This window comes from Geotrypetes seraphini, chromosome 16 (genome assembly GCF_902459505.1).
Source record: "Geotrypetes seraphini chromosome 16, aGeoSer1.1, whole genome shotgun sequence".
NCBI lineage: Eukaryota > Metazoa > Chordata > Amphibia > Gymnophiona > Dermophiidae > Geotrypetes > Geotrypetes seraphini.
The window spans coordinates 20099256-20160203 of record NC_047099.1 but is presented as its reverse complement, the minus strand read 5'-3'; the positions used below and the strand labels follow the sequence as shown (position 1 = coordinate 20160203).

General features: G+C 45.0%; 1 protein-coding gene across 1 annotated transcript; it reads right to left on the bottom strand.

The window, feature by feature from the left end:
- Positions 1 to 8580: 8580 nt before the first annotated feature.
- On the bottom strand, positions 8581 to 24138 carry SERPINE1 (serpin family E member 1). The gene is made up of 9 exons (XM_033925161.1): positions 24002 to 24138; positions 21457 to 21719; positions 20000 to 20233; positions 16084 to 16278; positions 13943 to 14141; positions 12731 to 12831; positions 11941 to 12027; positions 10304 to 10387; positions 8581 to 10132 (listed from the first exon to the last, which is right to left on the bottom strand). The coding sequence occupies exons 1-9, from the start codon at positions 24121 to 24123 to the stop codon at positions 10095 to 10097; spliced, it is 1323 nt and encodes a 440-aa protein (XP_033781052.1). The 5' UTR covers positions 24124 to 24138; the 3' UTR covers positions 8581 to 10094.
- Between the last annotated feature and the right edge of the window lie 36810 nt (positions 24139 to 60948).

The following is a 60948-nucleotide window of genomic DNA, read 5'->3' as shown; positions in this document are numbered from 1 at the left end:
TTAGGAGTGAGGTTCATTACTGTCATTGCATGCTCGAAACTAACCCTATTTAGAAACATCGTCTCTGAGACTGACATATAAGAGAGCTGCTGAAAAGAACGTTGAGGGCATGCAGAGGTAGGAAAGATTCCCCCCCCCCTTTTTACAAAACTGTGGAAGTGGTTTTTAGCGCAGGCCGTCAAGCTAAATGCTCTGCGTTGCTTCTGACACAGCACAGAGCATTCAGTGCACCAGTGTTTGCTAAAAAAAAAAATGCTTCTGCGGTGTTGTGGAATGGGGGACAGTGTCGTAGTAATAAGGGGTGCGGACCACCCCAGGCACCGAGTCGGTGGGGGCAATGGCTCCTCTCTGCCATGCCCCGCCATCCCTCTCCCCCACCCGGTACCTATGTTATCTTCTCTAACAAGCTATTGTTTGCACCAGCCTGGTTCCCCTCTGGATCACTTCCGGGTTACGGGGCCAGGAAGTGATGTCAGAGGGAAATTCAACACTGGCGCGAGGAGCATGCTGCCGAAGTCACTCACACTGGTGAAGATTTAGAGGTACGTGGGGATGGGGAGGGAGAGCATAAGTGTGGAATGGGGGAAGCGGGAAGGAGCGGAGGAGGGGTGTGTGCAGAAATAGAGGGGGTTGGCGGGCACTGCCCTGGTCTCCTCTTCCCCTTACTACGCCACTGATGGGGGAGACTCTAAAGTCTAAACCAAAACTACTGAGGGAGAAGAGACACAGCGGAGACTCCTGAAGAAAGAAAAGTTGATAGAATTATAGAAAATGAGCTGAAAGAAGACCATTAAAGTCTGTCCTGCTCTTAAAAACCTTCATAATAGCAATTCCATCCAAGTGCTTGATTCCCCAGATGGAAGATCTCTTTGGCAGAATTCAAGTATTAAGAAGAGCAAAAGCATTACATTTGAGTAATTGAGTCCTTAACCAGAATTTTTTTTTAGCTTACAAGTGAGATTCATGCTTATCACGTCATGTGCCCAACTGGAAACACGACCCCAGTAGAAAGTTCTTCTTAATGTTTCACCTAAATCTCGCTTGTTTTTAATTCTTTTTCTCAGTGAAGATGGAATATAACCAATTCCCAACTGTCATTATTTCAACTCCCCCCCCCCTCCTTTTTTCCATATTTGAAATCTGCTCTGAAAGTATCCCTCAGTGTTAAGTGACTAAGGGACTCATTTTCAAAAAAAGAAAAACATACAAACAGTGGAATAAAGGGGCAGATGGATGTTTTTCTCACCAAACTTTTCCATTTGGCTATTTTCGAAATGTATGTTGTAGATAGATTTCTATGGTGGTTGTCTGCAGTGCATCTAAATCTGAAGGGGTGGGGGGGGGGTGTTGGAGGTATGGTCCAGGTGTTTCTAGGGCAGGCTTATGATTTAGACGTAGTCTTACAATAATTGAACATTTTATAAAACGTCCAGGGCACAATTTAGATGTTTGAGGCTACATCTGTTTTTAACAACAAATAAATAGCAAAAAGATGCCCAAACTCACCAGATAATCACTGAAGGGATGAACGCATGACCCCCCCCCCCTTTCCCAGTGGTCATTGACCCCCCTCCCACCTCCCCTCCTACCCACACACTAGGAAGCTTAGTAAATCTTTCACTTTTAAATTGGTGAGAACCGGCAGGAGAAGTTGCTTGTGCTAGCAAAATCTACAGCGGTATGGGGTGGGGGAGGAGGGATGGCGGGAGCGTGGGGTGACAGGGCGGGGCAGAGAGATGCTGGCACCCGCACCAACATGGCACCCAGGGCACCCGCACCCCCCACTCCCCCTTACTCTGCCCCTGTCTGTTTGACCGCTTCAGATGTTATGGGCAGTCCTAGTAGAGAAGCAAGTAGGTTCCTGGAGTAGTCTACTGGGCGGTGTGGTCAACCATAGAGATGGAGACTCAAGCCCACATACCACTCTAATTACAACACTTGTGGACTATATGAACCTCCCAAACCCCACCCAAATCCCACTGTACCTACATATAGATGACACCTGCAGGCATACATGGTAAATGACAGCAGACCTGAAAGGTCCATCCAGTCTGCCCAATAGTCACACTCATTATACATTCAAGGTTAAATTGTCTTTTTTCTTTAATATTCTTGGGCAATAGACCATAAAGGGTTCATAGACAACCCCGCGAAAGACAAAGGCGTGCGCCGACAACTGAGCGCAAGACGGAGGCGCGCACCGAAGAAAATTACAGTTTTTAGGGGCTCCGACGGGGGGGTTTTGTTGGGGAGCCCCCCCAGTTTACTTAATAGAGATCGCGCTGGCATTGTGGGGGGTTTGGGGGGTTGTAACCCTCCACATTTTACTGTAAACTTAACTTTTTCCCTAAAAACAGGGAAAAAGTGAAGTTTTCAGTAAAATGGGGGTTACAACCCCCCACAACGCCCCCACAACGCGGCGCGATCTCTGTTAAGTAAAGTGGGGGGTTCCCCCCCGCCCCCCCGTCAGAGCCATAAAAACAGTAATTTTCTGCGGCGCGTACCTCCGCGCTGCGCTCAATTGTCTGCGTGCGCCTTTGTCCCGGCGCGCTTTTGACCTGACACCCCATAAAGTCTGCCTGGTACTGTCTTTGGGTTCCAACTGCTGGAGTTGCCACTGACGCTTACTCCAGCCAATCCCAACCATCCTGCCACCGGAGCTTCCGTCAAAGCCCTCCCCAGCTTGTCCTAAACCAAATCACCACAAGCATGCAGGATTTCCCAGTACCTTTCTCAGTTTGTTTTATATCTTTCATTTTCTAATTAGAGATCCTCTGTGTTCATCACACTATTTTTTTTCAAGTCACCGTTTTCTTCTCCACCACCTCCCTTGGGAGGGAATTCCAAGCATTTACCACCCTCTCCGTGAAATGGAATTTCTTAACATTACACCTAAGTCTGATACCCTGCAATCTCAATTCATGCCCTCTGGTTTTACCATTTTTCTTTCTCTGAAAAAGATTTGTTTCTATATTAATACCTTTCAAGTATTAAACATCTGCATCATATTTCTCCTCTAGAGCAGTGGTTCCCAACCCTGTCCTGGAGGACCACAAGGCCAATCGGGTTTTCAGGCTAGCCCTAATAACATAAGCAATGCCTCCGCTCGGTCAGACCTGAGATCCATCGTGTCCAGCAGTCCGATCACGCGGCGGCCCAACAGGTTCAGGACCTGTGCAGTAATCCTCTATCTATATCCCTCTATCCAGCAGGAAATTGTCCAATCCTTTCTTAAACCCCCAGTACCGTACTCTGCCCTATTATGTCCTCTGGAAGCGCATTCCAGGTGTCCACCACATGTTGGGTAAAGAAGAACTTCCTAGCATTCGTTTTGAATCTGTCCCCTTTCAACTTTTCCGAATGCCCTCTCGTTCTTCTAGTTTTCGAAAGTTTGAAGAACCTGTCGCTCCCTACTTTCTCTATGCCCTTCATGATCTTGTAAGTCTCTATCATATCCCCTCTAAGTCTCCTCTTCTCCAGGGAAAAGAGACACAGTTTCTCCAATCTCTCAGCATATGAAAGGTTTTCCATCCCTTTTATCAGACGTGTCGCTCTCCTCTGAACCCTCTCGAGTAACCCCATATCCTTCTTAAGGTACGGTGACCAGTATTGGACGCAGCACTCCAGATGCGGGCGCACCATTGCCCAATACAACGGTAGGATAACTTCTTTCGTTCTGGTTGTAATACCCTTCTTGATTATACCTAGCATTCTATTCGCTCTCTTAGCGGCCGCTGCGCACTGTGCCGTCGGCTTCATTGCATGGAGCAGATTTGCATGCCTGTCAACTCCATGCAAATCTCTCTCATGCATATTCATTAGGGCTAGCCTGAAAACCCGATTGGCCTAGTGGTCCTCCAGGACAGGGTTGAGAACCACTGCTCCAGAGTATACATATTCAGGTCTTTCAGTCTCTTCGTTTGGCACAAGCCTCATACCATTTTTGTCGCTTTACTCTAGACTGCTTCAAGTCTTTATACATCCTTAGCCAGATATTTATTTATTTGTTCATTTTTATATCCCATCCTCCCCAGAACTCAGAACGGGTTACAATAAAATTAAAATAATAATTAAAATTAGGTACTTGGAAGTTCCCTAACTGTCCCGAAGGCTCACAATCTAGCTAAAGTACCTGAGAAAACAATTATTAAATAGTAAAGATATAATAATTCAAATAATAAAAAATAAATCCATTAAAACATATTCAGATAGGAAAGATAGAGAGAGAGACAAGATATGTACATCCCAACAAGTATTCAGTGAGGAACCGTTAAACAATAGAATTCTGGGGAAATTTAAATGAAATAAAACAAAGGGGTAAAAAACAATATGGTAGAAGATATGGTAGACATAATAGTAGAAAAGGCAGGAGGGTCTCAACTCCTCTTCAGTCGGGCCACCATCCCCACCATCCCTGGCGCATCAGCCGGGCAACCAAAATTGGCCTCCAAAATTGAACACAATACTCCATGTGGGACTTCATCAACGTCCTGTACAGGGGCATCAACACCTCCGTTCTTCTGCTGGTTATGCCTCTTTCTATACAGTCCAGCATCCTTTTGGCTACAGCCACCACCTTGTCACACTGTTTCATTGCCTTCAGGCATAAGGACTATTGGTGTGGTGTACAGTTGGGTCCAGTAGGTTTTGGGTGGGGTTTACCAAACACTGTAAGGCAAGGGTGTCAAAGTCCCTCCTCAAGGGCCGCAACCCAGTCGGGTTTTCAGGATTTCCCCAATGAATATGCATGAGATCTATTAGCATACAATGAAAGCAGTGCATGCAAATAGATCTCATGCATATTCATTGGGGAAATCCTGAAAACCCGACTGGATTGCGGCCCTCGAGGAGGGACTTTGACACCCCTGCTGTAAGGGGTTTATGGTGAGATGTGTACCTGTTCTTTATATGTGAAGGTCACTGCAGTGTCCCCTAAGGTGCCCCTCGGCTCTGCTCGGATGCAAGTGTGACCAATCTACTAAAAATGTTGTCCTCTCCTAAATCCCATTGGCTTGTTTGGTGTGTTTTTCTTTTGGACATTTTCTTTTTTTTCAAAAATGGTTCAAAAAGATAGATGCACTGAGGACAAGCACCTGAGAAACGGCCATTTTTGAAACCAAAAGATAAGATGTTTTTCTGTTTTGAAAATGGTCACGTTTGCTACTGGATTCTTGTGCATTTGCCACAAAACAGCCCAACTCAAGATTTGGATATCATATCGAAAATGCCCCTTCACATAAACCTACTGCTTCATGATCACTGCTGGATCAAGGTTGACACCTAGTGGGTAGATGGTACTTAGCCTCAACCTAGACTGCTTTATCATGGCTCCTGTGTAATCCTGAGGTTCTCATAGCACTGAACTTTGACATCGATATAGCATGGAACTAAACCTTCTGCAGACAGGTTAAAAGACGATAACACGAGCACATCCATAAGCATAGCAAAGGCCCTGTTGTACATAGGGTTTACCAGACATCCGGATGTACCCGGGCATGCCCTCTTTTTAGAGGACATGTCCAGGCGTCCGAACAGCCTTTCAAAACCCGGCACTTTGGGTTTGGAAAAGCTTCCAGCTGGGGACCATGCGGGGAGGGCATCTGTGCATGGGCGGATACAATGTGGTGACATCATGGGCATGAACGCATGCATGTGATGTCATTGTGTCACACCTGCATATGCGCAGAGGCCCTCCTGACGCATCTCCAAGAATGAGAACAGGTTGAGGCAGGGCCGCCATCAGAAATTTCTTGGCCCCTTACTGAGCAATCCTATTGGGCCCCCCACGCACCCCTTCCCCCACCCCCGACCCCCCCTTCTTCCATGGGCCGAATACACACATACTTTTCTGCTAATGCTCCACCTAAGCCAGTCCCGTAAAATCTTCTCACGTCCATTGGGTGATTTGGCATAGAGGAGATATTCATAAAAAGAACGTCCGTCAAGATCTTTACTCATACACTGTGCCATTTGCTTTAAATCATCTTCCATCATTAATCCAAATTGCACAATTCTTTCTCTGTCTTTGTCCTGAATGGCGTCTGGCCACATTGCTGGATCCTTCCAGTCAACAAATTTATGAGCAGGCGCGGAGAACGCATTTTTAAACAAATGTAGTTTATCCTTGTACTCCTTATGTAATTTTAATCATCTATGGATATGTTTGTATGTTTATTGTTCAAATGGTTTTATTTATTTCCCCAAATTTATTTTTGTTATACGCATTGAAAATATTTGATATTGCATTTAAATCAAAATCTCAAACTTGAAACTTGAAACGAGTGCCCGTGAGATTGTGGGAGGGTTAAATACTCAAAACTTAGAAGAATAACAATTTACTTAAAGTTTTTGCTACGCCAGCTTTCTGGTATCTTTACATACAGTGGCGTACCTAGCATATGTAACACCCGGGGCCCATCATTTTTTGGCACCCCCCCCCCCCATCTGTAAGAAAAACATGATTTTTAGTAACAAACCACACGTCACACATGAGTACCTAGGAAAAGGCAGCATCTTATATATTGCAGTGAGCAGTACATCATTACACCCATTGTAAAACTAAACAAGCCAGACCAGCACAGATCAATCCTACACCGTCAATCCTAACAGAAAACCATGTCTTTCGAACACACAGAACACAGAAAACACCTTCGCCTAGTATGGAATATGTCATCACAAACTAACCCCTCACTCTTTTACAAAACTGTAGTGTGGATTTTAGCCACAGTGGTAACAGCCCTGACGCTCATAGAATTCTGAGCATCAGAGCTGCTACCACCACGGCTGGCGCTAAAAAACGCTCCACAGTTTTGTAAAAGGGGGGATAAAATAGAAATACACAGTTTCAACACTCTAGCTCAGAGGTGCCCAAACTTTTTGAGCTTGTGAGCTACTTTAAAATGACCAAGTCAAAATGATCTACCAACCCAGCGCTGCTCAGCGCTGCTCTTGACGCTCATAGGCTCCCTGCGCTAAAAACCACTATTGCGGTTTACTAAAAGGGGACCATATTGTAAAATATAGACAGCAGATATAAATTCTGAACTGTGCATAGTAAGTGAAGGGAAGTTTTCATCTCTGGGAATTTACCCAGTTAACTATTAAGTTATTTGGGCAAATTCCTTTGAAAACTGTGGTAATACTGCCTCCACTTTGCTAAATTTAAAATAAAATCATTTTTCCTACCTTGTCTGGTGATTTCATGAGTCTCTGGTTGCACTTTCTTCTTCTGACTGTGCATCCAATCTTTCTTCCCTTCTTTCAGCCTGTATGCTTCCTCTCCTCCACACCTCATTCCCTCCCCCAACTTTTTCTTCCTCTCTCCCTGACCTTTCTTTCTTTTTTTCTGTTTCTCTTCTTTCCTTCTGTTTCCCTGCCTGCCCCCTTTCTTTCTTTCTCCCTGCCGTTCCCCAAGCCACTGCCGCTGCCATCGGGGAACAGGATCCACCAATAGATAACAGGCCCCGACGCCGACGCGACGCATGCTCTCCCTGCTTCGGGCCGATCAGTCTTCCTCTCCCCGACGTCAATTCTGCCGTCGGAGAGGAAGTTCCGCCCAGCCAGGCAGCGATTGGCTGGCCCAAACTTCCTCTCCGACAGCAGAATTGATGTCGGGGAGAGGAAGACTGATCGGCCTGATAGATTAGATCGCCAAGACAAAGTGAGTCCTGGGTGATCGACTCACTTTGCCTTGGCGAGCTACTGGCGCCCCTGCCTTAGAACACTGCCTAGGGCCCTGGGGGAGCCTGGGCCCCCTGTCAGCTCCGGGCCCCTGAATGCAGGACTGGTAGTACTGCCCTGATGGCGGCCCTGGGTTGAGGGAGGCGAGACTGGGGCGAAACAGGGCTTGACATGGGCGGAATGGGGCGGGGCTGGGGGCAGGGCCATGGGTCCGGATTTTACAATAGTAAAATCTGGTAACCCTAGTTGTACATCCCTTAGCAGGAAGCTAATGCCAGGGCCATCAAAGGTCTAACCTTTGACAAACTGGGTCTTACTTTATTCAGGCCACCAGCCTCTTCAGCTCCAGTGAAAGAAGAAGGAAAACAGACGAAGGAGAACAGGCTGGATGGATAACACCAACACACACTCGGAACACTGTTCCCTCTAAGCCAGAGATGTCAAAGTCCCTCCTCGAGGGCCGCAATCCAGTCGGGTTTTCAGGATTTCCCCAATGAATCTGCATGAGATCTATTTGCATGCACTGCTTTCATTGTGTGCTAATAGATCTCATGCCTATTCATTGGGGAAATCCTGAAAACCCGACTGGATTGCGGCCCTCGAGGAGGGACTTTGACACCCCTGCTCTAAGCTGAGTGAGAGTCCTCCAACTGCACTGCTGCCAGTAGGGGGTGGTGCTTCAATATTCTGTTTTCAATTACTGAGTGACAAGCAGGTTCCCTGGAGTTCTGCAGAGCTTGTTTGTCTCTCACTATTGAAAATGTGATAGTGAAACAGCACCTCCCATTGGTAGGACTATAAATGGCGACCTACCACTCAGAGGAACCAATGACCTGGAGCTTCCAGCACTTTTTACCTCTGATTTGTTAATCTGTCACATATCAAGAGCACAAGTTTCTGTACAAGATATAAAGCAGCATTTTTATTAATTTAATTTGAGTAACAGGTAGTTGCTTTTCTGACTTTGCACTGCATTTCATGACATTGGCAGGGCTATGAAAGGACATGAACTACAAATAAAGCGATAACTTATATAAACATCTGAAATGCATCTCAAACACTATACAATATAAAAATAATCCCCAATGTCTACTTATGTCAAAAATAAAAGGTTAACATTTAATAAATAAAATTGAATTTATGCTTTGAGATTGGAAAGTTGTAAAGTGCTGCATATCTCCGAGTGCTGCATTGACCTTTCCAGTTTTATTTCCACGAGTATGGAGGGCCGAGCACCTCCCCAATGAATGTTCTTTTGCAAATTATAAACCAGTGGCTGGTTTGGGGCCCGATTCCAGGTATATGCTTGGTTAATAACGACAGATTTTCTCCAGAGTCCTTTAGAAATATTTGAGTGCATAATGAGATAGGTCAGGGAGACATGTGCTATTCACATGTAAAGAGCCTGGCACATTAATGATTTCACTTGCAGAGTGCCCATGAGTCAGTTAATGTTGAAATCCAAGGTTCACTAAGTAAAACCAAGAGAAAGCAGCTAAGCAAACATAAAACAAACCCTACTTCCATTCTGTGCCACTAGAGGGCACTGCTTGCACAACAAGGGCCAACAAGATGTGAGCATAGTTACTACGAAATTGGCTCTGGTGAATAAGGGTTTTGTTCTGGCTATAGACTTAAAACACTCCACTAATATTTACTTACGTATACCTCATTAGTGCAAATATGTAAAGGAAAATACAGAATATTTCTTTTTCAATACTTTTCTCTCCCACCCTTGTTGTAAACAAGGGAGGAACTGCTTGGTCACAGTTAACTAGAAGCCAACCTGGGATGCAAGTCTAAAGATCACCAAGAGGAGAGAAAGCATACGTTATAAGCCTCTTATTCAAATACATTGGATAAGAAATAGTTTTGCGTCCCATCAGAGACATTCTTCTATTAAGACAGACTCTGGAATGGTAGCACTCTCTCAAGGGCATGGGAACACAGGAAGCCAGGGCAGCAGCAGTCAGGGCTATTACCATTAATAAAATATGATGAAATTCTTGGACAGGGCTAACACTTAAGCACACCTTACCCATTTGGTGTCTTTTACTGAAGATACCTAGCCTTTGGGAGCCATCTGTCTAAAGAAAGCCAGCACCTTTCAGAATGTTTCACAGAGCCACTGCCCCCCTCCCCCCCCCCTGCAGTAAGGAGGTAGTTCTTGGCTGATGTGTCCACAAGATTTCAACAGTCCAGTAGGTCCAACACGTGGGTTTTTGGGCTGCCGAGGAGGGAGGTGGGTGCTCCACCTCAGAAAAGTTTCATGTAGTTGAGAGGAGAGAGGGCACATGGTGCCACGTGTTTTCCAAAACCATGGAGAATATTTCTGCTTTTAAAGAAATCCTTCGGCTCAGTCCATGGTCCCCCTGGACCTTGTTTGCTTTACTTCGTGGTGAAATGGAGATTCATCAAGGCTCCACGACTTGACCTATGAACAGAATAGATCCTGGAAGAGAAGATGAAAAGGAACCTTAGTGCAGTCGAGGATGACATAGGGAATCTTAGCAAGGAATGAGAAAAGAGGGACAGAAGGAAAAGCATAAGATACTGGTGAAGAGACAGGTAGGGGAGATGCAGGAAAGCCATGTAGTTATGGTACTGCATTAGGCTTTCTTACTTGTTGGGTTATGTCTCACTACAAACAGGAAGGGCCTGTCCATTATCACTTCCAATGGTGCCATTCTGGCATACATAATAGCAGCTGGAAGAGAAAAACTAGTGTTAAGTCTTCATTATATTGTACTACTGGAGAAAAGTGTGTGCTCTTTCCTGATAATATGCACAATGTTCATAGAAACATGATGGCAGATAAAGGCCAAATGGCTCATCCAGTCTGCCCATCCACAGCATCCACTATCTCCTCCTCTCCCTATAGGCTAAGGCTCTTTACACCTGCATTGTGAGGTCATAGAGCATTATGATACAAACATGATGACACCCATTGATGTGATGTAACCACTCCCCCTTACCTCCTGACTTATAAATTGCCTACAACCTGTACTGGATAAGTTTGATACAGAAATTCTGATTAGATTAGATAAAGGCCAAATGGCCCATCCAGTCTGCCCATCTGTAGCATCCACTAACTCCTCCTCTCACTATAGGAGAGAGAAAGAGATAATGGTTACTGCGGATGGGCAGACTAGATGGGCCGTTTGGCCTTTATCTGCAATCATGTTTCTATGTTACATTGAGAGGTCACAGAGAATTATGGTTATAGAAACATGATGTAACCACACCCTCTAACCTCCTTACTTGTAAATTACCTAGAATTTGTACTTGATAAGTGTGATACAGAAATTCTGATTAGATTAGATAAAGGCAAATGGCCCATCCAGTCTGCCCATCTGTGGCATCCACTATCTCCTCCTCTCCCTAAGAGATCCCACATGCCTGTGTGCATTCTTTCCTGATAATATGCTCACTGTTCACACTTGCATGCACTAATGGGAAAAAGTGTGCACCCTGTCCTGATGGAACGAACATGCACTATCGGGAAAAAGTGTGCCCACTTTCCAAAAGATTGTGCCCTGTTCATAAAGACTGCCTACTCTCTGCGTAAAGTGCACACCTTTTTGAAATATTCACACCACATACAAAGAAAAAAACAAAACAAAACACACATCCCTAATAATTATCTGGTTGGACAGCAAAAAAAGGCTGTCCTAAATTAATCAGGTAGCTTTTGGATATCACTGCTGAATGATAACCGTACCCCGGCAACTTCTGCCAGATGCTAAGTACTTAGATCTTTGGTGCCAGCGCCCAGGTAGGGGCTGGCTTGAAATATCTAAGTCTAATTGTCCCTATCTTATTAGGCTATATTTGGTGATCAGTTGTAGAGAATGACATGGTGACAAAATTCATCACTGTACCTGTGGGAAACCATCCTGTGTCATTCTTTAGTGTCTATCTTAACCTCAGTCCTTCCACACCAGCATTTTCAATGCAAGGCTTGAGGGTCAGTGGTTGTGAATGATATGGAGATGGGAATGGAGATGAATTTTGTCACTGTGTCATTCTCTAATCACTCATTACATTTAAGTAATGAAGGGGGACGGGAAAGGGAAATTATATACTGCCTTTTTGTGGCTTTGGAGGGTTAAGTGACTTGCCCAAGGTCACAGGGAGCAGCATCGGGCTTTGATCTCAAAGCCTCTGGGTACAGAGGCAGCAGCTCTACCAGAGAGCCACACCTGCCCCCACACCTTTTGGAGTTCTGCACAGGGTGATTTAGTTCAGCATTACGCTCACCTGTGCTGGCAGATGCCTTAGTCCCACTCTCGTTTACTTCAATTTTCACCTTTTGCAGAGCCTGAGATACATACAGTGGTTTTTCATCTGAAATAGTAAACAACAAAAATACATAAGAACTATGTCATGGAGCAGCATAAAACAAATCTCTAGTCACACTGGACAACAAGGTTGGGAAAACCACTCTGGAAAGCCACAGCTGCCTTTTCCTTGTCTCCCTAGAGATATAAGGTAAGGGAAGATTAGTTGAATGATCATTAATCTTGAGCTGGATGGAGTAGGCCACACTAGAGATGCTTTCGAAAAAGGTGGGGACCAGAGTGGCTTGCTCTGGATGTAGCTGGATATTGAATTATATTTTATTGTATTAGATATTGTATTTGTATTTTATTGACTTGGCATTCACTACACACTGTGGTTGAGAAAAAGAGAGTTTGTTTTCTTTCTGATCTGGAGACAGTGTATAGAGGTGGGGATGAGGGTGGGAATAATTGTGGAGATGAGGGAGGTAGAGAGGCTAGGAGGGGAATGTGAGAAAGAGGGGGAAGGGGAGAAAAGAAAGAAAATAAACTTTAATGTAAGAGCTCCAGGCTGTTATTTAAATGACAATGTGGTGTTAATTTTGATGTTTTTCTTTTTTTTTTTTTTTACTAATGTAATTACAAAAAAAAAGATAAGGGAAGATCTCTGCACACCCAGAGTTAAATTTACCTGCAACTTCACACAAGGCTCTCCCAAGATCCCCCTCTACAGTAAGCATGTCCCTCTCAATCCCGCTTTGATTACTTACCCGAAAGGTTTGTGAAGTCAGCTAAGCTCTCGTCAAACAAGTCGGTCATCCCCAAGTTCATCAGTGGCCTCTTTAAGTCGGCCTCGCTTTCCAAGGAGAATCTGTAAATGGCAGGACAACTAGATCAGCACCGATGTTTTGGGAAAGGACCACCCAAGGGAACGAGGGATGATGACCTAATGCAGGGTGTGCCATTCGGTGGGCATATATGAGGATAACGCTATTGCTTGTTGTGAACATAGATGGAGAGAATTGTGTTGGCCAAGGGGAATCCAGTGGTGCCATTCACATGAAGAGCTCAGTCCCTCCCTGCCCTCATCCTTGCCCCCACCCCTCCCCGCATGCGCCCTCACCTTTTAACTTCACCGGCATGAGAAGCATGCTCATGTTGGTGTTGGCTCGCCCTTTGACGTCACTTCCTAGGCATGGGTCCCGGAAGTAACCTCAGAGCACCGATGCCAATGCAGGCAATAACCTGACGCCGGGGGAATACAAAAGGTATGGGGGACGGCAAGGGGCACATGCCAAGGAGAGGAGGGGTGCCACACCCTTAGGAATACCATGCCTGGGGCATACCAGTCATGAGTGTCATACCATCAGCACCACCACTCACGTGTTTGAGCAGTGGCTAGTAATCTCTGAACCTGAGGTGTGTGGGCTACCTCACAGGTGCTGCCTTGATATTTAGGATGGGCTTAAATCACGAGAGAAAGGCACATTGGCCCAAATTCTGTAACCAGCGCCTAATGTTAGGCACCTATTTTGAAGGCCGCCCAACTCGATAGGCGCCTATCTAAATTGAACAACAAGCCCAATTAAGCTTTTTTTTAATCAGCACTAATTGAAACATAGGCGCCTATCAAGAAAGAGCGATTCTGTAACAAGACGCCTCTAAAAATGTAGGCGCCCTTCAAAAAATTTAGGCGCTATGCATGTTAGGAGTGGGCGTGGCTTCATGGAAGGTGCCTTGTTACAAAATCGCTGCTCTTAAGCGTGCTTAGGCGCTCACATGGACACCTACATTTTAGTTGGGCCTAGAGCTGGCCTATTTTTGGGGCGCCTCCAAAATAGGTGCCGCCTGATTGAACTTGACTTGCGCTGAATGGTGCCTATATCAGCGCCTGACTTTTTGGGCGCTTCTTATAGAATTTGCCCCTTTGTGTCTAGCAATAAGGGCACTGAACATGCAGAGAATGAGGGTGAGGATCTTACTTTGGCAGGACAAGGAGGCGTACTACTTTTTTCATGTGACTTTTCCAGTAGTTGATGAGTTCTACATCAATGATTTCCGTCAGTGCCGACAGTGGGACTTCCTTCTCGAAGGGTGCTGCGATCAGCATACTGAGTGTCTCCCCGTGGTATGGCAACTCGATGACATCATAATCGTCCCCATCGGGCGTGATGAACTCACCTAGAAAACAAGAGCGAAAGTGCTGTGGTTTTAAGAAGGAAGTCACACTGGGCCATATCGTGAACATAAGAACATAAGAACTGCCTTCGCCGAATCAAACCTTAGGTCCATCAAGTTTTATTAGGATTTTATATACCGCCTATCAAGGTTATCTAAGCGGTTTTACAATCAGGTACTCAAGCATTTTCCCTATCTGTCCCGGTGGGCTCACAATCTATCTAACGTACCTGGGCTACAGAGGACTGAGTGACTTGCCCAGGGTCACAAGGAGCAGCACAGGGTTTGAACCCACAATCCCAGGGTGCTGAGGCTGTAGCTTCAACCAGTGCACCACACACTCCATCAAGTCCGGCGACCTGCACACGCGGAGGCTAAGCTAGGTGTTCCCTGATGAAGACCCTGTTTTCCCATATCCCTCAATGTGATTTGCAAGAAGGTGTGCATCCAACTTGCCCTTGAATCCCAGAATGGTGGTCTCCGTCACAACCTCCTCCGGGAGAGCATTCCAAGCGTCCACCACTCGTTGTGTGAAACTGAACTTCCTGGACGTGTTGCCCCTCAATTTCAGTCCATGACCTCTTTGCACAAAGTCTCCGATGCCCTAAGCTAAACTAAAAAAACACTACAATTTTCATTTAATTAAACACTTAGGAGGAAATTTTGAATGGCCCATCTATTGCAAAGCACTATCGGGCGAATTTTGTATAAGGGGCTGAATCTTAGGCGCTTCTTCCGTGCTGAATTTTCAGCATGGAAAATCTTTCTAATAGAGGCAAAGCGCCATAACGAGACAGGAATAGCAGATCCACGTGAAAACACAGGTGCCCATTTATAAAATTGTGTTTCAAATGTTTCCACGCAGATCTGCAAAGGAGGCGAGGCCATGGGAGGGACTTAGGCAGGTCAAGGACATTCCCTTAAAACGTGTGCCATATTATAGAACTTGTGCGCCGGGATTTACAGCTGGTTTCGGTCGGTGTAGCTTTTCGTGCACAAAGTTCAGCTCAGATCCTGGTGCCATGCGCTGTTCTTTGAAGGGTGATGATCCCGGAACGCCTGTTATATTCAGGACTATTTTCTTTTCAGCACCACATTTTGCGTGCCATGTACAGAATCCAGTTCGATAAGAACATAAGAATTGCCGCTGCTGGGTCAGACCAGTGGTCCATCGTGCCCAGCAGTCCGCTCCCGCAGTGGCCCTTTGGCCAAAGACCAGTTCCTTGAGTCTAGCCTTATCTGTGTACGTTCTGGTTGAGCAGGAACTTGTCTAACTTTGTCTTGAATTCCTGGAGGGTGTTTTCCCCTATAACAGCCTCCGGAAGAGCATTCCAGTTTTCTACCACTCTCTGGGTGAAGAACTTCCTTATGTTTGTACAGAATCTATCCCCTTTTAACTTTAGAGAGTGCCCTCTCATTCTCTCTACCCTTCATTATCTTGAATGTTTTGATCATGTCCCCTCTCAGTCTCCTCTTTTCAAGGGAGAAGAGGCCCAGTTTCTCTAATCTCTCACTGTACAGCAACTCCTCCAGCCCCTTAGCCATTTTAGCCGCTCTTCTCTTGACCCTTTTGAGTAGTATTATGTCCTCCTTCATGTACAGCGACCAGTGCTGGACGCAGTATTCCAGGTGGGGGCATACCATAGACCTGTACAGCGGCATGATAACCTTCTCCGATCTGTTTGTGATCCCCTTCTTAATCATTCCTAGCATTCTGTTTGCCCCTTTTTGTCGCCACTGCGCATTGCACGGACATCTTCATTGACTTGTCTACCAGTACTCCCAAGTCTCTTTCCTGGGGGGGGTCTCTCCAAATACTGCACTGGACATCGTGTATTTGTGCATATGATTTTTGTTACCCACTGGGTGGGTTGGGAATGCTCTGCTAGGTTTGGATCAAGTTGGTTGGGGGACACTGCACGACTGGAAAGGTTTGTTGACTTACTGTAGTTGAACTTGGCAGTTTGGGCCATCATGGGCACAGAGATGGTGCTACCATTAGACTTATGGAAAAGCCGGTTGCGTGTCGCCTGCTCGGGGAATGGCATCTTCCATAGTCCCTTAAAGTAAATGGCATTGACCAATGCAAGGCGTGTGAGCTCGTTCAAGGCATTCTCTCCCAGGAAGTTAGTGATCATCCCTGAGGAAGAAAGAAAAGAATGAATCAAAGGTCCTAGTCCTTGGTCTCTCTCTGCATCTCTGACACTTATCCAGGCAGATATGTATTTTAATTTACCCTCCTTCTTCTTCTAATCCTTTTTGGTTTTCCCTTAAAACATTGTAAACTTCCCTGTCCTTGTTTGCCTATTTGTGTCAAGATTTTTTTTTAACCTGGTCTTTGTTTATTCCCTGTTAGTATTTATTGGTTTTTAATTATCCCCAGCTGTGTTTACATTTTGTAAACCGCTTTGATTTGACTTGTTTTTTTTTTCCTCAATAAATTTTTATTGGAAAATTTTTGTGATAATAAACAGGCTACAATACAAACAGAAACCCCACAATACAAAAGAACATGTGCTAAATCCTCCCCCCCCCCAAAAAAAAAAAAAAATTAATTTGTACAATTGGAAAATAAAAGAAAAAACATCTTTCTAATACATAAGATCTCCTTGCTACAACCTCTCTTATAACATCACATATCCACCATATTTACCACACACTCTCGCACCTCTCTCTGTCCCACATCCAAAGTCCCTCCCCTCAACCCATATCAATATAGACCCCTGAAAGCGATCCCTGGTATATCCAATTAAATGATTGTAACTTGTCACTCACACATCCCCCTCCTACTTTTTTACACCTCCCCCCCCCCCTTTCCTTAGCGAAAGCTGGTGTAAGAGTACATCCCATTATAGGCACAAGGAAAAGAACCCCAATAAATCTGCAGTAAGTGTTGAGCAACGAAAACCGAAGACAAAACTGCAGAACTGTTGTACTCGATGCAGGAGCTTTATTTCAATCAATAAAACGTTGTATTAAAAGTGGTCCCCGTTTCTTTAGAACAAAGATGGACTACTTTTAATGCATTTTATTGACCGAAATAAAGCTCCTGCGTTGAGTGCATCAGTTCTGCAGTTTCGTCTTTGGTTCCCATTGCAGCTCAGGGAACACCTACCTATAACAGCACGTGGGCACCCCAAATCCATTCCAAAATCACTAATGCAGCTAAATTAAGGTGTGATCATTTATGCCAGGCTAGCGGCAGGTGTAACATCCAGTACCCTTCTCTCTCCATATTCACTGTGATAGGGGATTAACTGAACCGCAAATACTGAAAAACCGCGAATAGCTTTTTAATGTCATTTGCTGTTTTCTATTAAAAACCATCGTGAATATGGTGAAACCACGAATAACACAGTGGGAGACCTGGTCTGTTCCTAAAGGAGAGGCAAAACACGGTGAACAAAGTGCTGGGAATCAGCGATTTTCTCTGTAAATGCTTGGAATCAGCGATTTCTCTGTGCAAGCTGATGTAATTTGGGGGGGGGGGGGGGGAGGAGCCAGCAAGCTAAAAACCGTGAATAATCGAATGCGCGAATACGGAGGGAGAAGTGTACTGTATAAGTTGCATATGTCCCCTCCCAAGCTGCACTCAGGTGTGCCCCTAACTTGCAATTGTGTGCTATCTTATAGCAAGAAAGGAGTGGTGCGGTGGTTAGAGCTACTAACCCTGCGGTTGTGGGTTTAAGCCCCACACTGCGCCCTGTGACCCTGGGCAAGTCGCTTTCAGGGCAAATTCTATAAGAAGCACCCAAACGTTAGGCACCGTTCAGCGCGATTCAAGCACAGTTGGCTGCTGCTTAGTGAATCGCGCTGAGCGGCCCCTATCTTGGAGGCGCCCAAAACGTAGGCAGGCTCTAGGTGCAACGAAAACGTAGGCGCCCATGCGCGCACTCATGCACGCTTAAGAGCAGCGATGCTGTAACAAGGCACCGAACGCGAAGCCGCGCCCACGCCTAACGTGCATAGCACCAGTTTTTTTGAAGTCCGCCTTGTTACAAAATCACTCTTTCTTGATAGGCACCTACGTCTCAATTATTGCTGATTAAAAAGCCTAATTGGGCTTGTTATTCAATTTAGATAGGCGCCTATCGAGTTGGGCGCCTCCAAAATAGGTGCATAACATCAGGCGCCGGTTACAGAATTTGGGCCTTCAGGTGCATTAGATACACCGGGACAGGGAAAACGCTTGAGTACCTAATTGTAAACCACTTAAGTAATCTAAATACCTAAATAAATAAAATAGCTCATAGTGCATTTATTCATGGAAGCAGACTTTTCTGTGCTGTTACATGCGCAAAACATGTGCCAGTTTCCAGTGGGGTGTAATCAGCCAGGGCAGGATTAACCAATAGGCCAAGTAGGCACGTGCCTAGGGCCCGAAATGGTCAGGGGGGCCCGATGAAGGAAGGCATCAACATTGTTTTTTCCAAACGGCGACAGGCCCTTCCAGCATCGATCGGCAACGCACCCCTCCCCCCCTCGACAGAAAGTAAGACAAGCAAGCAACGCGGGTAAGAAAGGCAACGGGAACTGTAATTGTGCAAGCGGTGCTGCTTGCCCAAAGCTTCCCTGTGACGCAGCTTCCTGTTTCCGCCTGGGCGCATGGTGGGGTGGGGCGAGGCAGGGGGGCCCAGTGTACTTGTGTGCCTAGGGGCCCTCGACGAATTAATCCAGCCCTGTAATCAGCTAGGTTTGGGGGTCTGTGGTGTAAAGATCCCCCCCCCCCCCAAACACACACACACTTACTGGTTGAATTTTACCACCTAAAGCTAGCAAATTTCAGGCTAGATTCAATATAGTGCTCCATCTCATTAACTCACACTGTTAATGGGCGTTCTTAGAAAATAGGTCTCATGCCATACAATGGGACCTACGGTAGATCATGCCCATTAATGTCCATTTCCAAATCATCTCTATTCTTTGGTTTCCCTTGATATGCAAACACTCATAGTTGTTCATGTGTGTAGCCTTTAATTATGTTGTTTCTTCAAAACTTAAATCTTTAAGCTATATCTTCAGCTGTGCTTTCCAAGGGAGGAAGTACTGACATTATTCTTTTTTTTTTTTTATTTGGGACATCCTTGAAACAGCTGTAGAGGCAAAACATGTTGGAGGAAGATACTCAGTCCCCAGTTGACATCTTATAATCAATATTCAGATAAGTGCATATAAGGATATTTAAATATGATTAAAAACATTGAAAGTGGTACTACACTGTATTAACAGAGAGAATTATATAAATAATCTAGAGCCGGTCGATGAGGAGTGCCGAGCATCGATATTTACAATTGATCAATGCAGAGTGCAGTGCACTGTTCCTAATGGTGCAAGAACAATCATTGGAGAGTACGTCTGAAGATACTGCTTGAAGATTAAAGATTTACGTTTTGAATAAATAAGATAAGGTTACACACATTAACAACTACGAGCTTTCATGTCTGTTAGCACGTGGTAAAGCGGTTGCACCTAGTAGAACATCAAGCCCTTAGTTTGGCAAGAGTGGAAACATTCTAGCGGTGTTTCTGTAACAGGCTTATGATTTAACCCGTTGGGTGCTGGTTTCCAGTGTAAACCAGCTCTGTTTAGCCACTTAACTCCAGTTAGACGAATAGTAGGCTTTAACCTAACTAGTCTTATTTTGTACGGATAGATTTAAGAAATTCCTCAACCAAACAACACAGCAGGTTAGGTATCACTGAAAATCTGAATGAAGATAACCAACTAAAGTTAGCTGAGTTTTTGATTTTGTTTTGTTTGTGTGGGTTTTTTTGCTGCTCAATAGCTTTTTGAATATCAGCCTAAATATTTTTTTTATTTCATTATGAATCATGGTAAGTGAGGTGCTGCAGTCTTCTCACCTTCTGTACGGAGCTTCACCCAGTCATTGATGATCAACCTTGCCTTCTCCTCCTCGGTGAAGTCCACTGGTTTCACCAACTGGTTGAAAGCCCTGAAGAATTTCTTCAGGAAGCCTCTGACCAACTTCATATCTCTCTGCACAAAGAGGGCATCTGCTGTATTGACCACATCTAAGTTCCAGGCACCCGTGATCTCCTTTTGCAATGTCCTCAGTGCTATGGTCACACCTTTCTCTGTATGAGGAAAGACATGATTAGTAAACTTGGAGAGGAAATTCTTCTACAAACAGAAAGGAAAGATCCCCCATCATTTCTTGACTGTACACATAAAAGCAAACACACTGATATGTTTGAGCCTGGTCTGTTGAGGAAGAGATCCTGGTATGTCTCAGCTTGATCCATCAAAATGGCAACCACCAACGTGACAGAGTTTGAACTAAGGCCAAAAGGCCTAAGAGTTTGTGCTGGCTTCATCCGGAGGATTCCGACATGAAAAGCTTGATGCATTGGGAGGGGGGGGTGGTAGTGAACACAAACTTCTGAATTGCATCTAACCTAAGGGAACATGACTGGACCCCCCAGAGAATGAGTTCTGGTGGCATCTCTCTAAGTGGGAGCCATATGTTGGGCACCTTGATGGCATGCACTGAACACCAATTCTATAATGCATCTGGGTGTCAAGATACCATTATGGAATACTAGAGCAACCCACCATTGACATGCCTAATTTTTATGTGCCATCTGGCATAACTGATGGTATATACCAGGGCTGCCCAAGTCCGGTCCTTGAGAGCTACTGGCAGGCCAGGTTTTCAGGATATCCACAATGAATATGCATGAGAGAGATTTGCCTGCACTACCTTCTTGGTATGCAAATCTCTCTCATTGTGGATATCCTGAAAACCGGGCCTGCCAGTAGCTCTCGAGGACCGGACTTGGGCAGCCCCGGTATATAAGTTTGGCAGTGGCACATGTAACTCATAGTGTTCTATAGGTTGTGCACATAGCAGGAAGAGGTGCCCGCCCTCTTGCATATGCATGCCATAGCACTTACCTGTGCCCTTATAGAATAGCCCTTATTTATTTCTTAGGTTTTATATTCCGTTCTCCCCAAAGAGCTCAGAACGGGTTACGGTTTTACATTCAAAGTGATACAATGTACCATTACATAAATTACAGTTTATCAGCAAGGATTACGACTTTACAAAAGTACAGATTACGAGGTTACAAAATTTACATAAGGATAATTGTCGAATGTTGCGTAGGGCTACAGGTTGTCCTGCATAGGGTATGACTTTAGAATCAAGTGGAAGATACAGTTAAGATGAGTGGTAAAAGGGTGGTAATGCGAATAAGTGCTATCTTTTGGCGCCCATACGTAAACAAAGAAGTGCCTAATTATAGAATTACCCTTCAATTGTCTATATTGTCTCTTGCTTTTCTGTCCCTTCTCTTACCTCCAATCCCATACTTCATGGCTTCCTTGATCTGGCTCTTCGTGTTCCCTGTGGCACCCAACTGCACCATCGCTAGCACGGCCGAGACACCATAGGGAGAGAACGCCATATTCTTGTCCTCAGAGGACTTGGCAACTTCTTGAAACACCCTCATGCCAAAGTCTGTGGCAAGCTCAGAAATCTCGGAACATTTGGAGCGTTGTGGGGCTCCCGTGGTGAAGGCGAAGACAAGGCATGCGGTGGCAATCAGTAAGATCTTCATCCTGAAGGGAAACATATTGAACAATCAGCAATAGGGTCCATATACAATGGGTGAGTAGGGTTGAGTGGCATCTATCCCAGGAAGAACTCATACTGTGGCAGAGTGCTGGGTCTGCAGCGCGGACATAAGCATCAAAATGGTGTGGGAAATGTTAACAACGTTGAAAATGAAAATGGCAGGAAAATCTATGAAATTTCATAGGGTTGTTTTTTTTTTTCAAAATCTTTATTCATTTGAACATATACATCAAGTGTACATTAAAATATGAACACAACATATTACATTATCACTTGATAATTCCATAACAATATATACCTAAAAGATTTATATCCCACCCCATCTCATATCTATACATGAATAATATAATTCCTATGTATATTAATCAATTAAATTATGCACATATATATTAAATTATCATAACCCACCCATCCCCCATCCCCCCATTCTGTCAATTATCATATAAGGAAAAAGAATAATAAATTAACATTAATCATTATGATAATTTATGGAACGTTTACTTCCGCATCGGGGCTCCGTAGATGACGTCACCCACATGTGAGAATATCATGCCTGCTTGTCCTGGGATAACAATATATACCTAAAAGATTTATATCCCACCCCCATCTCATATCTATACATGAATAATATAATTCCTATGTATATTAATCAATTAAATTATGCACATATATATTAAATTATCATAACCCACCCATCCCCCATCCCCCCATTCTGTCAATTATCATATAAGGAAAAAGAATAATAAATTAACATTAATCATTATGATAATTTATGGAACGTTTACTTTCATAGGTTTTTTTTTAAAAAAATCATGTGATGTTAGTGCACTTTCTTCCAAAAGAGCAAGCACTCTTAATGACCGTGTAATTAAACTCTGGAATTTGTTGTCAGAGAAGTGGTGAAATCAGTTAACTTAGCAGGATTTTAAAAAAAAGATTTAGATAAACTTAAGGTTTAGATTAGATTAGATTAGTTAATTTCCTAAAAGACAAGTCCCTATGCCATTATTGAGATGGCTTGGGGAAATCCACCACTTAGTCCTAGCATAAGCAGCATAGAATCTGGCTAAGTACTTGGGACCTGGTTTGCCCACTGTTGGAAACAGGATACTGGGCTTGATGGACCTTTGGTCTGTCCCAGTATGGAGATTCTTATGTTCAAGAACCTACAGCACCCTCAGAACTGGCACCTATGTTCATAACTGAGAGTGGAACAGAGAAAAACAAATGCACGCGTAGGGAACCAGCAAGGGAACTCCACATAGTGCTAGGGTGAATGGAATGCTGAACACTGAAGAGACTGGGTGGGTCAGAGAGAGAGAGAGAGAAAAAAGGCAAAGCTGTCTAAGAATACTTAATCCCGGCTTATGTTTTGTGACAGAGACTATTGTACTCTGAGTAATCGCCAATGAAACTGTCATTTGAATGTGTCCAGGATGTGCACTATAAAAAAAAGAGCTGGAAGTCAGTTATCTCTGTAGCTTCCCTCAAATTGTGGAATGCACTGAGTGTTCTAATTTTGGGTCATTCAAAAAAACTACTGAAAACTCATTTATGTGTAAAAGCCTTCTATTAATACGGAATTACTGATTTAATGTACTTCTTTGCTAGGATCATTCTTCTTGTAGAATTTTTTTTTTTTTTTTTTTTACTGAGTTTGGATTTTAGTATGTTTTTATTTGAATTTGTATTTTTTTTTTTTTGTAGGTCTGACATTTTACGTACGTTTACTTTGTAATCCGCCTAGTTGATAGGCGGAAAAGAAATTGTTAAAATACATAACATAGTAGATGACGGCAGATAATCTATCTGAGACACTTTCCCCCAAACCTTTTGCTCAGACTCCCAAATATTCTCATTAATAGCCTCAAATATGTGCCCCATATACTCTAGTTAACCTTACCTAAATAGCCTTTTCTCCTTCTGAGATTCCCTTCAAATCAAACCCTGGCTTTTTTATTTATTCAATTTTCTATACCGTTCTCCCAAGGGAACAGTTTACATTGATTTATTCAGATACTCCAGCATTTTTTCCCTGTCTGTCCTGGTGGGCTCACTATCTATCTAATGTACCTGGGGCAATGGGGAGATTAAGTGACTTGCCCAGGGTCACAAGGAGCAGCATGGGTTTGAACCCCCATCCCCAGGGTGCTGAGGTTGTAGCTTTAACCACCGTGCCACACTCTCTGGCGTTCAAGGTGCTTTCTCTTAGAATCCTCTCTTTCCATGATCCACCTAAAAAAAACCCTGTAGCCCTGCTCCTTACCTGAAGGTGCTGGCGTTGCTGCCGCTGCTGGGTCTGACTGTACACAATGACTCTTCTTGAACTGAACTGCTGGCTCCAGCTGTTGCATTGCCTGTAGCAAAGTGCTTTGGCTTTATATTCATTCAGACGCCGTCCTCCTCCTCCTCTTCCCTGTGGGCAGGAAGTTTCTTAGTAACTGTGAAATGAAATCATCCGTCCCTCAGCCCCTCCTCCCCTGTTTTGGCTGGAAATAACATAATAGACAACCTCAGTGGCACCCAGGATCTAATATTGCCCTAGAACACTATTATCCAGCGTGGATACAAAGCTAAGTACAAGTTTCACTAAGTTATATTCATATTTATCAAGAGTGAGGATTCAAAACTAGATATGCTTAAATTAAGGGGGTTTTGACTAATGACAAGTTCTAAAAACAGGCAACCGCGAGCCCTTGAAGTCTTTTCCCCCCTAGGGTTAAAATTGTAAGGAACGAGGTCCAAGCTATAAACTGGGTGACCCATCAAATGAGTGCAGAACAATTGCACACTGACAATGGCGTGCCGGACATTTGCGCGCCAGCATACACTGCGGCCCGACAATTTTTTTTGAGGGGGTTGAGGGGGGTGGGGTGACCCCCTCCCCCCCCCACCATACTTAAAACATTCAATTGCTATCTAGTGTTAGGGTAAGGTTTACACGATGTATATGGGAACCCATAAAGGGGAGTCTCCCCCCCCACACCCCCCTCAAAAAAGTGGGTTACTTTGTAACCCTGAAAAATAAAAAAATTGTCGGGTCTCAGTGTGCGCCGGCGCGCCATTGTTGGCGTACCATTGTCCTACGCGCAATCATCGGTGTACCAAAAATTGTATGGGACAAGGCCAGAGCTTAAATTTCAGGAAGACATTGCCACACACTACCATTGATTTTTCTGGGGTTATTCTGGGGTCTGTGTCCCAGGATCTAATGCTAATATAACAGTTGTATGTACAGGTCATAAGAACTGATTATCTATGATCTGTATTAGGTGTAGGCACTGCAGTATAGATATGCAGTGGACAGTCTCTGCTCCTTGGCATTGCAGTCTAATCAAGGCATCCCATATATTTACCTAAATTCATTACATATAAAGCCATTTTAAAAGTACCGATGAAAGTAATTCCACCTCTGAAACATTTAAATAAGTTTGATAAAAAGCCACATAACATCTTCAGAGCCTCCCCAAAATTCTGAATTTTGGTGAGACCCTAAGCTGTAGTAGAGAATGACATAGGGACAAAATTTCCCCCATCCCCGCAGATACTCATTTTCCCGTCCCCTCCCTGCAAGTTCTTTTCCTGCACCTGCCCCATTCCTGCAAGCTCCGTCCTCATCTGCACAAGCCTCTAACACTTTAAAATCAAAAGTAGCCACATTCTACAGCTCAGATTGTGATGTCATAATGCCTCATTCCACCAACGCCTAAGCTCCGTCCTCATCTGCACAAGCCTCTAACACTTTAAAATCAAAAGTAGCCACATTTTAGAGCTCAGATTGTGATGTCATAATGCCTCATTCCACCAACGCCTAAGCTCCGTCCTCATCTGCCCAAGCCTCTAACACTTTAAAATCAAAAGTAGCCACATTCTAGAGCTCAGATTGTGATGTCATAATGCCTCATTCCACCAACGCCTAAGCTCCGTCCTCATCTGCACAAGCCTCTAACACTTTAAAATCAAAAGTAGCCACATTTTAGAGCTCAGATTGTGATGTCATAATGCCTCATTCCACCAATGCCTAAGCTCCGTCCTCATCTGCACAAGCCTCTAGCACTTTAAAATCAAAAGTAGCCACATTCTAGAGCTCAGATTGTGATGTCATAATGCCTCATTCCACCAATGCCTAAGAGCCAATCCTCATCTGCTCAAGCCTCAAACACTTTAAAATCAAAAGTAGCCACATTTTAGAGCTCAGATTGTGATGTCATAATGCCTCATTCCACCAACGCCTAAGCTCCGTCCTCATCTGCACAAGCCTCTAGCACTTTAAAATCAAAAGTAGCCACATTCTAGAGCTCAGATTGTGATGTCATAATGCCTCATTCCACCAATGCCTAAGAGCCAATCCTCATCTGCTCAAGCCTCAAACACTTTAAAATCAAAAGTAGCCACATTTTAGAGCTCAGATTGTGATGTCATAATGCCTCATTCCACCAACGCCTAAGCTCCGTCCTCATCTGCACAAGCCTCTAGCACTTTAAAATCAAAAGTAGCCACATTCTAGAGCTCAGATTGTGATGTCATAATGCCTCATTCCACCAATGCCTAAGAGCCAATCCTCATCTGCTCAAGCCTCAAACACTTTAAAATCAAAAGTAGCCACATTCTAGAGCTCAGATTGTGATGTCATAATGCCTCATTCCACCAACGCCTAAGCTCTGTCCTCATCTGCACAAGCCTCTAACACTTTAAAATCAAAAGTAGCCACATTCTAGAGCTCAGATTGTGATGTCATAATGCCTCATTCCACCAACGCCTAAGCTCCGTCCTCATCTGCACAAGCCTCTAGCACTTTAAAATCAAAAGTAGCCACATTCTAGAGCTCAGATTGTGATGTCATAATGCCTCATTCCACCAATGCCTAAGAGCCAATCCTCATCTGCTCAAGCCTCAAACACTTTAAAATCAAAAGTAGCCACATTCTAGAGCTCAGATTGTGATGTCATAATGCCTCATTCCACCAACGCCTAAGCTCTGTCCTCATCTGCACAAGCCTCTAACACTTTAAAATCAAAAGTAGCCACATTCTAGAGCTCAGATTGTGATGTCATAATGCCTCATTCCACCAACGCCTAAGCTCCGTCCTCATCTGCACAAGCCTCTAGCACTTTAAAATCAAAAGTAGCCACATTCTAGAGCTCAGATTGTGATGTCATAATGCCTCATTCCACCAATGCCTAAGAGCCAATCCTCATCTGCACAAGCCTCTAGCACTTTAAAATCAAAAGTAGCCACATTCTAGAGCTCAGATTGTGATGTCATAATGCCTCATTCCACCAATGCCTAAGAGCCAATCCTCATCTGCACAAGCCTCTCACACTTTAAAATCAAAAGTAGCCACATTCTAGAGCTCAGATTGTGATGTCATAATGCCTCATTCCACCAATGCCTGAGCTCCGTCCTCATCTGCACAAGCCTCAACCACTTTAAAATCATAAGTAGCAACATTCTAGAGCTCAGATTGTGATGTCATAATGCCTCATTCCACCAATGCCTAAGAGCCAATCCTCATCTGCACAAGCCTCTAGCACTTTAAAATCAAAAGTAGCCACATTCTAGAGCTCAGATTGTGATGTCATAATGCCTCATTCCACCAATGCCTAAGAGCCAATCCTCATCTGCACAAGCCTCTAGCACTTTAAAATCAAAAGTAGCCACATTCTAGAGCTCAGATTGTGATGTCATAATGCCTCATTCCACCAATGCCTAAGAGCCAATCCTCATCTGCACAAGCCTCTAGCACTTTAAAATCAAAAGTATCCACATTCTAGAGCTCAGATTGTGATGTCATAATGCCTCATTCCACCAATGCCTAAGAGCCAATCCTCATCTGCACAAGCCTCTAGCACTTTAAAATCAAAAGTAGCCACATTCTAGAGCTCAGATTGTGATGTCATAATGCCTCATTCCACCAATGCCTAAGAGCCAATCCTCATCTGCACAAGCCTCTCACACTTTAAAATCAAAAGTAGCCACATTCTAGAGCTCAGATTGTGATGTCATAATGCCTCATTCCACCAATGCCTGAGCTCCGTCCTCATCTGCACAAGCCTCAACCACTTTAAAATCATAAGTAGCAACATTCTAGAGCTCAGATTGTGATGTCATAATGCCTCATTCCACCAATGCCTGAGCTCCGTCCTCATCTGCACAAGCCTCAACCACTTTAAAATCATAAGTAGCAACATTCTAGAGCTCAGATTGTGATGTCATAATGCCTCATTCCACCAATGCCTAGGCTCTGTCCTTATCTGCACAAGCCTCAAACATTTTAAAATCATAAGTGTTCCAGACATGTTCAGTTAAGGCAGAGCTTACAGGAATGGGGCAGGGACAGCGGCAAACTCACGGGACGGGGTGGGGAAATTGAGTCCCTGCGGGGACAGGGAAAAATTTGTCCCCGTGTCATTCTCTAAGCTGTAGCTTATTTGGTTTATAGGTAAATCTGGCACTGGGTGACATTTGCTGAATCCAGCCATGCTGTCACTTTGCCCTGTGCTGTGGTTGTGCCTTGCCTGTTTGATATAACGTTGTGTTACAGAATAACATTATGGCCTTATTGTAATATGGTATTATAACATGTTGTGATGTTTTGCCGAGACTTACTGCGGTTGATTATATAACCATCCCAGCAAGCTGACTGTTTTGAGAACAGCCAGTGCCTGGAGGCACGGATTTCAAAGCAGCTAAAACCACCAGAGCCTGCAAATTGCTAGGTTACAGAATAAATAAATGGTTTTTGGTTTGTTTTTTTTTTGTGAAAACTGCACAGTGCCAAAATTGTTTCATAAGATGGTCAGAAAGGATAATAGAAGCCTGCTGTCTGCTAGAATGCATGAAAACCACCTTCTCTTTCACTCAGAGAATCTTCTCCTGCCTAATTCCTAGCTGACATCACAATCATAATACATGCAGTTGTGATGTCACAGAAGCTGGATTGTGACATCACTGAATGAATGCAGGTACATTTGTAGGCAGAGTGTCTTCAGATAGTTAAGAACATAAGAAGTTGCCTCCACTGGGTCAGACCAGAGGTCCATCCCGCCCAGTGGTCCGCTCCCGCGGTGGCCCACCAGGTCCTTTGACCTGTGAAGTGATTTGACCATTTTTATATCCTACCTCTGCTTCTATCTGTACCCCTCAATCCCTTTATCCTTTAGGAACCTATCCAAACCTTCCTTGAACCCCTATACTGTGGTCTGGCCTATCACAACCTCTGGAAGAGCGTTCCATGCATCTACCACCCTCTGGGTAAAAAAGAACTTCCTAGCATTTGTTCTGAACCTGTCCCCTTTCAATTTCTCCGAGTGACCCCTAGTGCTTGTGGTTCCCCACAGTTTGAAGAATCTGTCCTTGTCCACTTTCTCTATGCCCTTCAGGATTTTGAAGGTTTCTATCATGTCCCCTCTAAGTCTCCTCTTCTCCAGGGAGAACAGCCCCAGCATTTTTAACCTGTCAGCGTATGAAAAATTTTCCATACCTCTTATCAGTTTTGTCGCTCTTCTCTGGACTCCCTCGAGTACTGCCATGTCTTTCTTGAGGTACGGCGACCAGTACTGGACACAGTATTCCAGGTGCGGGCGCACCATTGCACGATACAGTGGCATGATGACTTCTTTCGTCCTGGTTGTGATACCCTTTTTGATGATGCCCAGCATTCTGTTTGCTTTCTTTGAGGCTGTCGCACACTGCGCCGATGGCTTCAATGTTGCGTCCACCATCACCCCCAGGTCTTTTTCAAGGTCGCTCACCCCTAGCAATATTCCCCCCATTTTATAGCTGAACATCGGGTTCTTTTTCCCTACAAGCATGACCTTGCATTTGTCCACATTGAAACTCATTTGCCATTTTTTTGCCCACTCCTCTAGTCTCGTCAGGTCCCTCTGCAGGTCTTCACAATCCTCCTTGGTTTTGACCCTGCTACAGAGTTATGTAATGACATACAGCAGATTGTGCCAAATTTAGGTCAGCATCATGAAATCACAGACAGGATCAGCATCCAGATTTGGTTATTGGAAAAATCGGTTCCGAGTGCTATTGAATAAAGAGAACTCCTAGCTGAGGGAACGGTTATCTCCAAACTGGACTACTGTAACACAGTCTACCTTAGAATAATTAAAACAAGGAGCAATGCATTGCAGTTGGTCCAAAATGTAGCAGCACGGTTAGTTATGGGTGTTGTAAGAAATGAGCACATAACTCGAGTTCTTCGGAAGTTGTACTAGTTACCAGTAGCACAGAGAGTCCAATATAAAGTCATCTCATAAAGCAATTGCTGATTTTATAATGTCCCGGTAGAGTACTGCGTTCAGAATATGCCATGTTACATGAAACATCGACTAAAAGCAGCTGCTTTTCGAGTGGCAGGTGTTAAAATGTGTAATGCATTGATGGGGCAATTATGCCTATGTGCTGACAGATTGACATTTAAAAAAAACTGGTGAAAACCCAGTTATTTGTATCTGCTTTCATGTAGGAAAGATTTCTATTTGTACAGGTAATAGCCGGAAGGGGCAAGAAATGTCACGAAGACTCAGCTTTTTGTGATGTTAATTTTATTCTCTGTATGTTTTATATGGAAGCCATCTAGATATAGACGGTGTATAAATTTATAGATAAATAGCGCTTGGGCACTAGTATTTATGCAAGCTGAAATCTGCTGTAAATGCCACCACCCAAATCTTGGCCTTTAGGCACTGGAATGGCGCTATTCAGTGGCGTGCGGTCAGGGCCTTCACAGGATTCACCCCACCCCCTACAGACCCTGAGGACACTGCTCTGAATTTGATTGGTTGAGCAGGCAACAGGCAGATGCTGCTCAGCCAATCAAATTCAGATCAGCACTGTCAGGGCCTTCAAGGAGTTCAGAGAATCCCCAGCCTAAAAGCCCTACTTTTTTAATGGGGGGGGGAGGGTTACTTTTTGTTTAATGCTGTTTGACTGGTTGAGCAGGCTGCCTACTAAACAATTCACTATTCCATTCTTGGTTCTTCCTGTCATGTTACTGTTATTTTATTGATTGCATTTGCCTGTCTTGGCCGTCGTGCCATTTTCAATAAAAACAATATATATATTTTAAAAATCCAAATCAAACTGCATCAAGCAAAAAGTAAACAAAAAAAAAATAAAAAAGCAAGGCTGTAGAGCTGGGGATTCCCTGAATCATCTGAAAGTCCTCACCGCAAGCCACTGGTGATATTCTATAATTGTGCCCGACTGCATGCAGACTGACAAATTCACTAAAGGCCTGCATGCGATCGTTGGCACGCTCCTCACCAACCACACAGATCTCTGGAGAGTGACCCTTGAGCATGCGCAGACCATCTTCCTAGACTGTAAATGGTCTGCGCATGCGCTGGTGGTCATAGAAACATAGAAATAGACGGCAGATAAGGGCCACGGCCCATCCAGTCTGCCCACCCCAAAGACCCTCCCCTACCTTCGTACCCGTTTTTTTTTTTCTTTTTTTAAATTATTTTTTTAACTTCGCGAGCCCATGGTTTTAACCCGCTTTAAACCCGTGGGTTAAAACCACGGGCTCGCACTGTGGAGAAGGGAAGGCGAGTTGGGAGCTGAGCAGGGCTGGAGAGTCGGGGCAGAGAGCAAAGAGCAGGGCGGCTAAAGCAGGAGAATCGGGGCAGAGAGCAGGGTTTTAGCGCAAGCGACGGGTCCTCATCAGTCTCTAGTTTTCTGATCGGCCAGCCAGTCGGTAAGTTTAGTGAATCGCGTCCTTCCTGCTTTGCATGCCGATTCCCCTCATTTGCATGCATGGATTGTGATCGGAGCGGAGGAGAGGTTAGTGAATAGGGTCGGAGAGAAATCGGGTCGCAAAGAGTGCGTAAACCGATCGGTACACGATTGGTTTGCTTAGTGAATCTAGCCCTATATTTGTTTCTCATTCCCTCTGCCACCCTGCCCTCTCTATCTCTTCAGTATTTCCCTTCATTAGCAGTATATATTGATTCAGCTTTTGTCCTGCGTATCTGTCATATTTAGATTGTGAGCTTTTTACATAAGAACATAAGAATTGCCGCTGCTGGGTCAGACCAGTGGTCCATCGTGCTCAGCAGTCCGCTCACGCGGCAGCCCTCTGGTCAAAGACCAGCGCCCTAACTGAGACTAGCCCTACCTGAGTACGTTCCAGTTCAGCAGGAACTTGTCTAACTTTGTCTTGAATCCCTGGAGGGTGTTTTCCCCTATGACAGCCTACGGAAGAGCGTTCCAGCTTTCCACCACTCTCTGGGTGAAGAAGAACTTCCTTACGTTTGTAGGGAATCTATCCCCTTTTAACTTTAGAGAGTGCCCTCTCGTTCTCCCTACCTTGGAGAGGGTGAACAACCTGTCCTTATCTACTAAGTCTATTCCCTTCACTACCTTGAATGTTTCGATCATGTCCCCTCTCAATCTCCTCTGCTCGAGGGAGAAGAGGCCCAGTTTCTCTAATCTTTCGCTGTACGGCAGCTCCTCCAGCCCCTTAACCATCTTAGTCACTCTTTTTTGGACCCTTTCGAGTAATACCGTGCCCTTCTTCATGTACGGACTGTCTCTTCTGTGTTTAATCTGGAGTGCTGCGTGCATCTGGTAGCGCTATAGAAATAATAAATAGTAGCGGTAGGATGGACTGTCATTAACAAATGAAAATGATCAGAAAAAGATAGTTGGGGGGGAGGGGTTCATTTATTGATAATACCACACACTATTGGCAAACAGAGTGCATTGTCTACAAAGAGGATGTTCTCTCTCCACTTAGTGGACTGGATTCGGTAAATCATTCTCCAAATACAATGCCCCAAAACATCAGTGCTAAATGCAATTGTCTAAAGGGTGTGTGGTGGCACAGTGAGCGTGAGAGGCCCCTCCCCCCACCTTTTCTCCTCCCCGCTCCTTCCCCAATTCCACCTGCTGCGTACACCCCCCCTTCCCTTCCCCCGCACCCGTAGTTGAAGCTACTGCTCGTAGCGGTCAACAACGTGCTCCCCGCAACCCCTGTCGGCTCTCCCGCTGATGGCGCTTCCTAGGCACGGCGCCCAGCGGGAGAGCCGACGGGGGTCACGAAGAGCACATCGCCGACCGCCGCGAACAACAACTTCAGCTAGGGGAAGGGGAGGGGGCGTGCGTGGGGAGGGGAGGAATGGGAAGAGGCGGGGGTACCCCCAGCAACATGGCGCCTAGGGCGGACCGCCCCCTCATTACTATGCCACTGAGGTGTGTGCGCAGTTTATAGAATCGTGCTTCTTCTCTTCTCCCACCCCTCCCCCTCTTCTCCTTCCTCACCTCCCTTTTTAAGTCACCTTGAGCCTACCTAGGTATGAGTGATGCAGAAATAGAAGATTAGATTAGATTAGATTAGATTCAACACCAACATTTTAGGAGCCAGACTTACGCCTGTTAAAACCTGATGCCAAACTCAGGTGTGCACAGACTGTATTCTGTAAATCCTCTCCTAACTTTTTTGTAATGCCCCCTACGCACCCCTTTTCAGATTTGCGCTATAAAAGTTGGATGACAAGCCATGTAGAGTGGCATGCAGCCAGATGGATGCACAAATCCTAAGCTAATTAACTGTGCTCCATTATTGCTAGTTAAGGGCTCATAGCTCAATTAACAGATTTGGGCATGCAGCTTTTAGTGCTGCATATAGAATCCAGGGGAGTGCATGCCTGTGTGATGGTTTGCACATGCATAGCAGTGGTCTCAAACTCATGGCCCAGGGGCCACTTGTGGCCCACCAGGTACTATTTTGAGGCCCTCGGTATTATAAACATAGAAACATAGAGTATGACGGCAGATAAGGGCCGGCGGCCCAACAAGTCTGCCCACTCAAGACTAGCCCTCCCTCCCTGGGGTATCCATTTTTAAGCATAACTCTGTGGTACCCCTACCTGTTTGTCCCATCGATTCTTGAAGTCGAAAATTTGTGCCTTAAGTGTCTGGCGGTTGCGTTCTGGAACGTTGCCCGCCTCACTGCTGTAACCCCACGCAAGCGCTTTCCAGCGTCTGTACGCGATTGTCCTCTCCACTCCACCTCACAATCACGTACAGACGCAGGAAAGCGCTTGCGTGGGGTTACAGCAGTGAGGCGGGCAACGTTCCAGAACGTAAGGTAGCCACTGGAGGCAGTGCAGCTTGTGCGTGTGTCCGGTGCTGGAGGAGGTCAGAATTGAAGGCGGCTGCGGACGTGACCGCCGGACGCTTAAGGCACAAGTTTTCCCATAAAGAATCATTCTTTATAATACCCAGGGCCTCAAAATAGTTGGTCCATAATCTTGTCTCTTGCAGTTGATACTTTGATGGTTTTTCACTTTCTGCATGTTGCACTGCTTTCAGCTGTGTATAGCTGAAATTATCAGAAGCAATTAAGCAAAGATTTATAAGCTATAGTTTATAAATCTTTCCTTAATTGCTTCTGATAATTTCAGATTTCAAATAATCCACATTTTGGATTTGTAGGTACTTACCTCATGCAAAGTTGTCATTTCTTTAATAAGGCATTAACAATTTTTTTCTGCGGCCCTCCAAGTACCTACAAAATCCAAAATGTGGCCCTGCAAAGGGTTTGAGTTTGAGACCACTGCACTATAGGGAAGGAGACAGTGTGAACTCTTAACCCTTTCAGGACCAAGGGACATATTTGTCCCATAACTTTAAAATCCTCTAAATTTTGATTGGGATAGTCTACAGTTCTAAATTTGATATGTACGGATTCCATATGATACTGCCTTTATGTAAACAAACTGGTTCCGACATTCATTCATTAGCGTCGTTGCCAGATTGACGAGAAGATTCACTTGCCACACTGTCCATAAGCCAGAAGTTTGATTTAAAAAAAAAAAATAATAATGATATTTCACAAAAAAAATCAATTTTTTGGCATCTGCAAGCCCTTTTTACCATAAAAATGTCGTCAAAACCACAAAAATTGGCCTACGATCCTTATGGTCCTGAAAGGGTTAATGACTTTACTTCTGAAACCATAATGAAGTCTAACCAAAACAAAATGGACCTTGCTGTGCACGGCACTGGACATGAAACAAAACGACATTTTGTGGGCCGCCCGTCCCTAGATTTTCCGCCAGTGCTCAAAAGGAAATCGCAAACATAGCTTTCCTTTGAAAACTGCCCCCCCAGAAAAAGTACCCGGAAAGTCCACACAACATCCATAGGAGTTGGGGGGGAGGGAAGAAATTCTATTTATGTCACCTAAAAAATCAGCGCCGAAAAATTCAACACTTAGCGCTATTCTGTAAACAGCATCTGGAGTTAGGTGCGGGTTATAGAATACTCGTAGCGCACATTCCTGTGACTAAAATTTAGGCACAGGCATTTACGCCAATGAAAACATGGCGTAAATGCCTGCGCCTAAATTGCGCATGGATTGGGTGTATTACAATGGTGCACTGACTTTAAGAAATGCCCATGACCTGCCCATGCGCTTCCTCTGACCCTGCCCCCTTTTGAGATCTGCGCAGTAGAACTTACGTGCACCGCTTCACGGAACAGGCTTATAAAGTTGTGCATGGAAATTGTAATTAGTATCAATGAGTGCCAATAGTTGCATGTTAATTGTTAATTATGAACGCGGATTGGCTTGCTAATGAATTGTACACCATAAGCACCCACAGTTTCATCTGCATTACAAGTTTAGAATTCTCATACATACAAAATTTCTATCCAAGAGCTATTCTGCTAATGTCTGCTTAACTTACGTAGCATTAGAGAGTTGCACGGGGACAGACATCCCACCCGTCCCCGCCAGGATCCTCTCCGTCCCTACCCGTCCCCATCAGGATCCTCTCCGTCCCCACCCATCCCCATCAGGATCCTCTCCGTCCTCACCCGTCCCCGTCAGGATCCTCTCCGTTCCCACCCATCCCCACAAGGAATTACCTCCATCCCCACCCGTCCCCATAAAAAGCAGCAATTACTTCTGACAGGACACCGCAGACTGCTGAACAAGATGGAATCGATGGGGTTAGGAGTAACACTAACTGCATGGGTTAAAGATTGGCTAAGTGGCAGACTTCAGAGGGTGATGGTTAACGGTACCCTCTCCAAAACGTCGGAAGTGACCAGCGGAGTGCCACAGGGCTCAGTCCTGGGTCCACTCCTCTTCAACATATTCATTAGGGATTTGACTCAAGGGCTTCAAGGTAAGGTAACCTTATTCGCTGATGATGCCAAACTATGCAATATCATAAACGGCTACAATCTGCAGAATACTATGGAACAGGACCTCCGTACTTTAGAAAGTTGGTCCTCTGTCTGGCAGCTGGGCTTCAACGCCAAGAAATGTAAGATCATGCATCTCGGAAATGGAAATCCATGCAGAACTTACACCTTGAATGGAGAAACTTTGACCAAGACTACAGCAGAACGAGACTTGGAAGTGATCATCAGTGCAGACATGAAGACTGCTACTCAAGTGGAGAAGGCTTCATCTAAGGCACGGCAGATGATGGGTTGCATCAAGAGAAGTTTCGTCAACAGGAAGCCTGAGGTCATGATGCCATTATACAGAGCCATGGTGAGACCTCATCTAGAATACTGTGTGCAATTTTGGAGGCCACATTACCGTAAAGATGTGCTCAGAATTGAGTCGGTTCAGCGGATGGCCACCAGGATGGTCTCGGGGCTAAAGGGTCTCTCGTACGAAGAGAGACTGAACAAATTGCAGTTCTATACTCTCGAGGAGCGTAGGGAGAGGGGAGACATGATTGAGACATTTAAGTACATCACGGGACGGGTTGAGGTGGAAGATGATATCTTTCTTCGCAAAGGACCCTCGAACACAAGAGGACATCCGCTCAAACTCAGGGGAGGGAAGTTTCGTGGAGACGTCAGGAAGTACTTCTTCACGGAACGAGTGATAGAGCATTGGAACAAGCTTCCAGTACAGGTGATCGAGGCCCGCAGTATCCCAGACTTCAAGAACAAATGGGATACCTATGTGGGATCACTGCGGGAGTCATACCAATAAATAGAGTCGCTAGGATATAGACTTAATAGAGCAGGTCAGTAGAGTTAAGGGGGCCAGTAGACTTAATAGGGGGTCAATGGTATGGGCTGTTGATGGGCTGTAGCCCTTATCTGCCGTCATCTTTCTATGTTTCTATGTTTCTATGATCATCAATTCCACAGTTTCTTTTGTGTTTGCGCTGCTGTTTTCCTTGTGGAATCTCTTTGGTGGAACACTTTTTTTGTTTTCTGTTCAGGTAATTAACTTATAAACCTCCTCTTTTACTAAGGCTGACGTGTCCATTATATTATATGGACGAACCCTACTTCCAAAGCCTTCCATCCCCGTGGGAGTCCCATGGGCCAGAGGGGGGGGGGTCCCTGTGGGAGTCCCATGGGTTAGGGGGAATTCCCGCAATCCCCGTTCCCATGCAGACCTCTACGTAGCATGTATTTGCAAGGGGGCATTAGTAGAAGAGAAGCATGTGTGGAACAGAGGCAGGGTTTTCACTTAGCTGCACAACTTACAGAATACAGTAATTTATGCCTCATTTAGGGCTCTGTAACTGACTTAAGCCCAAGCCCCTAAATATTAGGGGCTCCTTTTATCCAGTAGCGGTAGAGTCTTTTACCGCGGGCTGGCGAGGAAAATGCTCCGACCCTCCTAGGAATTGAATGAGCGTCGGAGCATTTGCCCCGCCAGCCTGCGGTTAAAAGGCGCCAATGCTGTTTGTGTTTATTCAAATTTGATATCTCGCCAAATCTTACCACAGGTCTCAGCGGTTTACAGAAATTAAAAAAAAAAAAAAAATTCAATAAGATAAAGAAAACAACTCCATAAAACAAAGGATAGCTTTAAAATAAACGGGAAAAAAATAGCCCTAGGTGCATCGATACTGGGTTATGTTAATATTCTACAGTGGGTGGGGGGAGGGGAATGTATTATTGTTTGCTCTACTTAATTATCTATATTATTGAAATTAAATATGTACTTCTTCTTTATTAATTATGGGGAGGAGGGGGGTGAAAAAGATTGTTTTTAAAAATGATTTGTGTATTTAAAGTGCGTTCTGTGTAGTGTTTATGCTTAAATGTATTGTATGGCACTGTTAACATTTGAAAATTAATAAAGATGTTAAAAATAATAATAATAATATTCTACAGTATAATGGAATAGGCTTCTAAATGGGGAATACCCAATTATAGAATTATCTCCTGCATGAGTAAACAGCCTCTATTTGCCTTCACACATGTCTCATGAAATCCCATGAGAGTGAGCGACCTCCGGAAATCAGGGCTGTGACAAGCTCGCATGTCTGCACGATGAGTGTCCGGCCTACTGAGTGAGCGGCTAGCCTGAGCTTCGAATTTCCAGCATCTCATTTCGCCCCCCCCCCCCCCCCCTCCTCACTTTGTTTCTTGCACTTAAGTTCGAGCTGATGTTGTGGGCTTCCTGTGAGGTGAGCAAGGCAGCCTTGCGCAGATGACGTAGCCCGGATGGAATGTTGGGAAAGACCTCGGAGAGTTCTGGTGCAGTAACACAGCTCTGTGAACATCTGGGAACCTCTGATTACGCGCAGCTATTTCGGGATGTGCTCAGTTTCCAACCACAGCTCACCAAAAATAGACCATTTCTTGGTCATCCTTCCGTTTTGTGTTTTTCCCCCTCACTTTCTTTGTGTCTCGTTCTTCCCTTATCTCTGTAAACGTCTTAATAATAATGCTACAATATTTAATAATAACAGCAGTCTTATTTGACTCTGTAGCCAAGGTACCTTATGAATCATAGGAGCAAAAAACATCTAGGATAATATATACTTAGGGAACTTTGGGCTCCTTTTTCTAAGCTTTGCATTGCCGTGCGTACTAGGCGCTCACGCCAGAATTGAGCTGGCGTTAGTTCTTGGCGCGTAGCGAGGGGTTAAAGTGCGCTAAAAATGCCAGCGCACCTTAGTAAAAGGAGCTCTTTGTTTTCAGGTTTTAGGGTGGTTCATTTTCCCAGGAAGTTATCAGTATTTGTGTCAAGAACAAATACCGAACAAAAAAATAAAAGAGGGGGAAGAAAAATGATAGTAAAAAAGACATCTTTTTTTCTGGATAAATACTGTTTATTTTAGTAGGCAGATAACATTTGCCTTTGAAGAAATACTTTCCCTCCCCCTGTGGCTCACCTGTTTATTTCTCATGCCCCATCCCAAACCGTTCCACCCCAATCAGTCATCCATCTAAACATCAACCAGGCCTCTGCTATTAGTTACGCAGGACTCAATCTCTGGAACTCCCTTCCAGTTCATCTCCACCTGGAATCCTCCTACCCAGCGTTTGTCTGTGCTTAAAACTCATCTCGAGCTTTCGCTACAGCCTAAACGTGCACACCCCCCCCCCCCCCCCCCGTGACGCTGCCTTAAAATACTTCTTCCTTCCCTTCCTGTTGCCTGGCGGTGGAACGTGGACGTTGAAACGAGCAGCGTTGCCTTTAGACCGGAGCAGGAATGTTTACTGGTAGGGAGGCAGCAATTCACGTATGCATTTAGGGCCAGATTCTATAAACAGCTCCGCTCTGTGTCATTGTCAATCAACCGCTGGGCGCCACTTATAGAATCACACCTAGCGGCATTGCTAGGCACCATAGAGGCAGGCGCCGGTACATTATTTAGTTAGTTTTCTAGTCCATCCTCCAGATGGGTTACAGCGAGACATTCACAGAGTTTCAAGCGCATGCGCAGACCATCTACAGTGTAGGAAGACAGTATGCACATGCTCAAGGATCGCTCTCCAGCGATCTGTGGGGTTGGTGGGAGGGGCGTGCCAACGATTGCCCCCATTTGCATGCAGGCCTTTAGTGAATTTGTCGGCCTGCATGCAATCGGGCATGGATCGGACACGGAAAGGAGGTTAGTGAATCTAGCCCACAGTGTGTTACAAATTGGAAGGGTTAGGAACTAAATGCAGCTCCTTCTGCCCTTCATCTAAATACCACCCCCCCCACTCCTCCTGGGAGAAAGACACAGTGATGTCTTCATAATCAGAAATAATCAAGGACACAGACAAGTGCTCAGAATATATAAGGAGCGTAGTTAGTAACGTAGGCTACCAGTAAGAATTCCCTCAGGTCATGCATTTGGTCTGCAAAAACCCGAGGGAACGGTACAGATTAGGGAGTGAAGCGCTTATGTGCACAACAGAAGAGCGGGACTTGGGTGGGATTGTATGTGATGATCTTAAGGTGGCCAAACAGCTTGAAAACGTGACGGCGAAAGCTAGAAGGATGCTAGGGTGCACAGGGAGAGGTATGGCTAGTAGGGAAAAGGAGGTATTGATGCCCCTGTATAAAACTCTGCTGAGACCTCATTTAGAATATTGTGTACAATTCTGGAGGCCGCACCTTCAAAAAGATATGGGCCCATTCACATTACATTTCCATAAGGTACATTCACATTGTATTACCGGGTCTAATTTACCAGTACATAACTCGGTGTCAGGTCAAAAGCGCGCCGGGACAAAGGCGCGCGCAGACAATTGAGCACAGCGCGGAGGCGCGCACTGCACAAAATTACTGTTTTTACGGCTCCGACGGGGGGGTGGGCGTTGGGGGGGGAACCCCCCCACTTTACTTAATAGAGATCGCGCCGCGCGCTGTTTTTAGGGAAAAAGTTAAGTTTACAGTAAAATGTGGAGGGTTACAACCCCCCAAACCCCCCTACAACGTCGGCGCCATCTCTATTAAGTAAACTGGGGGGGCTCCCCAACAAAACCCCCCATCGGAGCCCCTAAAAACTGTAATTTTCTTCGGCGTGTGCCTCCGTCTTGCGCTCAGTTGTCGGCGCGCGTCTTTGTCTTTCGCCGAGTTGTCTATGAACCCATAACTCGGTCGCCTAGCAATGCCTAAGTCAACCACATCTATTCTTTGCCCCTAACCATGCCTACTTTTCAGGGAGATGTCATTAGGTGTGGATGGGCACCTCTACTTAGCCATCACTGCTCTGAGTTCTGTGCGGAACTCTTAATTGTTGGGTTTTTTTTTTTTTTATTTTAGAATTTAGCAATTAACTTCAATGACGTGGTCAATTACCATGCCATTTAAGCTGGCTAAAAAAATTTGGGTTGCGCATTGATTGTACTTAGGCATCGCTTGGAGTCCGCAATTAAGGCACCTAGCGACACATAACTAGGCCACTATTTAGAGAATCTGACCCTTGGAGCCTGATTCTGTATAGTATATTGCATGAGCAGCTCTGTGCATTGTTGATTTGCGCATGCAATGTAATTGTTTAACAAGTCAATCAGTGTCAATGATTGGCACGAATTAGAATTAGCGAGCACAACTTTCTAAGCATATTCTATAAAGCGGTGCACGTAAATTCTAGTGCATGAATCTCGCAAGGGGGTGTGGTCAGGGAAGGAGCATGGCTGGGCTGTGGGCGTTCCTGAAAGCTAGGTACACCGTTATAGAATATGCCCGATCCACACACAATTTAGGCACAGACTTGGTATTCATTGGCTTAATTAGGCGTGCCTACATGTCAGCCCTGCGTGCGGGCGCTACGCATGATTCTGTACACTGTGCATAACTTCTGAGGCATTTGACAGAATTGAGCTAAGCACTGTCAGGTTTCAAGTTTAATGGTTATTTCATATATCGCCTATCGTCATACTAAGCGATTATACAAAATACAGTGGTACCTCGGAATCCGAACGCCCCAGAACTTGAACGATTTGGAATCCGAACCTTTTTTTTTCTTCATTTTTGCCCCGGAATCCGAACGCCGCTTTGGGGTCCAACTCGCAAGCAGTGCTCAGACCAAAGCTTCCCCTCTGACGCGGCTTCCGCCTGGGAGGGAAGCTTTGGGCTGAACACCACTTACAGCTGCCGTTGCCGATCTTGCTGTCTTGCCGCTGGGTGTCCTGATCTTGCTGCCTCTGCTGCTGGGGGGTCCCGATCTTGCTGTTTCTGCCAGGTAGGCCCGATCTTGCAGAGTTTGTGGGACCAAGGAACGGATTAATCCAATTTCTATTCTTTTCAATGGGAAAACTTGTCTTGGAACTCAAACGTTTTGGAACTCGAACGGGGTTCTGGAACGGATTAATTTCGGATTCCAAGGTACCACTGTATTTAAAATCAGGGGGTACGCAACAAAAATGTATATTATCAGGTACAAAGACAGAACGGACTAATATGGCACAAAAGGACTAAGGGTGATCTACAATAAGGTATAGTAAAGGAGAGAAAACAAAATAGAGAGATAGAACAAAGGGGAGGGGGACAAACCTTTTCAGCACCAATTTTGTAGGTGTCATATATAGAATATGGCCCTTAAAATGCAGTTTTTAAACAGTGCTAAAAATTAAGCGCCCGTTAATCTGTGCACAAAATATTATGGCATCTGGGTGCCCAGATTTGGTTATAGCAGTGTGTCTTAAACTTTTTTTTTTTTTTTTGCTCTGGCACACAAAATGGAGCAAATGTTTTTTTGCAGCACATTATAATTGAAACTAGTCTTTAAGCCCGTTACATTAATGGGTGCTAGAATAGATGTGTCTGTCTTTCTTTCTCTCTCTCTCCTCAGCCGCTGTCTGTCTGTATTTCTTTCTTTCTGTCTATCTCTCTCCTCGGCTGTCCACCACCACCCCTTGCCTGCTCCTCCTATCCAGCAGTAGCCCTTCTGCCTTTTACCTCCCCCATGTCCAGCAGCACCCTTTTCCTGCTCCCCCTGTACTGCAGTAGCCCTTCTCCCTTCCTTTTACTTCCCCCCTGTCCAGCAGCACCCCTTCCCTGCTCCCCCTGTCCAGCAGCAGCCCTTCTTCCTTCCTTTTACCTCCCCGCTGTCCAGCAGCAATCTTCCTGCTCCCCCTGTGCAGCAGTAGCCTTGTAGTACTTTTTTTTCCCTTACCTGCTCCCCCTGTCCAGCATCTGTTAGGCCGTGCAGCCTCGGGCCTTTTGCTAGGCAGGCCCGACTCACAATATCAAAGTGGGCCGGCCTAGTAAATGTTCTGCGGCTGCTTGAGGAGGCCATGGTTGCTGCCGCTGCTGTTCCGTGAGTGAGAAGAAGAGGCGTCCCCGGCAGCGGCAGCTGCAAACTGCCACAGGCCGCACGTTGTAGTACTATACCCTGTCTCTGCCACGGAGCTACGGATCATGGAGGCAGGGATCACGGCGTGTCAACTGCGCATGTGCGGTAAGAGTTTTATAATTAGTGATGATAAAATTGCAAAACCCAACAAAAAACACTAAATTTGAGAGTTATTTATTTAAAGTTCTGTAAGCTATATATGAGTAATTGTAACAACGATGAAACTAAAGTAGATAGAATTGCTAATCAATGTGATGGATGTGCTTGTTTTTGAGTGCAAATGAACTCAAAACAGGGCTTGATAGTTGAAAAGCAAACACGCATTTCGTCATCCACCATCTGCAGTCGTTCTCTTTTTTTAGATTTATCTTCTGTCAGAGCTGCAAATCCATGTACGTGATCCTTGATAAGAACATAAGATTTGCTGCTGCTGGGTCAGACCAGTGGTCCATCGTGCTGAGCAGTCCGCCCCCGCAGCGGCCCTTAGGTCAAAGACCAGTGCCCTATTTGAGTCTAGCCTCACCTGCGTATGTTCTGTTCCAGTAGGAACTTATCCAACCTTGTCTTGAATCCCTGATTGCTTTGTTCCTCAAGTTAGGATAACTACTGCATAAAAAATAAAAATAAAATTGCTTGCCATTAGTTTTCAAGGAACAATCACGTGAAAGAATGATGTTTGTCTGGGCGGTTGTATCATTACATTGACAGACTCTTGCGTATGCGACATACATGTCATCTACTCTAGTGTAACAAACCAAAGAAAGTCCTCAGTGTTTTTTTTAATTCAAATACAATGCAGCATGTTTTTTCAAGTGCTTAGAAAAAAGTTTGTAAGAGACCAGACTTGGAGCAGAGCTCCAGCAGCAGGCTTTCTCTCCTTTTTCAATCACAGCACATAACATGACTTTGCATTTAGAAACATAGAAACATAGAAATAGACGGCAGATAAGGGCCACGGCCCATCAAGTCTGCCCACTCCAATGACCCTCCCTATCTATCTTTGCGGATAGATCCCACATGTCTGTCCCATCTGGCCTTAAAATCTGGCACGCTGGTGGCCTCAATAACCTGAAGTGGAAGACTATTCCAGCGATCAACCACCCTTTCGGTGAAGAAGAACTTCCTAGTGTCACCGTGCAGTTTCCCGCCCCTGATTTTCCACTGATGCCCCCTTGTTGCCGCGGGACCCTTGAAAAAGAAGATATCCTCTTCCACCTCGATGCAACCCGTGAGGAACTTGAATGTCTCGATCATATCTCCCCCCTCTCTCTACGTTCCTCGAGTGAGTAGAGCTGCAACTTCCCTAATCGCTCCTCGTATGGGAGCTCCTTGAGTCCCGAGACCATCTTGGTGGCCATTCTCTGGACCGATTCAACATCTTGCCAGTTAAATCTTGCACAAAATTTTTTCTTTAAACTTATCTGCGCTGAAGTGGAGCAAAGGCTTAGGCAGGACTTGATGCCTCAGAAAACCCGACTTTATTTGAGCCGGTCTCATGATCTGTTGCTTCTCTTCTCAACAGATCATGAAACCAGCACAAATAAAGTCAGCGTTGGGTCTTCTGAGGCAACTGGAAAAGAGTTTTTAGAAATGAAGCAAAATTCTGGAATCTCTTGTGGCACGCCTGGAATCTCTTTGAGGGCACACATTTTGAGAGACACTGTATTATAGAATAGACCAGAGTGGGCAACTCCGAGGGCCGGAATCCAGTCGGGTTTTCAGGATTCCCCCAATGAGATCCAAGTTTCCAAGTTTATTAAATATTTGATTAATCGCTTCTTAACATTCTAAGCGATGTACAAAGTATAAAATATTAAATTACAATAGTTGAAGGGAAACAGATAATGTAAATACGACTGACAAGACAAATTAATGATACAGAGGGAAGGGAGTAGGTAAAGAAATACAATTTTAAAAAATAGTAAAGGAAACATATAAGAGCAAAACAACATTAGGGAGGAGGAAGAAATAAAAAACAGAAAGTTTAAAACATAGGACTTAGTAGAAAACCCTAATCTAGTCCTACATTCTAGTTATATTAGCTATCAAATGCGTCTTTAAAAAGAAAGCATTTTAGTTTGCTCTTAAATCTCTCCAAACCTGATTCTTCTCGTATATAAATTGGAAGTAGATTCCACGTTTGAGGGGCTGTAACAGAAAAAATAGAATGTCGCCGTGTATTTATAGATTGGGGAAATCCTGAAAACCCGACTGGATTCCGACCCTTGAGGACCAGAGTTGCCCACCCCTAAAATAGACCCTAAAGCTGGTATTTAGGTGCCCACACTTAAATCATGTAAAAGGCAGGTGTAAATGTAACAACCTAAATTTTGGCACCTAGGGAATGCGTGGTGCAGTGATTAGAGAGCTAAAGCCTCAGCACCCTGAGGTTGTAGTTCAAATCCCATGCTGTTCCTTGTGACGCTGAGCAAGTCACTTAATCCCCATTGTCCCAGGTACATTAAATAGAGCATGAGCCCCCTGGGACAAATAGGGGAAAATGCTTGAATACTTGAATGTAAACCAATTAGGCCAGAGGTCCCCAAAGTCCCTCCTTGAGGGCCGAATCCAGTCGGGTTTTCAGGATTTCCCCAATGAATATGCCTTGAAAGCAGTGCATGCCCATAGATCTCATGCATATTCATTGGGGGAAATCCTGAAAACCCGACTGGATTTGGCCCTCAAGGAGGGACTTTGGGGACCCCTGAATTAGGCTATAAGTGGCATATAGATACTACAATATAATAATAAATAAGCATGAAACTTATAGAATTCTATAAGTCTGGTGCCTAAGTGTGTGATCTGCCCAAGCTCCACCTACAGTTGGACACTAACTTCCTTAAATGCCAATCATCATGCCTGCCAATCTTCAGGTAGGCGCCATTTATAGAGTTGCTCCTAGTGGCGCCAAAAGTGGACGCAGGTGTCCGAACCTCAGGCACCCCCTATTTATGCAAGGGGTTTCTTGGCCTAAATTCCAGGCCCAAGTTAGGCACCTGCATGCAAAACATGCCCAAGATCCACCCCTAAACATGCCCACTTTCTGGTAGGCACCTTGGTTAGGTGAGTTAGGCTCCCACCACCCAATTAATTGAAATTTAAGCTAATTATAAAGTGCTAATTGCTTACTATTGGTGCCAATTAAGCTCTTTTAAATAATTAAGGCCAGGATTCACTAAGCAAACCGATCGTGTACCGATCGGTTTGCGAGCCCTTAGCCCTTAGCCCTCCAGCACGATTCACTAAAGTGTTTAGCGATCCCCTCTCGATCCGTGCATGCAAATGAGGGAAATGGTATGCAAATTTGGGAGGGCAGCGATTCACTCAACACTTTAGCTAACACCGATTGGGTTTGCCGATCAGAAAAGAAGTGACTGCTGAAGACCAGTCGCTTCTATCCTGGCCGACTCTCCTGCCCTTTAAAACCGCAGGCTCACAATGCTTTTTAGCAGAGCAAGCCCGTGGTTTTAAATCCACCGCCGCCGCTGCCCGCCCGTTCCCCGCAAATATGGCAGGAGGGATGCCAATTCCCTCCTGCCATTGCGAAACCGCCATCGGCCCGGCTCACCCCTCCATGTACTCTTTAAAATAATGGCAGGAGGGTTCCCACACCCTCCTGCCATATCTACAGCTACTAACCCCTCCTCCCAACAAGTACCCCTAACCCCCCTCCCTCCCCGAACCCCCCCAAAAATTTGCCCCGCAGCCGCTTTGAAAAAAATTATGGCAGGAGGGTTCCCACTCCCTTCTGCCATCGGTCCCACCCAAAAACTAAGGTAACAGCAGGAGGGATGCCAACTCCCTGATGCCATCCCCACCAGATGCCCCCTCCCAACCCACGGTCTCTTCCCCAACCCCCTCCCCGTACCTTTAATGGAGCGGGAGGGGTGCTCAGTCCCCTCGTTTCCAATGCCTCCCGCGACGAGTCTGAGACCTTAGGCCACGCCCTGGTGCATCGTGTGATGCATGAGGTGGGGCCTAAGGCCCTGATTGGCTGAGGTGCCTCGGGCTCCTCCCTTGGGATCCGTGCAATCAGTTGGGGGCATGCTTCCGATCGCCCCCATTTGCATGCAGATGGTTGGCGAATCGATCAGCCTGCCTCCAATCACACATGGATCGCACACGGATCGGAGGGTTAGTGAATCTAGCCCCAATGCTTAGATGTGCCAATCTAGGTGTCTAGCTTTAGGCGGCTTTTATAGAATCAGGACCTTAGCTTTCAACTTATATACTAGAGCCTAAGTGCGATTAGATGTCTAACTATCATCTATCTCAATTTGAGCATCTAAAGTTAGGCACCTAACTTGTGGTGTGCTCTACAAAATAAGGAGATTAGGGGGTAACTCTCTAAAGCAATGGTTCCCAACCCTGTCCTGGAGGAACACCAGGCCAATTGGGTTTTCAGGCTAGCCCTAATGAATATGCATGAAGCAAATTTGCATGCCTATCACTTCCATCATATGCAAATCTCTCTCATGCATATTCATTAGGGCTAGCCTGAAAACCCGATTGGCCTGGTGTTCCTCCAGGACAGGGTTGGGAATCACTGCTCTAAAGAAAGCACTGATTGTGCATGTAAATGGTTAGAATAATGATGTGTGTACACAAGTATGTAAATGTCAAAAGTTTGCTGAATGGTATTCTGTGACTACATGCATGTCTTCATGTGTATGCGGTCGAGCATACACATAGGTGGAGTCCCTTAATACATGACCCTATAAATCTCTTATCATGATTCTTCAACTGAGCATGAAGTTTCACTGTGAGCTAGTGGAAAGAAGCTCCTAGGTTTTTGCCGTGTACTTGTGATCTGGATTGGCCGTTGTTGGACCTTTGGTTTGTCCCAATATGGCAGTTCGTATGTGAGTCAAGTATAGGACAAACAAGCCATTGTGACATCACTGATGAGGTTCGTTCTTAGGCATTGGTGGAATGAGGCGTTATGACATCACAATCTCATCTCTGGAATGTTGCTACTCTTTGGGTTTCTGCCAGGTATTTGTGACTTGGATTGGCCACTGTGACTTGGATTGGCCATTTGTGACTTGGATTGGCCACTGTGGAAACAGGACCATTGGTCTGACACACATAAAAACATAAGCAATGCCTCTGCTGGGCCAGACCTGAGGTCCATCTTGCCCAGCAGTCCGCTCACGCGGTGGCCCAATAGGTCCAGGACCTGAGCAGTAATCCTCTATTTATACCCTTCTATTCCTTTTTCCAGCAGGAAATTGTCCAATCCTTTCTTAAATCCCAGTACTGTACTTTGCCTTATAACGTCCTCTGGCTATTCTTATGTTCTAAAGGGAGACACGAGACTACCTTGAGCAGCCCTTGTAGACGTCTGCCCGTCAAGTTCAGAGAAGAGTTGCCAAAATGGTACAAGGTTTGCAATGCAAATTCTACATGAGAAAACTCAACATTTATTCACTAGAGGAAAGAAAGGAAAGGATGTGGGAGAGGGAGTCAAAAGACATAGAAACTCTCTGATATTTAGCAAGATTTAACAAAAATACCAGAAAGTGTTGTGTTCTATAACTTAAGCAATTCAAGGGCAAAGGGTTATCTGATGACGCTGGAGGGAGAGATGCTCAGAGGAAAGATGAGGAAATACAATGAGGGTAAGGGATGTCAGGAATAGCTTCCCAGCAGATCATGACTGTTTAGGACAGATACAGAGCAGGGGTGAGAGAAAGAGGAAGGGAGAGACAGGCTAATAGAAATGGGAGCTGGGACATTAATTTGGGTTCATAGACAACGGCGCGAAAGACAAAAGCGCACGCCCAGACAATTGAGCGCCGCTGTAAATTACAGTTTTTAGGGGCTCCGACGGGGGTTTTGTTGGGGAACCCCCCAGTTTACTTAATAAACATCGTGCCGGCGTTATGGGGGGTTTGGGGGGTTGTAACCCTCCACATTTTACTGTAAACTGAACTTTTTCCCTAAAAACAGGGAAAAAGTGAAGTTTTCAGTAAAATGTGGGGGTTACAACCCCCCACACCCCCCCACAACGCCCCCACAACGTGGCGCGATGTCTATTAAGTAAAGTGGGGGGGTTCCCCCCCACGTCCCCCCGTCGGAGCGCTAAAAACAGTAATTTAGAATGGCGCGGCGGCGCGCGCTGCGCTCAATTGTCTGGGCGCGCCTTTGTCGCGGCGCGCTTTTGACCTGATACCTTTTTTTTTTTTTTTTCCAATGTATATTTATTGAGTTTTCAGAAAAATAACACGACACAATGAAAGAACATGGTGTTCACAGAAATACATGAATACCAACAATCTTCCGAACTTCACCATCACCCAGAATCCCCTCCCTCCCACCCCCCAATCCATCCCTTCCCAAAGAACCAAAAACTTACAAAGCAGTACAAGAAATACATTCTCCATTCCAAGAACTAAATCAGTGTAATAAGTCAGACATTAAGCAGATGACTTCGAGCTCTAGAAGTCAATGTAAGCCAGAAGGGTTCCCAGCAAAGACTAAAAGTCCGGCCAAGTGGCGTAACCAGAGAAGAAATTCGTAAGCGGTCCATGGAAGCCTGACCTGATACCTTAATTTGTGCTTGGAACAGAAGATGCCCATAAAGGAAGACTACAAAGCCAACTTGTACAGAGCAGCTGATCTAGCTATACTTCCCAGTCAAGGTCGAAAAGGATAAGGAGGGATACCCTAGTGCTGAGAGATATTCTCAGATCAAGTACTGCAGATGGAGTCACACAGTCCTTAACTGTCACATTCTTAAGGGCAGGTGACAGTGTTCTGTAAATGTTGTCGTGGGTGCAAAGTGGAATTTGTGTGTCACTGTCCAAGAAACAGAACACATGCGGTTATGTATTGTGTCTGAGTCATCAGGATTCTGTTTGTGAGTTCGGAGTCTCAGCTGGATCGACTGGTCATAAGGGAGTTTTCTCCAGGAGTCTCCAAACTGGAACGCTCTTCCGGAGTCTGTCATAGGGGGGAAACACCCTCCAGGGATTCAAGACAAAGTTAGACAAGTTCCTGCTGAACTGGAACGTACGCAGGTAGGGCTAGTCTCAGTTAGGACGCTGGTCTTTGACCAGAGGGCCGCCGCGTGAGCGTACTGCTGGGCACGATGGACCCCTGGTCTGACCCAGCAGCGGCAATTCTTATGATCTTATGTTCAATCCAGATTTAATTCAGATTTGACCACGCTTTAGTCTAGTACTCACAAGAAATGTGGCATGAATGCTGATCCACGTCATATAAATATATACGAGACAGATCTATAACAAATATATTACACTTCTCCCTCCGTATTCGCAGTTTCTGCACTCGCGATTTTGATTCTTTGTCATTTTTAGCTTGCTGGCTCCTTCCCCCCAAATTACATCATCCTTGAGTGCGGATGAAAATTTTGGCGCATTTTTCCAAGCACTGATTCCCAGCGTGCGCAGAGAAAATCGCTGATTCCCTGCGCTTTCTTCACCGTGTTTTGCCTCTCCTTCAGGAACAGGCCTTGTTATTCATGGTTTCACCATATTCATGATGGTTTTTAATAGAAAACCGCGAATAACATATGAAGAAGTTATTCACGGTTTTTCTGTATTTGCGGGTCTGTTAATCCCCTATCACCGTGAATACGGTGGGAGAAGTGTAAATGCTTTGCAGTTCAACTCCGAAAAAAAGTGAGAAAACAATGATATTGCTTTGGGGATGAAATTTTCAAAAGCATTTAACACTTTTAGATTCGTCCCTTTTCCCCTTCTGAGAGTACACATCTTTATGTGAGTTCATAGTCATTTACCTCAGTTGTTTGAGAACTGTTCTCCCTCCATTGATCTAGATCAGTGTCTTTCAAACTTTCTCGAGCCGGCAGTTGAAGAGATGGACACGAATAGGACGGACTTACCAGCTGAGTGGAGCTCACAGGGGGGGGTCATAGGGGGAGATAAGCGTAGAGAGATAGTGAGGGGCAGCTAAGTGAATGCATTTGTAGGTCAATAAGAAGTTGTAAAGTTTTTTTTTAATAATGCACAACGCTTTGAAGTATGATTAAGTGATTAATCAAATTCTAAATAAAACTTGGACCTTGGGCACTCATTTTATGCCAGGGTTTTCTTAGCCTAAATGAGCGTCCCTAAGTTAGGTGCCTACCAGCAGCTATGTCAAAGCAGGCCCAAGATCTGCTCACAATTCATATCATATCCCTGAACGAAAAGTGTCAAGAAAAGCGTGGAATAACTTGTAAGTTTCATGGCTCCACATCATTCTCATCTTGTTTGGGCTGAGAACTTTTCAGTGGCCCCTTGTATTGTGATGTCATAATGCCTCATTTCACCGATGCCTAAGAGCCAACCTCATCAGTGATGTCACAATGGCTGAGTTTCCCTATACTTGTGCCCATTTACTAGATGCATTTGCCTCACTGAGGCGAAAAGTGTCAAGAAAAGTGTGGAATCCTATATAATAAAACCCTAGCCGCGCATGCGCACTCCTACCTGCGTGCTTCCATGATCTGTAGGTCTGTGGCGGCAGGAGTGCGCATGCGCGAGTCCCCAGCCTTCTTCCCAGCACCTACCTTGGCCGCCAGCAGCAGCGGCTCCTCTCACGAGCCCCCAGCACTGCTTTCAGCTCCTGCTGCACGGGGCCCACGCCGAGCCATCCGACAGTACCAGCGGCCTCACGCACGGCACGTTAGATGGCACGGGGACCCAGTGAGAGCAGGCCAGCATCAGCAGACCAGATCTTCCCCACCAAAAGCCCTACGCCCGCTGCTATGCCCCTAAACTCCCACGCAGCCTTGGAATCGCTTTTAAAATCTTCAGGCGCGAGCGGCGGCTTGCCGCACGCTCCCTGACCTCCAAACCCCCCTGCCGCCATCTATTTTTCATCCTCCTCCCTCTCGCCTGCTCACAGCGTTTAACTGAAAAGCGCAGCGCTGTGCTGCTACTGGCCTCACTATCTTCTCTCCACTGCGGCCCGCCCTCTCACAACTTCCTGTTTCCGCTAGGGTTGGCCGCAGTGTAGAGAAGACACCGAGGCCAGCAACAGCGCGGTGCAGCGCTTTTCTTTGAGGCAAGTAGATTCCTTGCGTATGCACAGGGGGAGCAGGAAAGGAATGCTGATGGACAGGGGGAGGGAAAAGGAAGGGAACAGGGGGAGCAGGCAAGGGGTGGGTGCACAGGGAAGGGGGGGAATGCTGCTGTTACACAGGGAAAGGGGGGAATGCTGCTGCACAGGGAAGGAGGGAATGCTGCTGCTGTACAGGGAAGTGGGGGGGGGAATGCTGCTGTACAGGGAAGGGGGAATGCTGCTGCACAGGGAAGGGGGGAATGCTGTTGCTGCTACACAGAGAAGGAGGAGAATGCTGCTGTTGCTGTACAGGTAAGTGAGGGAGGGGGGAAAGGGAAAGGGGGCCAGGGAGCAATCTTGGTTTGCTTTGGGGGGAGACGAAAGTGGGCCAGGCAGGCAGCACACGAGAATGAAAGACAGCAGGCAGGGAGAGAGACAGACAGAAAGAAAGACAGACAGTGGGAGGGAGAGAGACAAAGAAAGGAAGAAAGAGACAGGGGCAGAGAGAGACATAGAAAGAAAGAAAGACAGATAGACATATTCTAGCACTCGTTAATGTAACAGGCTTAATGACTAGTAACTTATAAGTTTCATGGCTCCACGTCATTCTCATCTTGGTTGGGCTGAGAACTTTTCAGTGGCCCCTTGTATTGTGATGTCATAATGCCTCATTTCACCGATGCCTAAGAGCCAAGCTCATCAGTGATGTCACAATGGCTGAGTTTCCTTATACTTGTGCCCATTTACTAGATGCATTTGCCCTCATTGAGGCGAAAAGTGTCAAGAAAAGTGTGGAATAACTTGTAAGGGTTCATAGACAAAACCGCCGAAGACAAAGGCGCGCGCCTTCAACTGAGCGCAAGACGGAAGCACACGCCGAAGAAAAAGAGTGTTTTAAAGGGCTCCGACGGGGGGTGTGGGGGGGAACCCCCCCACTTTACTTTATACCAGTCGCGCCACATTGTGGGGGCGTTGTGGGGGGTTTGGGGGGTTGTAACCGCCCTCATTATACTGGAAACTTAACTGTTTCCCTGTTTTTTTAGGGAAAAAGTGAAGTTTTCAGTAAAATGTGGGGGGTTACAACCCCCCAAGCCCCCCCACACCCCCCGTCGGAGCCCTTTAAAACAGTCATTTTCTTCGGCGCGCGCTTCCGCGTTGCGCTCAGTTGTCTGCGCGCACCTTTGTCCCGGCGCACTTTTGACCTGACACCCTTGTAAGTTTCATGGCTCCACGTCATTCTCTTCTTGGCTGGGCTGAGAACTTTTCAGCGGCCCCTCGTATGTACAACATCCTGCCGGCACGTCCTTGCGGATTGTGCAGTCACCTCCCATCAGACTGGGTGAGCTCTCAGGCTTCTGGAATTTACTGTGTCAGGGCTGGTGGTTTGCCGCCTTCCCCACAATATTTAATCACATACGTTTTTCATCTGGGGGGTCCTGCACATTATTACTCACTGTGCTCAGCCTGAACAGGGAAAGATGGGTCAACGCAAAGCTTGAGCTTATCTAACCCCATCTCTTTCTCCCTCCCTCCCTGACCCCTGTCCATCTGTCTCTCTGTCTCTGTTATGTTCAATTTTTTTGCTTTTTCCTTATCTATCACTGATTCTTATTTGTTGGCTCTCGGTATTATTGCTTAATATTTTCATAGTGTAACTTGGTTTCCTCTCCCTTTCTTTAGAATGACTGGGTTCTCCCAGATAAGTCTTCTTGTTTTCTGTAAAAATATTTTCATTTCCTTATTTAGATTTGAGATTCAGGAGTCCTTTTTTTTTTGGCCTGAAAGGTCATTCGGAGGTTGCCAGAGAAATACATTGAGGAGACAACTTGTCAGCATTGGAAGAATGCAGATGCATAAGGGTCATGGATTTGATATACTGCCTTTTCCATGGTACAGCTGAACTGGGTAGCATATAAGTCATTTCTCTGTCTCTAGTGAGCTCAGAAAGCAAATGAGCAAATAGTCCACAAGGGTCAGACTGGCAGGAAAAAGTGAGCAGACCAGAATCTGCATCTATTCTTATCTCCCCTCTTTTTAACCTTTCAAATTCCTTTAGATCATTGTAATCTTATTAGTATGTTTATTTTCTTATTTTTCTCCTCTATCTCTATTTTCTTTCTTTATTACTCTTCTAATTGTCATTTTTCCTGGTACTTTAGTTAGATTGTGAGCCTTCGGGACAGTAAGGGAATTTCTAAGTACCTATCTTACTTATAATTTTAATGCACCAATATATTCATTGTAACCCGTTCTGGGCTCTTTTGAGAGGACGGGCTAAAAAATCTAATAAATAAATACATTTTATTGAACAGCAGCGGATGAGTAAAAACTGCACCCAACTCAGCTAATCATCACCCTTCTGGAGTACCTCAAGGGCCTAAAATACCAGGTAGTGAACAATAAAAACTTGTTTCAGAGCTGAGGGATTTGTGGGTGAGGGATAGTACAAGTTTTTACGGTTTTCAACCCTCATGCAGCCCAAAAGGATGAAACTTAGCAAAAGTGAGCACAATTTTCACCCCCACTCCGCTCCTGTTTAATAAAATTACTATTTTGGGCTTCTTGGTCTCATTTCTGGTCTAGTGGGATCATGATCCAAGTTTTAGTACCTGGGAAAATGTATATTTAATTGATTTAGCCAGGCTCACAAGGAGCCACAGTTGGGAATCAAACCCAGCCCTCCCCAGTCTCGGGCCACTGAGGTAACCATTAGGCTTCTCCTCTACTCCTGCAAGGATGCTGGCGTGGCTCCGTGTTTCAGTACAAAAGTATATTGATGGAAGGCAATTAGCAGAGAAACCAATTTCTGTAGGTCAAATGCTCTTTACCTGCATCAAAGATTGAAACATAAGAATAACCGTACTGGGTCAGACCAATGATTCATCTAGCCCAGGGGTAGGCAATTCCGGTCCTCGAGAGCCGGAGCCAAGTCAGGTTTTCAAGATATACACAATAAATATGCATGAGATAGATTTGCATCTCAAGGAGGCAGTGCATGCAAACCCATCTCGTACATATTCATTGTGGATATCCTGAAAACCTGACCTGGCTCCGGCTCTCGAGGATCGGAATTGCCTACCCCTGATCTAGCCCAATACCCTGTTTGAACAGTGGCCAGTCCAGGTCACAAGCACCTGGCAAAAACCCAAATAGTAGCAACATTCCATGCAACCGATCCCAGGGCAAGCAGTGGCTTCCCCCATATGTCTCAATAAGATAGTATGGACTTTTCCTCCAGGAACTTTTTCAGATCTTTTTTAAAACCAGCTATGTTAACTGCTCTCATTTCAATCATATCTCCCCTCAGTCATCTTTTCCAAACTGAAGAGCCCTAACTTCTTTAGTCTTTCCTCATACAAGAGGAGTTCCATCCCCTTTATCATCTTGGTTGCTTTTCTTTGAACCTTTTCTAATTCCTCTAAATGTTTTTTGAGATACGGCAACCAAAATTGAACTACACTAAACCTTAAGCTTATATACTGCTGCTTCTCTATAAGGATAGAGCTCGACACGGTTTACAAGAGTTTAAGAAAGGAAAATATAATAAGAATTAGTGGTTATATAGGGAGCAGCGGAAATTACATTTTTGAAAATAGCCACGTTTTCAGATGTTTTTGAAATAATTGGAAAGAGCCCATATTACGCAGCTAGACAGGAAAGTTATTCCAAAGCTCAGTCATTTTAAAGTAGAGAGATTTCCCTAATTTTCCGATATAGATAAGGCCTTTTAACGAGGGGAAAGGTAATTTAAGCTTTTGGATAGATCTGGTAATATCAGGTCTCACAGAGTTCCAGGATAGAGATCTTAAATGTTAGGCAGGCACATTTAAAGTAAACCCTAGAGATTACTGGGAGCCAGTGAAGTTTTAACAAAAGCGGGGATACATGTTTGCTTTTTGCAAAGATCAACCTAGCTGCAGTATTCTGGATCTGTTGAAGTCTTTGAAGACTTTTCTTGGTTAGACTTAGATCAAATTTCAATACACTTCTCTCTCCGTAATCGCGGTTTCCATATCCACGATTTTGCTTATTCGTGATTTTTCATCGGCTGACTCCGCCCCCCCAAATTACATCACTCTGAAAACTCCTTCCCACCCTCCCGCCTTCTATGCAAGCAATCCCTCGGTTTCATTACATTACATTAGTGATTTTTATTCCGCTTGTACCTTGCGGTTCAAAGCGGATTACATAAGAAGAGAACTGGACATTTCCAGGAGGGTACATGACATTGGAGAATACAGATTGAGGATATAGACTTAATAACAGAATGATGGTAAAGACTTAATAACATCGGAAGATGTTTTGAACAGCAGTGTTATGATTTTTGGGGGGATGAGGTGAGGGAGATTAGGTAGATTGTATATACTTTTTGAACAGCAGTGTTTTGATTTCTTTACGGAATGTCTTGAGGTTGGATGTTGTGGTTAACGATCTGGTGATGGAAGGTTCGAGTTTTGCTGCATGTGTTGCCAGGAGGCTATCATAAAGCTTTTTGCGATGAGTACCCTTGAGTGGTGGGTATGAGAATGATGTCAGTGTTCTTCTTGTTCTGGGTGGAAGGTTACGGTTTAGGCGATCATTTAGATAGGTAGGTGCAGTACCGTTAATTACTTTGAAGAGTAGACAGTATAGTTTGAATTGAATTCTGGCTCGAATCGGTAGCCAATGTGAGTCTAGGTAGGCATTGGTGATGTGGTCAATTTTTCCGAGTGAGTAGATTAGTCTAAGAGCTGTGTTCTGAACGGTTTGAAGTTTTTTGATCATGTTTGTGGGGCATGGTAGATATAGGATATTGCAGTAGTCCACAAGACCTAGTACCAGGGATTGTACAATGATCCTGTAGTGTTCTTTGTCAAAGAATTTCCTTATTTTTCTTAAGTTGCGCATTGTGAAGAATGCTTTTTGGGTAGTTTTGTTGATTTGAGTCTGCATAGTGCAGCATGTGTCTATCAGCACTCCCAGGATTCTGAGTGAGGTCTGGATTGGGTATTTGGTTGCTTTAATTTCTAGGTCTGTTATGGATGGGTTTTTGTCCGTTTCAAGCATTAGGAATTTGGTTTTGTCCGAGTTTAGTTTCAGTTTGTGGTTTGTCATCCATTTTTCTACTTCATCCAGAATTATTTCCAGGTGTCCTGTTGAGGTGTGGTCTTGGGTTTCGAAGGGGAGGAGAATAGTTATGTCATCTGCGTAGCTGAATGATGTTACAAATGACAGCTTCAAATCACTTTTGCTAAGATCCCAAGGTTTCCTTATCCATAAGAGCAGCCTTTCACTTGACCTGACTGTGTAGCCTCTTATCATGCGTCAGGCACCTCAAGAGATTCACTTTGTCTTGGGACCCCACTTGCACCCGAGCCGAGAGGCAGAGAGAAACTTCCCACTTACCCAAAATCATCGCTTCCCCGACAGCGTCGAAGCCAGTGCTAAAAAAAAAAAAAAAAAGCAACAATCCCCATCTTCTTTCACTGGCAAGAGACAAAAAAAACAATCCCCCCCCCTCACGTTGGAAATCTCGCTGCAGCCGGCGGAGAGGAGGGCTTTGAACGCTCGGTTGCACAGCCGGGGCTGAAGGCTCCATGCCGGGAAGAAAGGCCGGGGAGGAGGAGAGAGAGACAGCCACATATCACGAGTGGCAGCGCTTTTTGGGGCTGAGGACACCCTGTTATTGGCTGCAGAGGAAACTGTGACACCCAATGAAAGGGGACCAAAAAGCGGCGCACCCACATACATGGGAGGAAGGGGAGGGGGAGGCGAGCAAGAGGTGCAGATGGAGGGGGCCTGGAGCACGGGGAGCCTCTAATCGTGTCCAAGGTAAGCAAGGGGCGGGGAGGCGATCGTTGGTGCCGGCCGCCATGCACTCAACAGTGTGTACTTTCCCCCTGCTCAGGAGCTCTTTTAAATCCCCTTAGTACACTATTGCATTCACGGTTTTAATGGTAAAAACGCCGACTTTTACAGAAAACCGCAAATAACATATCAAAAAGTTATTTGTGGTTTTTCTATATTCGCACCTATATCCGGAACGCATCCACTGCGAATATGGAGGGAGAAGTGTAATCCATCCTTGAAAGAATGATTGATTGTATGAGGACAGCAAAATGTTGTTGGTGGAAGCAATACTCAAGGTGAGGTCACACCATGGAGCAATACAGAGACATTATAACATTTTTAATCTTATTTACTATCCCTTTTCTAATAATTCCTAGCATCTTGTTTGCCTTTTTGGCCACCGCCGCACATTGGGCGGAAGGTTTCAGCATATTGGCTACAATGACGCCCACATTAAATTTCATCTGCCATTCGGACACCCAATCTTCCAATTTCCTATGGTTTTCCTGCAATTTTTCATAGTCCACATGCGTTTCAAGAACTTCGAACAGTTTAGTGTCATCTGCAAATTGAATCACTTCATTTGCTGCTATAGTTTCCAGATCATTTATAACTAAGTTAAATAGCACTGGTCCCAGTACAGATAACATAGTAACATAGTAGATGACGGCAGATAAAGACCCGGATGGTCCATCCAGTCTGCCCAACCTGATTCAATTTAAATTTTTTTTTTTTTTAATTTTTTCTTCTTAGCTATTTCTGGGCAAGAATCCAAAGCTTTACCCGGTACTGTGCTTGGGTTCCAACTGCCGAAATCTCTGTTAAGACTTACTCCAGCCCATCTACACCCTCCCAGCCATTGAAGCCCTCCCCTGCCCATCCCCCACCAAACAGCCATATACAGACACAGACCATGCAAGTCTGCCCAGTAACTGGCCTAGTTTAATATTTAATATTATTTTCTGATTCTAGATCCTCTGTGTTCATCCCACGTTTCTTTGAACTCAGTCACCGTTTTCCTCTCCACCACCTCTCTCAGGAGCGCATTCCAGGCATCCACCATCCTCTCCGTAAAGTAGAATTTCCTAACATTGCCCCTGAATCTACCACCCCTCAACCTCAAATTATGTCCTCTGGTTTTACCATTTTCCTTTCTCTGGAAAAGATTTTGTTCTACGTTAATACCCTTTAAGTATAAGGCACTCCACTATTTACCCTCATGGCCATTGAGAAAAATGGTCATTTAATCCTACCCCGTGTTTTCTGTCTGATAACCAATTCCTAACCCACAACTGAACATTGCCTCCTATCCCATGACTCTCATTTTCTCAGGAGCCTCTCATGAGGAACTTTGTCAAAAGCTTTCTGAAAATCTAGATGCATTATATCAACCCGCTCACCTTTATCCACATGTTTATTCACACTTTCAAGGAAGTAAAGCAAATTGGTGAGGTTTGACCTCCCTCGGCTGAACCCATGATGACTCTGTCCCATCGAATCAACTTTGTCTACGTGTTCCACAAATATTTTTTATTTTTTTAATAATTGTTTCCACTATTTTGCCCAGCACTGAAATCAGGCTGACCAGTCTGTAATTTCCCAGATCTCCACTGGAACCCTTATTAAAAATGGATGTAACACTGGCCACTTTCCAATCCTCAGGTACTATGGATGATTTTAGCAACTGGTTACAGAGCACTAATAGCAGAAAAAACAATCTCTGCAGGTCAAACACTCTTTACTTGCATAAATAGATTCCAACACCTGTAAGTTGTAAAAGGAAAATAAATTACATTTGATGTGTTATTACACAATTAGACATATTTAGACACAGAGAGGGGCATAATCTAAGTCTAAGTCCGATTTAGGTGTATGGTGTTAGATGCCTAAAGTCGGCAGTGGGAAAATGTCCATTTTCAAAAAATACATCAAAAAAAAATTTATTTTTTTTTTGAAAATCGTCTATCCGAATGTCCAGGCTATTGTTCATCCAGAGCGCCAGGACGTCTACCACATTTTTGACCAAAATTTCATCCAAGTCCCAAATGCCCAGAACAAGACCATTTGGATGCGAGAGGGGCCAGCATTGTGATGGACTGGCCACCCAGATATGGTAACAGAGCAGTGGAGCACCTTACAGGGCACTGCTGTGAACGTCACAAAAAGGGTGCCAGATAAACCTCTCACCAGAACTCCCTTATAGGTTATGGCGAGCCCCCCAAAACCTACTATACCCACCTGTCTACAACCCCTGTAGTCCTTATGGCTGCAGGTGGTAGTAGAATAGGGTGGGGGGTGGGGGTTAGTGGGCGCACATGTTCCATCATAAATGTAGTGGTTAGAGTGGCTTATGGGCCTGGGTCCTCCTCTCTATGGTCCACTAGTCCACCCAGGCTATTTAAGACACCTGTGAGCAGCTCTACTGGGCTTTCATATACCAGGTGCTAATGTTTTGGAGACAGGTATGTACTTTATTATTCTGGATGCCTTTTTGACACTTATATCTCTTTTTACATCGTCTAACTCACAACGTTTAAGTTTCGTCCAGGATGTCTAGTAAAACATTTGTTTATCCCCCTAACCACTCCTCCAGATACACCCTTTTGAGCTCTGGGCGCACAGCGGCATTCAGAGACATATAAAGTCCCGCGACACATCCAGAAAGTCGGTTTGATTATCGGCACGTGGACGACGTGTCTTGTAGGTCGTCCAAGTGTCGACCTGGGCGGGTTTTTCGATGTTTTTAAGCTTTCATTATGAGCCCCAGAAAGAACACACACATGAACACATACCCTGTTTTTCCAATCTTCGTGACACAATGGGGTTCTCCCCTTAACAATTTTCACTCCACCCACCCTCCCCCCTCCAGCCCGCAGGCCGGTTCAATCAGGAAAAGTCTGTGATATGCTCTCTTGTGTAACAATCGTAGCCCACAATGGATAGAGATAAAAGGACTGATTCATTATTGACACAAGAGCTGGTTAAAGTGTTATTCATATTTGGTCCTGCGGGAACCCTCTGCTTCTGTGGTATGTTTCTCTAGGTCAGGCTGTCTGGTTTTATTTATTTGGACTTACCTCACATCGTAAGGTGAGTTACATTCAGGTACATAGTGGGTATTTCCCCAGAGGGCTTACACTATGTTTGTACCTCGGGCAAGATGACGATGAGCTGCGGTGGCAATTAAACCAGGCTTCCAGGGTTTCTCAGCCTGAAGTTCTAAATCAAGGGTGTCCATCCTTTTGGTTTCCCTGGGCCGCACTGGCCGAAAAAAAATGATTCTGGGGCCGCGCAAACGCTGCAGCAAGACATAGGAGGGAGC

Excerpts from the sequence above, each read along its gene's own strand:
- SERPINE1 (XM_033925161.1), bottom strand. The coding sequence starts at position 24,123 with ATGAATATAAAGCCAAAGCACTTTGCTACAGGCAATGCAACAGCTGGA. Across the intron at positions 12,832-13,942 it reads CGCCTCCTTGTCCTGCCAAA|ATTCTCCTTGGAAAGCGAGG; the intron begins GTAAGATCCTCA and ends TGCCATTTACAG. Across the intron at positions 12,028-12,730 it reads TGACTTCACAAACCTTTCGG|ATGAAAAACCACTGTATGTA; the intron begins GTAAGTAATCAA and ends TTACTATTTCAG.